The sequence below is a fragment of the Chionomys nivalis genome, chromosome 2 (assembly GCF_950005125.1).
Source record: "Chionomys nivalis chromosome 2, mChiNiv1.1, whole genome shotgun sequence".
NCBI lineage: Eukaryota > Metazoa > Chordata > Mammalia > Rodentia > Cricetidae > Chionomys > Chionomys nivalis.
Genome location: NC_080087.1, coordinates 120,803,998 through 120,864,945, shown reverse-complemented (window position 1 = coordinate 120,864,945; position 60,948 = coordinate 120,803,998). Strand labels below are relative to the sequence as shown.

Sequence of the window (60,948 nt, the reverse complement as noted above, 5' to 3'; positions counted from 1 at the left end):
CCGGGATTCCGAGCCTTTGTCCTGATTGTACCGGCCAGCTTGCCTAGTCACAACCAACTGTGAATTTAAACTGGAGAGGGATTTATGAAAAAATAGTGTATATTTTATAGTATTTGGGGAGGAATAGAGAGCTAAGAACCATGGCCAGCTAACATGACAGTTTCTGTAGCAGAAATAATGACATCATTGGTCACCAAAACCCTGATAATAATCACCCAGCTCCATTCCATTCTTATTTTGAGGTGGTGTCCTCTGTGCATATCACTCACTTCTGAATTCAGAACTTGTACTCGTGAGTCTGACTGTTGGAACTCAGGTCAGTGTCTTAACCTAGCTGCAAGGGAGTCGATACATGGTTTTCTAACTTCTACCTTGGCAAGAGAGGACTTAAATGACCAAAACATGGGAACAGGTTTTAAAGATTTAGGGTGCCATGGATGACAAATACATTTTTTACTGGTTTGCATTCTAACATGTTGGATCCCAAGACCAAGCCATTCTAGGGAATGGTTATAAGAGAAATATAGCCTATTGAGCTCCTGGGCCATGGCACTTGTACTACCTGGAACCAGGGTTGGGCAAGGGTCTGGGGATTAAAGAACACATGAGACATGGGTCACTCTTGAAGCCAATTTTATTATGTTCCCAGAGAGCGTATATGATGCTCTCCTTGACTAAATGGCCAAGCCCTAGCTCTGGGGATTTTCCACTGCAAGCCCACTAGAAACCACTTCCCTGTTATCAGGAACTCATGAGGGTTCTGTGCTCAGAGCAGCTGCAAGCATAGAAAAACAAGTTGTTTACTTCAGCAGGCAAGAAAGAGGTCATAGAAAGTTCAGGGTCTGGGGCTGGAGAGACTGATCAGTGGTTAAGAGCTTTGCCTGCTCTTCCTAAAGGTCTTGAGTTCATATTCCCAGCAACCACATGTACTCACAACCATCTATAATGAGATTTGGTGCCCTCTTCTGGCCTGTAGGGATACATGCAGGCAGAACACTAAATACATAATAAATAAATAAATATTTTTTTAAAAATGTTCATGGCCTGAAGGTCTATAGCTCCCCACTCCCCACACTGGGCCAATTGTAGGGAACTCTGTTGCTCTGGGATAAAACTCTTGTACACTGTAAAGATTTGTCACTTGGTAAAGTGACAAAATAAGTGTAAAGATTTAGTTTAATAAAATGCTAATGGACCAGTAGCCAGGCAGGAAATATAGGTGGGGCAACCAGACTTGGAGAATTCTGGGAAAAGGAAAGGCAGGGACTCAGTTGCAAGTCAGACACAAAGGAAACAAGATGAGAATGCCTTACTGAGAAAAGGTGCCAAGTCTCATGGCTAAACATAGATAAGAATTATGGGTTAAGTGTAAGAGCTAGTTAATAATAAGCCTGAGCAATAGGCCAAAGAGTTTATAATTAATATAAGTCTCTGTGTGTTTTTTGGGACTTAACAGCTGCAGGACTGGGGGGTGGGGACAGAAACTTCTGTCTACACAGTGTACTTGTATCTCCAAGTCTGGATACCAAAATGGATCAAGGAAATGGGTTTGTAGCTGTGTTTTATGTACCAGGAAATCATTCTGGGGAATCAGCATGCAAGTCAAAAGTTCAAATTAGACTGGATTGTGAGGGAGGGTGCGTGGGGTAGCTGTTGTTTTGAACCTGTCTGTCACTGGCTTCTTCTGCCTTTGCTGTCACCCAACATTTAAGCATCTACAGGCTCTGAGCTGGTAGCTGACACACACCGAAGTGGCCATCCTTGGTGCATGCGTGGACCACTCTTGTTGCAGTAATGAAGACCCCATCAGAACTGACAGTGCGGGACTGACGAGAACAGGAATGCTGGAGGCAGAATGCCAGCTCTGCAAGCGCAATGAAAGACTCGTCATGTCAGATAGAACGAGCTGCTAGGAAAGAAGGGGTGGGTGTCAGCGTCTCCTTCTCACCCTGACTCAGAATGACAAATGAACATGGGCTCATAAAGACCCGTTTGTTGTGGGGCGGGCTTTACTTCATCATCCCAGAGATATAGATGATACAGGGAGATGCTTGTAGAGTTGATGTTGAAGTTCTCATCTCTGGGTAGGGTGAGGGTCTCCAAGGGACCAGTTGGGTGTTCCCTCCTAGCGAGAGGAGAATCTATGTTCAGCATCAACTCAGGAGTGGGATCTGTAAGGGACATTGTGTGTTACAGAATCCAGCACCCTAGGGCTCCTGGGTTGGCTGTGAGGGAGGGTCCAGTACCATGATGCAGAGGATAGAAGGAAGATGAAAGGGGCCATCCTAGAATGTTCCCAATAAGAGATGGCTCCCTTAAGACTTTTGTTTGTTTGCTTGTTTCTTTTTTTTTCTTTTTTTTTTTTTTTTTTGAGACAGGGTTTCTCTGTAGCTTAGGAGCCTGTCCTGGAACTCGCTCTGTAGACCAGGCTGAAGACTGGTCTCGAACTCACAGGGATTTGCCTGTCTTTGCCTCCTGAGTGCTGGGATTAAAGACATGTGCTTCTGCCACTGCCACCGCCACCACCCGCCCCCTTTAGACTTAATACCAAGTTACCTGGATCAGAGCGATGAAGGATGGGGACAATGGGTTACTTCACTGGGGCTGCTGTAATAAAGTATGACAAGGAGAGCTGCTTCGTGGCGTATTGTGGAGGACAGAAGTCTGAAATGGAGTATCCAGAGCCAAGTTCTCTCCAAAGATGCTCAGGAAGGACCTGTTCCAGGCCTCTCAGTTTCTGGGATTTCCTTGGTTTGTGGCAGCATACTGACATTCTTTACACGGTGTTCTCTATGTGTGTCGGAGTCCAAAGTTCCCCTTTTTATAGACATGCCATACCGGATAAGAAGGGAGCACGTGTCACTCGAGTATGGCCTTAACACCTGTGATGGCTTTATTTCCAAATAAGTGCTCATTCTGAGGTCGTGGAAATTGAGATTTTGCATATGAGTTTTGGGGAGACACAATTCAACACCAACACATGGGCTTCATATGCTGGCTTTTGTAAGGCAATTTGCATCTTCTGTTTGTGCACGGCTGACCAGCATTGGCTCCGTCACCTTAAATCAGCCAAGGATACGCAAATTTGTGGGTCACCTTCTTCCTAGTTGTACCCTCAGAGAGGGTAGCATGCCTTCCTGAATCTCCATATTCTCAGCTGAAAGAGGAATAATAATAGTTCTCTGTGGTGTTGTTACCTTGATGGCATCTGAAATCATTTCACAGGTGGGCCTCTGGGCATGTCTGTGGGGGGAGTCTCTTTATTATCTTAACTGATATGGAAAAACGGACTTTTTTCTTTTTGGTTTGTTTTTGATACAGGGTTTCATTATGGAGTCTTGGCTGGCCTGGAACTCAGTGTGTAGAACAGGCTGGCCTTGAAGGCCTTGAACCCATGCTGATAGACTTGCCTCAGCCTCCGCAGTGCTGGGATTAAAGCTGCACACCAGCGAGCCATGCTCTTAATTGTGGCCCGTCCATTCTCTTACCAGGGGATTCCAAAATGTGTAAACTGCAAAAGGGGGAACTATTCATCTCTGTTGCCTGATTGCAGATGTGATGTGACCAGGTACTTCGAGCTCCATCTGGCAGCCTTGACTTTCCCCAGCACGAAGTTACTCTTAACAGTAAACTAGAATAAACCCTTTCTCTTTTAAATTGCTTCTGTTGGAGTATTTTATCAAAGCAATAGGAAAGAAATGGGGACAATCCTTGATTTGAGGGGGCGGGGTGCTACCGAGCACAGGGCTCTGAGCACAAAGTGGGGGAAAGCCAGAAGCCAGTTTTTCCTTGGTACCCCACAAGGCTATTATGTATAAGGGATTTCCTTGGGTGGGGCTGAGATCCTGCAGGGCAGGGGCACAGGGATAAAGCACTTGCTCCTCTCCCCTCTCTCCTCCTTTCCACTTCTCTTGCTGAGCCAGGAGTCATTTGTTTCTCTTGCTGGAGCCTACCCGTCTCACCCTCCGCTGACCCTCTGGTTCAGCCCTTGTTCCTCCCCATTTGTTTATTCTAAGATATAGTGGCATGGCTTAAACCAATGTTATCCAGGGCTTTTATGGGCATGGGTTGTGCTAGGGTGCCCAGTTTCAGAGAGACCCAGAGAAGAACACACAGGGTTCCAGGTGCTCTTCCTAAGATCTCTCTGACCTTGGAAAGTGAGATAGGTCCTCAGCGGTTGGGGAAGTGGGGGCGGGGGCATGGAAGCTTAGCCACAGGATTTTAGAGTGGTTGGCACAGTTGGGATGTCCCTGTTTCAGCTGCCTCTGGCTACAGATGGGTAGATAATGTGCCAAGGTCAAATGTTGGGTGGTGCCCAGATCCAGAAGCCAGGCCTTTGAAGGGCATCAGCTGAACTGAAACTTGAGGTGTTGGTGGCAATTGCTTCCAGGGGTCTGTGATCTCGTGGTCCAGACTGGAGAGGCTCGTATGTGCGGATGGGGGTCTCTTCCAGTGCTCCTGAGGGGAAGGGAGGGGTGGCTAAAAGCAAGGTGGAGGAGCGTGTTTGAGGGATTGTGGGAATTTAGGGCCGTGCACCCGCCCCTCCTCCCCCCGCAATGCGTGGGGGCGCCTGGAGAGGGGTCTTGCGGGCAGGTGGGATCCTGCGGAGACCCGAGTGCGGAGTGCGCGCTGGCCCGGGTGGGGTAAGTCAGGGCTCATCTGCTCCCATTGTGCGGCCGGGCGGACGCTGGCCGGTCGAGCCAAGCGCTAGGAGGTGGAGCTGTGGGTTGCGGGCTCCGGCGCCTGCGTCCAACCCGGCCGGGCTCTGCGAGGCGAGAGGCCGGACGGGAGCCCGGCAGCCGCGCCCCGGAGCTAGCGGGGAGGGACATGGGGCGCGGCGGCTCTCCCAGGCCCCGCAGGTTCCGGAGCCCCGAGGTACTTAAGGGCGAGGCGTGGGCCCCGGGCCGGGTGGGAACATCGGGCTGACCGGTACCGGGTTGGGCCTTGGAAGGGGGCGCGGGCTGGACACGGGGATGTAGCTCCCCGGAGGGGGCCCACCAGCCTAATTCCTGACCCCGCCTTCCTCCCCAGGGCTCCCAAAGAGGTCTCCGCAGCGCCCCCTTCTTCTCACCCGGGGTTTGAGTCCCACAGTGATTGAGAGACTCCCAAGTCTTCAACCCTACCATGGCTAATGGGGTGATCCCGCCGCCCGGGGGCGCCTCCCCCCTACCCCAGGTGACTGATGCGTGGAGGGTGGGGTGGGGGAGGAGGGGCAGGATGGGTGGGGTGTCCTCTGGCTGACCCTGGGACCACCAGATTCAGGCATTGAGCTTTACTGGTGTTGTGGAGGAATAGGGGGTCTATTAGTGTTTTACGAATCCGTGACTGGTGTACTCAAGGCCCGGGGAAGCCCTCAGAGAGTGTTTTGGGGGATGTTGATGCAGGCAAAGGTGAGAGTGTTGGGAATGTTGAAGTATGAAGTTGGGGATGGTGGGGGGTGTTAATGAATCAGGGGCCCTTAGGAGAGGCTTTCTGGCCTGCAGGTCCGGGTGCCCTTGGAGGAGCCCCCTCTGGGTCCAGACATAGAAGAGGAGGATGATGACTTGGGCAAGACCTTGGCTGTGAGCAGGTTTGGGGACCTCATCAGCAAGACCCCGGCCTGGGACCCTGAGAAGCCTAGCCGCAACTACAGCGAGCGGGACTTTGAGTGTGGGTAGCCCGGGGACCCCTAGTTCGGCAGCCTTCACCACCATCACCTTCATCGCCACCATTACTGCGCTCACCTCCGGCTTGATCACTCAGTGCCATCCTGTGCTGGACGCTGTGCTGGGCCACCATGCCGTGTCAAGTCATCCCGCCTCCCTCGCCATCACCTGTCCACCTGTCGGGGGACTGGGCTCCAGACCAGGGGACATGTAGAGGAGATGGGCTCGAGGCCACCCTCAGTGACCTTCATCATCTACTCTGGCCCCACTCACTCTCTGCTCTGCCATGGCCCCTGTTGTGTCTTCCCTCAGCTTCTCTTCTGTGTCACACGCCCTGTTCCCTCTCCGTCACTCTCGTCCCCACTCTACCAGGCCTTGCCAATGGCAGGCGCCTGGACACAGTAGTTGGGAGGGGTGTCCTGGCTCTAGAGGATTAGGGTGCCCTTGTTTGAGACCTTGAGCTAGAGTCAGGTGTGTACTCCTTGGTGGGGGAGCCCTACTCTGCTTCAGGGGTCTCAACCAACTCTCCTGCACCCCCAGTTCACCGGCACACATCCCACCACACCCATCACCCGCTCTCAGCCCGCCTGCCTCCACCCCACAAGCTGCGGCGACTGCCCCCCACCTCTGCTCGGCACACCAGGAGGAAGAGGAAGGAAAAGACCTCTGCTCCTCCCTCAGAAGGGACGCCCCCTATCCAAGAGGAGGGGGGAGCTGGAGCAGAGGAGGAGGAGGAGGAAGAGGAAGAGGAAGGAGAGTCTGAGGCAGAGCCTGCGGAGCCTCCACTCTTGGGGCCCTCACAGAAAGCAAAGGTGGGGACTACTCATTGAGGGAGGGTTGGCTGGCCAAGGGGTTGGCACGGAGAGGATGCAGGATGCCATGAAGGTGGCTGCTGGGAGTTCAGTCTGTCCATGTGTGTCCACAGTTCTCTATTGGAAGCGATGAGGATGACAGCCCGGGCCTTTCGAACAAGGTCACCTGTACCAAGGCCCTGCCTTCTGTGGGCCTGCACGCTGACCAAAGCCCCCAGCGCTCCGGCAGGTACTGGTCCCAGCTCCCTGCACCCAGCCCTCATTGAGTAGAACCCACTGCAGCCCAGAGCAGTTGGGCCAAGTCTCCCACACTTACCTGATTCCTGACCCTGACTAGTGTCCCTTGGTGTGACCTGGAAAGCAGAGAAAACGAGAGAGCTTTTTCTCCAGGTTTACAAAGTCAGAGGGAGCAAGAGGGGAGAAAAGGAAGAGATGAGCCAGAGGTCAAGGGTCCTCTAGACCCGAAGTGCTGGTGAAGAGGCAGGGGTACAGGTAGAAGAGATGAGCCAGCAGTGGTAAGGGATGGGCATGCTGGGGAAGGGAGCCTGTGTATTCGCTCTGGCTCCTGAGACCAGGGAAGTTACAGGAACCCACTAACATAAGCCAGCTCCTTGCCTCTCTCCATCAAACCTAAGGCTCATGTTGCTTCTTCAGCTCTCCCAGCCCCCGAGCCCGGGCTTCCCGAATCTCTACAGAGAAGAGCCGGCCCTGGAGTCCATCAGCCAGCTATGACCTGCGAGAGCGATTGTGCCCGGGCAGTGCCCTGGGCAACCCTGGGCCAGAGCAGCGGGTGCCCACCGATGAAGCCGAGGCCCAGATGCTGGGCTCTGCAGATCTGGATGACATGAAGAGTGAGTGGACCTTGAAGAGGGTCCTCCCACTTCGGGCTTGGCCCTTTCTGCAGTCTCTGTGTGGCAGAGAGAGCTTAATCTCACTAAGCCACCTCTGCCAAAGCTGTTTCCCTTTGTGTCACTCATGAGTGCGCTCTGAGTCACCTCTTGCATAAAGCGCCGTCTTCCTCGTGCACTCTTTGAGGGGTGTTCTCCTGAGACCTCCCTGCTCTGTAAACTCTGCTATAACCGACCTGCCTGGAGGCTGAGGGCTAAACTGCACTGCCAGGCCTGCCTGCAGCTGCCCTCACTCCTTCCTACCACCCTTGGCCTGGCCTGGCTGTGATCTCGGCACATTCCTTCCATCTTATCAGTGCCTGGCTTTGGTGCCACCTGTCATCACCCATGGGGCTCTGTGCCCAGGCTAGGGGCATCACTGGTCTTCCTCCTCCTCCTCCTGAGATTCACAGGGTGTGGGCGGGGGCAGAGGTGGGGGGAGTTAGGGCTTTGAGCTCAATACGTCATGGAAAGTTGCCAGGGCCTGAGGACAGGGACAAGAACAATCCGATGGCAGCAGCAGCAGTGGCAGCGGAGTTGGGGGGGCAGTCATAGGGAGGGTGTATTTACAGATCCAGGGTGGGAGTCGATAGGAGGAGCAGACTTGGGGGACCAGGAGAACTGTGAACAGGAAACCTTACCATCTCCAGCTGTGTGGGCAAAGGCAGCTCCTGCTGGGGGCTCCCACCCCTTGGGACATCCAGGGCTCTGGGAAGGAGCAGGGCTGAGTCCTTGGCCACCAGGGGAATGACGAGCCCCATGGACAAGGTCATGGAGCCCAATGGGGCTCTGAGTCCCAGGCCCAGGGACACTGAGGACCGGAGCCCTGGGAGGAATCCAGTTCCTGGCACTGGTGACTTGCTGGCCTCAGAGGATTTGGAAATGTTTGTATTGGACTTTGAAGACTATGGCCTGTGGGAGCCCATGAGGGGCCACCCGAGCCCCCAGGCAGGGATAGCTGCTTGTGAGTAACTGGGCAGCCAGCCTGTCCCCAGCTGTTGGCCTAAGCAGGGCAGGTGGGAGGATGGCTAGCCGTGCATAAGCCTGTTGGATTGGATTGGGGTGTTAGACATATGTGGGAGCTAGGTGTCTAGGGACAGGCATTGGGCCTATGGCCTCACAGGGAGGGCCAGTAGTTGTGGTAGGGACTCCAGGGTCCGGATGGGGCTGAAGACTTCAGTTGGAATCTGCTCATTGTTATGGCTTGGCCAGCGGTGTAAGGTGGCCCTGTACTGCGCCTTCCCACTTCCTGAGAGTCAGTCTCCGGATTTGTGAAATGGCCCCCCTGGATTGTGTGGTCTGTCATAACAACCCTGTGGATATGGTGGATACAGCATGGGCTGTGGCCTCAGACCCTGAGATGGATCCCTGGGGTCTTGTTCACAGGCCACCGGCTGGAGGACAACCCTGGTGTGAGGCGACACTTGGTGAAGAAACCATCCCGGATACAGGGTGGGAGAGGAAGCCCCAGTGGCCTGGCTCCCATCCTGCGCAGAAAGAAGAAGAAGAAGAAGTTGGATAGGAGACCTCATGAGGTAGCGTTGCGGGTGTTGCCCTTTGGGATCCACTTTCCCCCTAGTGACAGCCCTAACCCTGACCGCCTCTGGGCCCTCACCTTGATATCTGCTGCAGGTGTTCGTGGAGTTGAACGAGCTGATGTTGGACCGTAGCCAGGAGCCACACTGGCGGGAGACGGCACGGTGGATCAAGTTTGAGGAGGATGTAGAGGAGGAGACTGAGCGCTGGGGGAAGCCCCACGTTGCTTCCCTCTCCTTCCGTAGCCTGCTGGAGCTCAGGAGGACCATTGCCCAAGGTAGGGCTCCTCAGTCTGGCCTGAGCCACTGAGCCGCAGCCGGGCTGCTCAGTTCCCTGGGACGACTCTGGGAGTTCTGAGGGGCCGAGCTATGGGTCGCACCTGGGGCCTGATGGACCTTCTGGCCGTCTGCACTCTGAGCCAAGCCTCCCTTCGCTTGGGCTCTTCTTGCACCATTTTTCAGGGCTCCCCCAGCTGCCTGTGACACGTGTACATGCTGGAGCGTGCACAGGCCCTGAGCTCACCTTGCATGTTTGCTGACCCTTGGGGAGCGAGGCTGTGGGGTGGGGGTGGGGTCTCCTGTCTGGCAGGATGGTGCTTCCTCTTACTGTGCCCTAGGAGCGGCTCTCCTGGACTTGGAGCAGACCACCCTGCCAGGCATTGCTCACCTTGTGGTGGAGACTATGATTGTATCTGACCAGATCCGGCCACAGGACAGGGCTAGTGTCCTGCGGACTTTGCTCCTGAAACACAGGTGTGAGGGGCTGGGGACGAGGGCTGTGTCTTCTTCAGCTGTCCTAGAAGCATTGCCTCTTCTAAGGGGGACTCAGCCTGAGCATGCAGGGGATGGGGAGCTTAACCTGCTTCTGCTCTGTCTTTCTGCCTCCCTAACCAATAGGAAGCTCTCACATTAAGTAAAAGGTCCTCCTACCTCTCACCTCCTTGTGACCTCTGTCTAACCTAAACCTCTCCAACTTACCTTGCCTCCTTCTTTAGCCATCCCAATGATGACAAGGACAGTGGCTTTTTCCCTCGAAATCCATCAAGCTCCAGCGTGAACTCAGTCCTGGGGAATCACCACCCAACCCCTAGTCATGGCCCCGATGGTGCGGTACCCACCATTGCTGATGACCTAGGGGAGCCAGCCCTGTTGTGGCCTCATGATCCTGATGCCAAGGAGGTCAGTCACCTTGTATAGCCTGGGCTTGGGAACTTAGAAGATGCCCGGTTTAGTTGAGATTGGGAAGGTCGGATGCCCGGCACTGTGCTGAGCACACTGTGGGGTCTGTGGGTGGCGCGCACGTGGATTCCCTGTGTTGATGATACAGAGTTTGGCTGTGGTGATGTGGGAGCTATTTAGCTGACAAAACTGAGGTGGGGCAGGGCATAGAGGAGGGTGCTGGACCCTTCTAAGAAGTTGGGGAGAGAGGAACCAGGGCTGGGGCAAGGTTGGGGAGGGCCTGCCATGGCCTCCAGGCTGGGTCCCAGCCCTATTCCAGTTCTGCGTCCTCAGAAGCCCCTCCACATGCCTGGAGGAGATGGTCACCGGGGGAAAAGCCTGAAACTTCTGGAGAAGATCCCTGAAGATGCCGAGGCCACTGTTGTGCTTGTGGGTAAGGAGGGCTGGGTACTGGGGACAGGGTTTCCTGAGTGTCCTCTGCTGTTGTCTGTTCCCCTGGACCTCTGGAGGAGGCTACTCTGAGTCCTTTCTTCCTCATTCCTGGCCTGCTTGCATTGCATTCCAGTTACCTGCCATCTTGAACTGCTGCTAGTTTTATATAGCACCACTGTGGGAATAAGGAAGAAAGTTATCCCTGTGTGGTATAGCCTTCATTTCCACCTATTGGTAACTGTTATGTGACTGTAAACATGTAAGTGACCAGGGTACTTTTAGATCTGAGGCTTCTTTTACAGTACCCAACTGCTCCAGTGCACAGAAGAACCTGGCTCGCCCTTCCGGGGCCTGCCTCGACTGCTCCTCCTTGTCCATCCCTGCTTTCGTCTTTCTCTAGGCTGCGTGCCTTTCTTGGAGCAGCCAGCAGCAGCCTTTGTGCGGCTCAGTGAGGCTGTGCTCTTGGAGTCTGTGCTCGAGGTCCCCGTACCTGTCCGCTTCCTCTTTGTGATGCTGGGGCCCCGCCACACCAGCACCGACTATCATGAGCTAGGACGCTCCATCGCTACCCTCATGTCTGACAAGGTTAGTCCTTCCACCTGGGACCTGCTTGTTCCTTAGCTGCCTGTCTCTGGAGTGGAGCTGGCGAGCTGTTAGCCCAGGGTAGGAAACAGAACCCTGGACTGTGCTTGGAAAGGGGTGGTAACATGGAGCTCACACGCAATGCCTTGGATGTAAAGATGTGGAGGGTTGGTGGTGCTGACTGTGACTGGCCTCACATAGGAGAGCCTCCTAGCCAAGTTGATGTCTGGGATGCTCGTTAGCCTGTAGAAGATGGGCAATGCCCAGTCAAAGATGTTCTAGACTCCCTTCCTAGACTGTCCTGGTGCATACGGTTGTCTATCTTCACCGCCCTACCTCTGTGACCCAATGCCACCTCTCTGAAATCTTCCTGGGCTCTCATGGCCCATCTTTGAGAGCCATACTCTCTTCCCAGCTGTTTCACGAGGCTGCCTACCAGGCAGATGACCGGCAGGACCTTTTGGGTGCCATCAGCGAGTTCTTAGATGGCAGCATTGTGATACCCCCATCCGAAGTGGAGGGCCGTGACCTACTACGCTCTGTGGCTGCTTTCCAACGTGAACTGCTGAGGAAGCGGCGGGAGCGTGAACAGACCAAAGTGGAGATGACCACCCGGGGCGGATATGTGGCCCCTGGCAAAGGTCAGACCCCAGCCCAGTCCTTTGTGTTCTTACCATCCCTGCCCACAATACTTGGGGGGATTCAGCCAGGGCTTCCAGACGGGAGGAAGTGGCCTGTGTTCCATTGGTATCTTGCTCCCTTGCCCAGAACTGTCTTTGGAGATGGGGGGCTCCGAGGCAACCTCTGAAGATGATCCCCTGCAGCGGACGGGCTCAGTGTTTGGGGGTCTGGTGCGGGATGTGAAGCGCCGGTACCCGCACTACCCCAGTGATCTGCGGGACGCACTGCACTCCCAGTGTGTGGCCGCTGTGCTCTTCATCTACTTTGCAGCCCTCAGCCCTGCCATCACCTTTGGGGGGCTACTAGGTGAGACTTCTGGGGTCCCTGTGGGGGCCAGATGTCACCTGCAGGGTTACATCATTCACATCACTTAGGGGGATGATGGACGGAGGGGATAGGAGAGCTGTGACTCCCTGCTGGGTCAGAGAACTGCAGCGATCCCTTATTGGGTGGCTATAAAATGGGGGTGCAAGGGCAGGATCCCTGTGGTCTCCTTGGGAATGTGGGCAAGGCCTTGTCTGTTATTCTGGGAGCTGTTCTGCACTTGCTGGGGAACTGGATGAGGAAGGGGTCAGGACAGGAAGAGCCAGACTTACAGCCACCCTGTTGATCCCTCTCCACTCCAGGAGAGAAGACGGAGGGGCTGATGGGCGTGTCGGAGCTGATTGTGTCCACAGCTGTGCTTGGGGTCCTCTTCTCTCTGCTGGGAGCCCAGCCACTGCTCGTGGTGGGCTTCTCAGGACCCCTGCTGGTCTTTGAGGAAGCCTTCTTCAAGGTGCCGCCCCTCTTTCCCGCCCTTTGTTAGACCCATAGAGCTGGGTGTCTGTGCTCTGTCCCTTCTTCCCCTTGGTGTGTACCCTTGTTAAGCCCACAGGCACCAACTTCTGGGGCAGATGACCCCCCTGTAGCTAACCACCCCTGTTACTATCTCTAGTTCTGCCGAGCTCAGGACCTGGAGTACCTCACCGGTCGAGTATGGGTGGGCCTCTGGCTGGTGGTCTTCGTCCTAGCTCTGGTGGCTGCAGAGGGCAGCTTCCTAGTCCGCTACATCTCACCGTTTACCCAGGAGATCTTCGCGTTCCTCATCTCGCTAATTTTCATCTATGAGACTTTTCACAAGCTCTACAAGGTGTGGCAGTTCCCAGAGGGTGGGTAAGGATAGGGAGGTGGTGTCCTAGGGAGGTCTGGAGCTTGCTGAGAGCAAGGTATGGGAAGAGGGCTTTGTGTGTGTGCGTGTGTGTGTGTGCGTGCATGTGTGTGTGTGCGTGCATGTGTGTGTGTGCGTGTGTGTGTGCGCGCGTGTGTGCATGCGCATGTGTGTGCGCGTGAGGTGGAGGTTGGGACATCAAGACTGGGATTGCCGTCTGCCTGTGGAGGGTGAGGCATCCTCTCCTCCACACGTAGGTGTTCACAGAGCATCCTCTGCTGCCATTCTACCCACCGGATGGGGCCCTGGAGGGGACCCTAGAGACGGGCTTGGAACTGAATAGTAGTGCCCTGCCCCCCACAGAGGGACCACCAGGCCCAAGAAACCAGCCCAATACAGCTCTGCTGTCTCTCATCCTCATGCTGGGGACTTTCCTCATTGCCTTCTTCCTGCGCAAGTTCAGGAACAGCCGCTTCCTGGGGGGCAAGGTACTCTGTCTCACTTGATTGCTGTTCCTTCGAGGCTCAGCTCCTGAGAGTCTTCTGCCTGCCCCCCTCCTGGCCAATCCATTGCACCTCCCCACAACAAGACAATAGTGCCTCCCGGCTGTGGCTGGTACACAGGGGAGTCACCTAGAGGGATGTCCTAGGGTACTTCTGGCTCAGCTTGGCCCCAGAAAGGATTGGGGTTGTCTCCTAACCCTCATCCTCTGGGTGCACTTGGCAGGCTCGGCGCATCATTGGCGATTTTGGCATTCCCATTTCCATCTTGGTGATGGTCCTGGTGGACTATTCTATCACAGACACCTACACGCAGGTGAGTGTGCCCGACCTGAGTGGTCCAGGTTCTGGAGCAGGCTTGCAGCCCAGCTCTCCTGGTCTAGTGACAAGAAGTTGGGCCACATCAGGGGCTGCTGTGATGACATTCAGTCCAGGGGCTACCCAGGGTATCCGAACTGTGTATGATCCCGAGTGGGAGGAATTTGGAAGTGGGCTGGTGCAGAATACCCGGTCTCCCTCTAACTGTGGAGCCAGGAGGAAGGTTCCATTGCTATCTCTTCTGCCAGCTCTGGGAGAAGCAGTGACTTTGAAAACTGAAAATTAGTTTCACCAGCTCCCTAGAGTTCTGGGGGCCTCTGTGGCAGGAACATCTGCAATGTAGACCTCTTCTGTAAGAAGCCTCTGTCCCTGGCCCTTGCCTTCTTTCCTCCATGCAGAAGCTGACGGTGCCTACAGGGCTCTCCGTGACTTCCCCGCATAAGCGCACGTGGTTCATCCCACCGTTGGGCAGTGCCCGTCCCTTCCCACCTTGGATGATGGTGGCTGCTGCTGTCCCTGCACTCTTGGTCCTCATCCTGATATTCATGGAGACACAGATCACCGCGTGAGAGGGCTGGAGGGGGAGGTGGAGATGGAGGGATGGCTTGGCTTCAGGGTTAAGGCAGGGGTGTCTTATCTGTGTAGGGATGCCCTGTGGTAGACTGAAAGGAATTTGTTGGGCTCTCGCAGGAGCGAGGCGGAGGGGGTGGAGGAGCTAAAGCAACAGGCTGGAACAGGCGTGGGCGTGTGGGCCCAGGCATGGTTCTCCGTGATGTTTTGACCTGGTCCTCTCACGACCACGGCTGGCGGGATGGCACTTGGCAGTTCTCAGAATCCTGGCAGAGTGTTCTCTCACCTAGTGATGCTCACACGTTTCTCATTTTGGTTTAACCAAAATAGCATGGTAGGATCTGGCATCTGGATTTTGTGGTGCTTTTAAATGCTTGCAGCATGAGAATTTGGCTCCGATTTCCTGCAGTGTGAGAACTTTAATTTGGGAACGTGAAAGAGGAAGCTGATGGGTCCAGGGAGAGCTCGCCTCCCTCCCCTCAAGTCTTGGGCGACTGTCATGTGCTTTTGCAGGTGTGCCTGCTAGCTGGCTTCTTCTTCCCCCCCCCCCCCCCCATAGGCTCATCGTCAGTCAGAAGGCCCGAAGGCTACTCAAGGGTTCCGGCTTCCATCTTGACCTGCTTTTGATCGGCTCCCTGGGTGGCCTCTGTGGGTTGTTCGGATTGCCCTGGCTCACAGCTGCCACCGTCCGCTCTGTCACCCACGTCAATGCGTTGACAGTCATGCGCACTGCCATCGCACCTGGTGACAAGCCCCAGATCCAGGAGGTTCGGGAGCAGCGAGTCACCGGAGTGCTCATTGCCAGCCTTGTGGGTGAGCACCGAGTCTCCCCCCAGACTTGCTCTCCTGGGCCCAGTGGCTTCAAATCCTCTTGATCCTGGGCTTGACCCTCCTGAATCTGCAGCTGTATTGTGCTCAGCTCTCCCTCAGGACCCCAACCCGTCCACGCACACTCTGGGAGCTCTTCCCCACTTCTTGTCCTGCTCCATCTCTGTCTGTGAGACCCAGATTGGTCCAGCGAATCTTGTTCCCTTACCAGGCCCTTTGTCCAGGCAGGACAGGGAACAGGGTTAGGCAGATCTGTGTCACCTCCTCCAGGCCTATCTATCGTCATGGGGGCTGTGCTGCGCCGGATCCCATTGGCTGTACTCTTCGGGATTTTCCTGTACATGGGGGTCACTTCGCTGTCTGGTATCCAGTTGTCCCAACGTCTGCTGCTCATTTTCATGCCAGCAAAACACCATCCTGAGCAGCCCTACGTGACCAAGGTCAGGCCCAGATGCATGCAGCTGGAGGGAGGGGGGTACAGGATGCTGGGAGGGAGTCTGGAGGGACTTCCAGCTTAGAAATGGACGGGAGGAATACAATAAGGATAATTGGGACCTGGAGAGCCATGTTCCCATAGGTGTGGGTGTGGGCAGAATGGCCACTGTGGAATGAGACTGAGCCTGTACCCCAGGTGAAGACGTGGCGGATGCACCTGTTCACCTGCATCCAGCTGGGCTGCATTGCTCTCCTCTGGGTGGTCAAGTCTACGGCGGCCTCACTGGCCTTTCCTTTCCTGCTCTTGCTCACGGTGCCTCTGAGGCGTTGCCTTTTGCCCCGGCTCTTCCAGGACAGAGAGCTGCAGGCGGTAAGGGATGATGGCTTGGGCTGGCAGGGTGAAGGCAGGCGGTCACTGGAGTTAGATACCCGGGCTCCAGGTTATAAAGTCTCAAATACCTGTTGGTTTGTGTGAACTTGGGGAAGTTGCTGAATGTTCTGGAATGCTGTTTTCACCAGTGTAATGGGCTTGTAGACTCTATCAAAGGATTGTTGGGAGATTTCAATAGGAATCTAGGTAAAGCTGTTGATAAGAGGCTTCAGAAAGAACAAGACAAGACAGGGCTGCTGTGGACAGCTGTGCAAGCTGTGCCTGGACAAAAATCACCTGGCCAGGGGTTGCATGTGGGTTGGCGTAGCACCGACATCAGTCCTTAGCCCTGTTTCTTTCGACTATAGGAAAGGATATCTTGCTGCAAGTCTTTCCACCCTGTGGGTCCTGGGAATTGAACTTAGGTCATCAGACTTGGTGGCAGATGTCTTGATCTGCTGAGTCATCTCACTGTCCCAGTTTTTTGCTTTTGCATGCTCAGATACGGGGTACAGAGGTGCCATGACCCCAGGAATGAGCATCCTGTGTCATAGTTGCCATTGTATGGGTATGATTTGTATGTTCTAGGTAACCTGGTAATGAAGGCTTTGGCCAAGGAAGTACTTCCAGCAAGGGTCCTGGAGCAGGGAGAGAAGGTGTTTAGGAGAGGGTGTGAGGAACAGAAAGGGACACACAAGTCCCCCTGACTTTTCCAACCCTGTGCTCCCCTCTGCAGCTGGACTCTGAAGATGCTGAGCCAAACTTTGATGAGGATGGTCAGGACGAGTACAACGAGCTGCACATGCCTGTGTGACCCTCAGAGACCCCACCTTGGTGACTCACAAACCCTAGGAACCCAGCACCAGGGCCAGACATTCTTCAGGACCCAGGGATGTGCCCGGAGTCACTTCCCATGCCAGGCCAGTGGCCCCGTGACTTTCACAGACTAGACGACACAGGCTTTGAAGTCATTATAACACACTCCTTGTCTCGCGTCCGCCTCATTTTCTTGGTGCCACACTTCCCTATCCGAAATATTATCAGGGTCATGCAGACTAGAAGAGGTGTGAAGCATGGAACAGAGGCCTCGAGGGGGAGGGGTAGATTCAAGACTGCACAAAGTTCAAGGTGGGCCTTTTGTTCCTTCCTCGGCTCCCTTTTTGAGTAAAGCTGAAGAGCCGGAGGTTCAAGGTCGATCGAGGGTCACACACCCATTAATTTAGCTCTGGATTAGAAAGAAGGAGAGGACAGCAAGGCATTGCTTTCCTTAAGCCACTAGGGAAATCAGAGTGACTTTTGTCCTGTGGGGCTACAAAGCTGAATGGAAAATGTACATCTAGGGAGCAGGAATAGCAGCCCAAGCCTCTAGACGCCAGGACGGCGGCGTGGGGTTTGGGGCCTCCAGGACCATTTTAGATTCTCCTGGTTTAAGAGTGAAGCGGTTCTAGGATTCCTGAAACCACTCCTTGTGCAACAGTCTGCCTCTTTTTTTTTTTTTTTTTTTTTTGCCAGAAATAACCTGGGAGGCCTTGGGGAGGGTGGAAACAGGACCCAGTACTTCACGGTTGCTAGGTAACCAGCTGCCTGATGCAGCCTGCCGACCTTGTGTAGCCCTCTGGTGGTTGTTTTTGCACACTGCATGGTCTGTGGGCTGAGCAGGAGTAAGGCTGCCATCTGGCGGATCCGATTTGATCCCAAGCTTAGTTTCCTGAGTTCTGGGAGGTTCATCTGGTCTGCTCCAAGCATCCAGGGTTAATAACCCTTTGGTTTCACATGGTCCTTTCCCTCTGGAGCTTGCTCTACGAGTCTGTGTTTCCCGTTTGACCTCTGCTTTCCTGCCACGTGTTCAGGCCTACAGTTAGTGCCTGAGGCATGGGACACAGAGCAGTTGGAATGTTCATTGTGCTCCCAAGTCGGCAGTGCTGGGCTGTCATGTTTTAAGCATTGCATCCCAGCTGTCCACACTCCCTTGGTCTGTGATGCTGTCATGCCTTTGGCTTCTCTAGCCTCCGTGAAGACAAAACCTTGCCAGATGGGCCATGACAAGGTAGAGCCAAAATTCTTGGCTTAGAATCTAAACAAAGGTTTCACACACAGAGAGGGCAGGACCTTCTCCTAGGCAAGTTTGACTGATAGGCTTCATGTGAAAACCCACTTCCCTTCCCAGCTTGGAGCCCTTTCTGGGTGTTGGCCGCTGACTGGCTCTTCTGTTTTGGGGATTCCCACACAACTCAGGAAGGAGTCTGCTTTTCCAGGACCCCCGTACTGCAAGCGAGAAGAAGGGGTTCCACATGGAAATGAGCCCCAGTCAGGGCTAGTAGCAGGGGACAGTGATGTTTGGTAGAGCGAGGAGACCCTGAGACCTCACAACAAAAAGTGAGAAAGTCTTGAACGTAGAGTCAGCCACGATACCTAATATTCAAAGGTTAATGCGAAGAGATGAACCGTAGGGTGTGGGCTGCAATTCAGGAGGTCAAACCTGAGCTGGGCCTGACAGAAGATGGAATTCTGTGGTGGGTGCCTGGGCAGGGCTGGGCAGACTGATGGGGTTTTCCTAACAACCCAGAAAGTCACCAGGAAGAGTACTGTTTGACAGGAATGGAGACCAGGTTGCTTCTGTAAAAGACCAGGCATGACAAGACTCAAGCCTGGTGGTCTAGAGTGGATGTCACCTGAAGACGTTTGGAATTTGTCTCAAAGCCTTGGTGGCCCCTGTGTTTCCGCTGACCTTTCTTTGACTGGGCCTTTGACCATATCCTCGCAAGGACTTGGGACCTTTGAGGACATTTTTAAAGCACGGAGGGGGAATCAGGCACAGCTTAGACGGGGAGAGGTGGGTATTACGAGGCAGGTTTGTGGAATATGGTCCTCCAAACAAAACAGCCACTCTGATGAGATCAGCTGTGGCTGCTGGCAAGAGACCATCAGGAGTGGCCCGTGGCCTGGTGAATCTCATCAGAAGGAGGCTTGGGGGGCATTAGACCCTCACGTAAGAGTTTGCTTCTCATCATTTATTTTGACTATGGGGAAGCCATCACCCACAAAGGGTGAAGACTTTCCAGTGTGGCTGCTTTGGGATGGTCACCCACACCTCTCCAGTCAGCCCCTTGCCCATGCTCTTGATAATAAACTCGTGGGTTCCCCAGCCTCGGTGGGGTTGCACTTCAGTCTGTTATTGGGGCCTTTTAAGGGGGAAGTAGAGTTTATGTCTCTTCACAGAAGGAATTCTCCCACCAGGTGACGAGAGTCAGTGGGAAGGCCCTGGTATATTTAACCAAGCAGACTCACTGTTGACTGATTTGGTTTGGAGAAGGAGTAGGCCTGTGCAAAGTGTTGGGGTGTGGGGGACGCTTCCAGTCGGGACATGGCATCACACATTCTGACTTTCAGAGCCAGATTTTGGCCACACCTTGGGCAAGTGCCCAGAGTTTTCATTATCCTCGGACAAACTCAAGCCCATTTCCAGTCCAGGGTTCTAGCTCCTTCTTTCACGTTGTACAAAGGTGACTGTCACTGCCCTGTTCCATGTGGAGGATTCGGTTCACTTCAGACCGCCAAGGCCCTTGTGGCAGCTGGCTGTCAGAGTTTGTGGACCATCTGCTCACATTGCCCCACACCCTCCTTTTGGGCACAGAAGCTGGCAATAAGATGTACCATTTGGCAGGCCAGGTGACATCCCTTCTTGTATCATATCAGGTGACTCAGATAATCTTCATGGCTGTTGACACTTGGCACTCTCAGAGGGAATTCTAAGCAGCAAAATTTAGACAAAGCTCAACTCAAGGGCACCTGTACCAAGCACTACCCGCTTAGCTCTCAGTGAAGCCATTGTGGAGAAGCAACAAAAGCAGGTTCTGGCAGTGCCTACCAGTGGCCTGAATCCAAGGTGGCAAATTAGGAAACGCAGAGTGAGGAATTTGGTTTCCAGATAAATTATTCAGTCGTTTGAATTTGATCCATCGCGTGTCTCATCCATTTTTTGGGAAAAAAAAAAAAAACGCGGGCTCCAATATCCATAGGATTTATGTTCTGTGAGAAAGATTTACCGTTTGAGTGGCCTGCTGGGATTATTTTCAATTTCCTAGGAACTGTTCGTTAATATTGAACGATGCTTTATCAAATGCTAACTAAGTGGACAGCCGCTGGGAAGCTCTCTGGGTGGCGGATGATTCACAGTGGCTGTTGGCAATGGGAAAGAGTTGCCCAGAGCTCCTTCATATCCTGTGTCCCCATAGGTGAGGCATAGCTGGTGTCAAGGTACAGTGGAGCATGGGCTGGTGCAAAGATGGAAGGGAAGAACTCTGAAGGGGGTGCAAACCAGGCTGTCCCCTGGCAGGCCACTGATTGTGCTGTCTAAACTTAAACCCTTTTTGTAACCTCCATGCCTTGCATGGTGCCTGACCACAGAACACAGAAGACACGGCGGTGGACAGATGTCAGAGTAGGAAGGACCAAGTGGTTCTGAACTCCATCTTCTTTAGGATCCAGTGACTGCCTCATGACACCAATAAGACCTTTCCAAGAATTCCAAAAAGGTTTCAGTGCTTGTGTTTATTTCTCTTAAAGCTGTCATTTCTCTGTGACGGATAGGCATCATGCTCCAGAGCCCAAAGAGGCAGTGTGGGTTTCTTTCTGAGAGCCAGGGAGAGAGAGGCTGATGACGTTGTCCTCCGCACCAGACTGACAGGTTGATATGGGCCGGGCTGGGAGAGTAAGTGCCACCGTATTTTCCAGGGGCTGCAGGACAGGAGAAGGGGAGAATGTGGAGTCAGCTGGCTCTGAGATGGGCCCTGGGTCGATCTGTGCTTCCTAATCCACCAGTAGCTCCTCAGAATACTAGAATCCAGATCATGTTGGAATGGTCTGCCAGTTCGGTTAGGTGTCTTTACGTGTACATAGCAGCTCTGTGATTCTGCCCATAGCATGGTACAGGGTAAAACTGAAGTAAAAATAAGGGAGTTGACATAGAGCGAGAACTGGACATTTAGCAGGGGCTTATGAACAAATCATGACAATAATGACAGAGGTGTCAGAAGTCGTTCTTCAGGCCAGAGTATGCATTGGAACCGCTTAGGAAGTTTTAACATACTATCTGGAGTGTACAGGCTCGTGTGTGTGTGTGTGTGTGTGTGTATCAGGGATGGAACTCAAGCCTCATGTATGATAGGTGAATTATCTACCCTAACTCTTCCATTAGCTTTAAAGTGTGTCCCCCTCAATCTCAGAGATTCTAACATGAAGTCAGTGTTGACAGCCCCATCCTAAACTAATGTTTTTTCCCATGGATCATTTCTGACCTCGTCTCCACAACAGTTGAAAGTAATTTCCTATTACTTGCTTCGCCTTGCTATGGAAATGCAAACACTCGGTTTGCATATTTATTTTAGAATGCTCCAGGGCAGGAACCCAGCCTATTTTTATTCTTCCGTTTACCAGGCAACAGCGAGCACACACACGTGATACTTTGCAGTGTTTGGGTTGTGAGCCAGGAGCATCCTTTGCTGGTTTTGCTGTCACTGAGGGCATTGTGATTGAGTGGCCAGAGCGTCAGGACTAGAAGCTGGGAGTCCTGAGTCAAAACCTCAGTTCAGCTATCAGTTGGTGGCTTTGGCTACGCTGTCAGTTCTTACTGGGAGATATAGAATTTGGCTGCAGTGTCTCTTGAATAGACCGTGTTGTATGAAATGACCTTGACCACTGCAATGTTTGCTTGGGAGAAGCAGGAAAGAGGCTGCCCTAGAGAATTATTAAGCTTAGGAACTCCTTAAAGTTTCCTCAGCTGGGGTAGAACACAGACCCTGGGGAAGCCCTTTTGGACATTTCCAAGGACATCAGAAATTCTAGGGCCACAGAAGATAAGGTAGTGTTAATCCCACCGGTCGAGAATAAGATCACTACCACAATTTAAAGTTAAAATTGAAGCAAGCTTTAATTAAATACTGGCCAGTTGGATGGACTCTGGCCAGGTCCATCTCTGGTTCCCCAGAAAAATGGCCTGAGTCACAGTTTTCAGTGGCTTAAGGACGTTCAATCAGGAGCAAGCATACATCCCGATGTACCTCCAGCCTACATCCAATCGGGCAAGCACACATATTGACTTATTTCCTGCATGTGAACCTCCCACCCATATGTAATCAAGCACATCCAGGCGCAGATGGGTCAGACAAACTTGTTTAGAGTAGTAAAACATGTGGCTTGTTATGTCCCATAAGCCATAGCCTCCAGCCTTTCTGTCCTTGGGCAAGGGGCTTGCAGATCAGAGGCATTTTTGTTTCATGGCTCTCTACAGCATAAGAATTAAAACTTAAAATGTAATTGTCACTCTCACAGTTGGCATAGGAGATGGGATCAGCCATGATCTTAGAGAATGATCTTGGATCTCAGACATAGCTAGCTATAAGAGATGATCAGAATTTAATTACCTATTTTGGCATAAAAGCTAAATATTTTGATATGAAACTATAACATCCAGAGTTGTACGATCTTTTTTTTTTTTTTTTGATTTTGATTTTGATTTTGATTTTTCGAGACAGGGTTTCTCCGTAGCTTTTTTGGTTCCCGTCCTGGAACTAGCTCTTGTAGACCAGGCTGGCCTCGAACTCACAGAGATCCGTCTGCCTCTGCCTCCCCAGTGCTGGGATTAAAGGTGTGCGCCACCACCGCCCGGCGAGTTGTACGATCTTTATAAGTAACATAGAAATGATGAAAAGCCAAAACAAAATCAAAACCCCCCCAAAGGGAGAAGTACATGACAGGAACCAGAGATTCTTCTGTATGTGTGTATAGTATGTATATATATGTTCATGCGTGTGTATGGGTATTTGTACGTGTGGAAGCTGGAGGTCAAAGTTGAGTGTCTTTCTTAATCATTCTCCAATGTATTTTGTGAGAGACGATCTCTGGCTGAATCTGGAGTAGAGCTCACCGGTTTGGCTAGATTGATTAGGGAGCCAGCCTATTCCGGAATCTGCCTTCCAGGCACGGGGATTCTAGACAGCATTGCTAACTTTTTACAAGGGTATTGTCAATCTGAACTCCGGTTCTCTTGTTTGTGTTGCAAGTACTCTATCCACTGAACAATCTCCCCATCCCAAAGACAAAGATTCTCTAGAGATAAATGAACAATACATTGTTCAATGCCTTCAGAATTAAACAAACACCAGATCAGGTCCACCACCTGGGCGGTAGGCGTAGAGACTGGTAGTCATTAACCTAAGGGGTTGGCTTGCTCAGCAACCTGTGTCTTTTAAGTTAGAAAGTGACTCAAAGTAGGGATCCATGGGTCAGTCTGCAGCCTCACCTGGATTCTAGTCAGCATTTTACTTAGAACCCCCGGCTCATTAACAATCTCAATTAGCTGAGGAGGTTTCCATCTTCTCCATGGGTAGATATTTTAGTAGCCTGAGAATAATTAAAATCAAGGCTACTAATGCTCAAGGGAATAAAAACTATCATTTCAATCTCTTGAAATTAAATATTTTTGCATATGTATTAGCTTACATATATAGAATGCACAACTTAGATAGAATTTGGCCCATTAGAATAATACATCACACTTAGCATTCTATTTTAACATTTGTATGTTAATTGCTATGTGCGATTTTTTTTCTAGTTGAAATCTAAGTGTACATCAACTTCATAATACTTAACAGAATTTAAGTCAACTTAAAAGGCCGATTCAGGAGTAGGGTTTGCTCCCTAATCAATCTCGCCAAACCTGTGAGCACTACTCCAAATTCACTGTTTTGTGTTTTTTTCAAAGGTTTATTTATGTACAGTGTTCTTCCTCATTGCCTGCATGCCCCCAGAGGGTACTAGATTCTATTATAGATAGTTGTGAACCACCATGTGGTTGCTGGGGATTGAACTCAGGACCTCTGAAGACTAGTCAGTGCTCTTAACCTCTGAGCCATGGCTCCAGCTCCCCGTTTTTCATTTCTTAACTTATTAAGTCTGTTAAAATCACTTTTGACTTTGGGGAGTTGGTCAGTCAGGTGAAGTACTCAAAATGAAATCAAATACATTCAATTTCATTCATTCTTTTTGTTAGTTTTTTTTTTTTTCACACTATGAATTTCTTTAATGGTGGTATCTGTACAAATGATGTCAGGACAGGACAGCAAATGCACAGTGGACATGGCTAGCAGACAGATGTGAATGAATAAAGAGTTCACACTGCTCCCATGCTGTAGCTGCTTCCCACAGCTCTAGGCCACCTCCTCCTCAGCCTCCTCCTCAAACTCGCCCTCCTCCTCAGCTGTGGCATCCTGGTACTGCTGGTACTCAGACACCAGGTCGTTCATGTTGCTCTCAGCCTCGGTGAACTCCATCTCATCCATGCCCTCACCCGTGTACCAGTGCAGGAAGGCCTTGCGTCGGAACATGGCTGTGAACTGCTCGGAGATGCGCTTGAACAGCTCCTGGATGGCAGTGCTGTTGCCGATGAAGGTGGCGGACATTTTTAGGCCCCGAGGTGGAATGTCACAGACAGCTGTTTTCACATTGTTGGGGATCCACTCCACAAAGTAGCTGCTGTTCTTGTTCTGGACGTTAAGCATCTGTTCGTCCACCTCCTTCATAGACATGCGGCCCCTGAAGACGGCAGCCACCGTCAAGTAGCGCCCATGGCGGGGATCACAGGCGGCCATCATGTTCTTGGCATCGAACATCTGCTGAGTGAGCTCAGGAACTGTCAGGGCCCGGTACTGCTGGCTGCCCCGGCTGGTCAAGGGGGCAAAGCCAGGCATGAAGAAGTGCAGGCGAGGGAAGGGCACCATATTTACAGCCAGCTTCCGTAGGTCAGCATTTAGCTGGCCAGGGAATCGCAGGCAAGTGGTGACCCCACTCATGGTGGCGGACACTAGATGGTTCAGGTCACCATAAGTAGGTGTGGTCAGCTTTAGGGTTCTGAAACAGATGTCATAGAGTGCTTCGTTATCAATGCAATAGGTCTCGTCAGTGTTTTCAACGAGCTGGTGCACTGAAAGGGTGGCATTGTAAGGCTCAACCACTGTGTCCGACACCTTGGGGGAAGGGACCACACTGAAGGTGTTCATGATTCTGTCCGGGTACTCTTCCCGGATCTTGCTGATAAGGAGGGTACCCATCCCAGAACCAGTCCCCCCGCCCAGGGAGTGGGTCAGCTGGAAGCCCTGCAAGCAATCACAGCTCTCGGCTTCCTTTCTCACAACGTCCAACACCGAGTCAACCAGCTCTGCGCCTTCTGTGTAGTGCCCCTTGGCCCAGTTGTTCCCAGCCCCACTCTGACCGAAGACGAAGTTATCAGGTCTGAAGATCTGCCCGAAGGGCCCGGAGCGCACTGAGTCCATGGTGCCGGGCTCCAAGTCCACGAGCACGGCACGGGGCACATACTTGCCACCGGTGGCCTCGTTGTAGTACACGTTGATACGCTCCAGCTGGAGGTCGCTATCTCCGTGGTACGTGCCGGTGGGATCAATGCCATGCTCGTCGCTGATCACCTCCCAGAATTTGGCGCCAATCTGGTTGCCGCACTGCACAGCCTGCAGGTGCACGATCTCCCTCATGGCGGCGGCGACTGCGGAGCGACTGCAGAGGACGAACAAGCAGGGAGGAGCAGGCGCACAGAGTGCCTTTTTGTTAGTTTTTGAGATTATAATATAATCACATCATTCTCCCCTTCCCTTTTCTCTCTCCAAACCCTCCATGGGTTTTTGCTCTCTTTCAAATTTATGACTTCTTTTTCATTAATTGCTGTCACATGCACAGATATGTGTATAAACACATATATTCCTAACTAAAATCTGCTCAGTCTGTATAGTGTTACTTGTATGTATGGCCATTTGATATTAGATAACTGATTGGTTTGCTCTTCCCTGACTCGTTCTCCTTAGTTGCCTGTAGTTTTGTGTAGGGTTGAGACCTTGTCACCATCCACGCCATCCCATGCTCCTGCATTGTCTGAGTGTCCATGTCCCATGCCTCCCTGCCCCCAGTCAACTTTGGAGTATGTCTATTGGTGTTCTCCATGTTCAGCTCATGTTTGTACAGTCATGTTGCTGAGACATTATGGGTGTTGGAGCATTTCCTTCTATGCCCCAAAGTCACCTTAAGGGCCATGAAAACTTTTCCTCTAGCCGGGCGGTGGTGGCGCACGCCTTTAATCCCAGCACTCGGGGAGGCAGAGGCAGGCGGATCTCTGTGAGTTTGAGACCAGCCTGGTCTACAAGAGCTAGTTCCAGGACAAGCTTCAAAGCTTCAGAGAAACCTATCTCAAAAAACCAAAACAAACAAACAAACAAAAAAAAACCCTAAAAAACAAAACAAAGCAAAACTTTTCCTCTAATTGACAAATATCATGAGTATAGGAAGGCCTGGGGAACTGGAAAGTAGAGAAGGATAAACATAAACTTTAGGGGTATGAGATTGCTTTGTTTCCAAGGTTGAGCTGGTTAAGGGACTCCATCTGGTACCAACGACTTATCTCACAAGAGGAGACTTTGCTTCTGTTCCCTCTACCACTGGTGGTGGGCTCGGATTTACTGAGGAGAGATTTTGGTAACTGAGGAAGCAGGTTGAGGTTTTGGGCTGGGCCTTAGTCTTTCCCTGATGCTGTAGCAAACAGGATGGGAAATTCATAAGATATGATGGAGGATTTATTTCGTACGGTCCTGGAGGCCAGGAAGTTCAGTTCAGCAGACTCAGTGTCTGATGCTGGCTCTTTCCAAGATGGCAGCTGTTGCTGCACCCTCACATGGGAAAAGGGGAGAGGTGGGGCCAAAGGCTTTCTCAGGTCCAAGGGCAAGATGAAGTCAGAACCATCATAACACAGCCTTCACCTGCTGGACAGTCTCCATTACACAGGGCCTCTCTCCAACATGAATTCTGCAGGAACACATTCGTTCAGACCACTGCAGGGTCTAAGGATCGCCTCTCAGCAAGCCCTTGGAGGTTGCGTTCTGCTGTGCTCTTGGCTCTCCCCTGTGTGAGAGCAAGGTCGTTTTGTGGGAGAAGCTGAGATTTTCCTCCCTCCCCCAGGGGTGTCTGTGGTTGACAGCCAGGGGAAATGTGCGCCAGTGTGAATTATTCTTTGCACTCTTCTTTGCACTGCAGCTGACTTAATCACACACCACAGGACTGAGCAGAAGGATTCACACAACTCCTTCCTGCGAAGGAAGGGAATCCAACTTAGACACAGCTGGTGAGGTCCACTGTTAAATCCATAATACAGAAAATATCAGGCAAGACTACTACCAGTGAGTACAGGGTGCCATAGTCTGGTCCCTGGGAAGGATGTGACCTTTGTTATTCTGTCCCTGGAATGACTACCAGGATTCTCCACCATCCTACTTCTGCACATTGCTTGCTCCTGAAGCATTCATGGTCTTTGGTGGAAGTGCCTGATGGACTCACTCAGGTTGGGTGTCTTCCAGGAAGGCTGGAAAGAGAGTGACTTAGCTTCTGTGGTGGGAGGTGGGGCAGATTCTGAGATTCACAGTAGTGTTACATTGGAACTAGCTTACAAGGGCTCCTGTCAAAATTATAGGGATTTGTGAATGGGTAGATCAATTCAGCTATCAAAAAGTAAATTACAGCTGTATAAATAGTGATATCTCTTGCAAAGTACAGCTAAACTCTCTTTTCTGTTGTGTGTAAAAGAAACAGAACCCTAAAGGGAGAGATAAGAAGACAGACTAGCTTACCCAAGGGTTCCCCATCACCTCCCCCTTTTGTCTAAGTAAGAATTTCAAACCCAATACAAAACTATATACAATAAGAACAGATATCAAGTATAAAAATAAGAATTACAACCAGTATAAACAATATTAAGCAAGAAGCATATGCTAAATGTTTCAATAATTATCCTATTCTAAGGAGTCTATCACAGATTAATAGAAATGGGTTAATTTAAGATGTAAGAGCTAACTAAGGCTATGCCTGAGCCATTGGCCAAACAGTATTGTAGTTGATAAAGCTTTTGCGTGATTATTCGGGTCTGGGTGTCTGGAAAACTAAAGTGCAGTCTCCATCTACACCCCAGTAGATTTCTCCACCAACACAGTAAGCCAGATCAAGCCAAACTGAAAAAGTATAAGAACAGGTTTATTTGAGCAAAGCAACTTCTGGACGGGTTCTCCAGTCCCAGAGATGAGGCCAGAGAAGTGGCACCCACATGAAAGCAGAGAGACTTTATAGATTGTAGACAAGGGGTGATGACCTGTTCACCGTGAGCTGGGTTTGTGCCCAAGTGTGGTCAAAAGCTAAACCCTTTAGGTGGGGACTTGGACGGTTGGCAACTTCTGGGAAGGAAGCTGCAATGTCCACCAAGAATGCAAAACTGGGCTTTTTTTGGCACCTTCCTTTGTTTGGAGACTCTCTGCATGGGCAGGGTTTGGAGAAAGAGACAGGAATGGGACTTTCTGGATCATGCAGGGGCAAGCTGGAGGCTCCAACCAAACACTTCTTCTTTCCCCTCTGGATGGCGTTGAGAGATCTGGTGGGTTTTCATCACCATTCAGGAGTAAGAGGTAGAGTGTGTTACTGTCTAACAATGGAAGAGTAAATCCATCTAGGGGATAACTATCGAGAGTGTGTATGTACTGAAAGGACTCAACTTGGCACAGGACACTCTAAGACCAAGTTCTCAGCACAAAGGAGATTTATTTTCCCCAGAGGCACAAAGGACAGAGAATAATAAACAAAGACAGGAGATGGAGGATGAGGGAGAAGGGAAAAGGAACAAGGGGGAAGGATAGGGCTATTTGCCCAGAGGGACAAAGGAATGCCTCTGGATAGATAGGAGATAATCATGTCCCATGGGCAAATGGCAGTTTGTAAAGGGAAAAGAGGAAAGCCCTGTGTTAGATGAGTTGGTTTGTTTTGATTGGGAATGTTAATTAGGATAACTGGAAGGGGGCTTTTGATTGCTGGGCTTCAATACTTTGATAGCTGAACCTTGGTAGTCAGCTTCAGGAGAAGAAAGTAGCCAAAAAAGGGATTAGACCTTGGTGGCTACCTTTAGGAATTAACCTATCAGTTTAGCAAAAAAGGGGGAGTGGGGGAGGGCAAGACCTGACAGGGACATACTTGTTTGCCATGCTTGGGCCTGCTAGAACCCTTCAGGCATTACACAACAAAATTGCAAAATATTCGAAGAAAAACTGACTGAACTGAAAAGAAAAGCAGGTGAATCACAGTTATAGCTGGGGACTACAGTTCCCCTTTCTCAACTAGCGATAGAGCAATTGATGGATATAGGGATACAAAGGACTCTCCAAGTTAAGCTAGGTATCAAGGCACATGCCGGTAAGCCTAGTATTTGAAAGGAAGAGGCAGGAGGATCACTGTGAGCTCAAGATCAGCCTGGTCTACATAGTGAGTTCCAGGCCAACCAGAGAGAGATAGTCAGATCCTGTCTAGAAATAAACAAATGAAGAAGAAAAAATCATTGAAGTTATCACCAACCATTGGGACTGAATTGACATCATAGTACATCCTCCTTTTGTGGTCTGTGTCTATTTTGTCCCTCCTGACGTTTTGTTCCATTGTTTATGGAGTATGCACTAAGAGACAATATTCTAGGCTATGAAACAACAAAAATTGCAACCAGTTTAAGAGAATCAACATAGAGCTTATCCTCAAAACCACTGTGGACTCCAACTAGAAATTAGCAACAGGGCCAGGCGGTGGTGGCGCACACCTTTAATCCCAGAACTTGGGAGGCAGAGGCAGGCGGATCTCTGTGAGTTCAAAGCCAGTTTGGTCTACAGAGGGAGTTCCAGGACAGTGAGTTTTGAAACCCTGTCTCAACTCCCACCCCACCCCCCCAAAAAAAAGAAAAGGAAAAAGAAATTAATAACAAAAAAATAACAGGAAATTCTCCAAACATATAGGAGCTAGACATGTTTTGAAAAATAACCAATGAGTCAAAAAGAAGTCTTCAGGGAAATAAAACATTGAACTAAATGACACTAAATCTTCTATATATCAAAATCCATGAAACACAGATATTGACATTTTGACATTAGATCTAAACACATACACAAGAGTGGACCATGTTGGGTGTGTTGGTGTATTTCTGTAACCTAAGAACATAGAGGCAGAAGCAGGAGGTTTACACTGTGTGAATATATGTCACTGTGATTGGCTTAATAACAAAGCTGACTGACCAATAGCTGGACAGGATAAAGTTAGGTAGGAGAATCAGACTAAGGACACTGGGAAGAAGAAGGGCGGAGTCAAAGGAGTCTCAGTCAGATACAGAGAAGGAACTGAAGGTGCAAGATGAAAGAGAGGTAACACCATGTGGCAGAATGTAGATTAATATAAAGTGCTAATAGCAAGCCTGAGCTATTGACCAAGCATTCATAATTAATATTAAGTCTCTGTGCATTTATTTTGAAGATGAGGGTCCTGACAAAACTCTGCCTACAAGAAACAATTTTTTTTTATATGACTAGAGGGATAGCTCAGTGGTTAAAGTGCCGGCTGAACAATCATAAGGATCAGGGTTCAGATCCCAGTACCCACATAATGGGTTCAAGGCCTGTGCTACACAGATCATATCTCATAAAACCCAAAGACCAGGGGCTATCACAGTGGTAGAACTCCTGCCTACCTGTGTTGTGGTTTGAATGAGAATGGGCCCCCTATGCTCATATATTGAATCCTTGATCCCCAGGTAACGGAAATATTTGGGAAGGATTAAGAGGTGTGGCTTTCTTGGAAGTGGTTTGTCACTAGGGGTGGGTTTTGTGGTTTCAAAAGCTCTTGCTGTTCCCAGTTAGCTCTCTATCTCTCTCTCTCTCTCTGCCCCATGCTTGTGGGTAGTGTAAGCTCTCATCTCTAGTGCCATGCCTGCCTGCTGCCATGATCACAGACTCTGACCTCTAAAGCCCTGAGCCCCAGTAAATTTTTTTTATAAGTTGCCTTGGTCATTATGTCTTTTCACAGCAGTCGAAAATAACTAAGACAACTACCATACTTAAGTCCCTGAGTTTGGTCCCTTGAACTGGAAAAATAACCCTCCCAAACCCAAACCAAAAAACCAAAAACAAACAAACAAACAAACTAAAAAACAACAACAACAGCAAAAAAAAAAAAAAAAAAACCCAACAAAACAGCAGCAGCAACAAAAACCCAACAAACCCAAACAGAAAAGAGGAACACAAAAGTAGGCATGGTAGCAATCCCAGAGTCAAAGCTGACTTGAAACAGAACTCGATCCTGTTTAAGGAAAAAAGAAAAAAGAAGAAACGATCTCACACCTGTTGTTTAAGTCTTAGCTCAGAACCTAGAAATCGCCCAGCAAACTACAACACAAAGAAGTGGAAGCAGGGCTGGAAAGGAACAAAAAAACAGTGCAGAGCAGGGCTCAGTGACTTACCCTGTAATCCCTAAGCTTGGGAGGTGGAGGCAGGAGGGCCAGGGGTTCAAGGCTAGTCTGAGCTACAAAAGGCCTCAAGAGACAAAGCACCTTCCCCATCCCACAAAAACAACAACAACAGCGACCAAACAAAGCAAAACAAAAGAAACAATGAGGGAAATCAAATAAAAGTGTAATATCATTTGTAGACACTCAAGTACATGAAATATTTAGGTATAATCTGACATATATGGCAAAAATTGCAAAGTTGAGGAAAGACATCAAAGAGGATGTGAACGAATGAAGAGACATACCATGTTTGTGAGTAGAAAACTTATATCATAAAACTATCAATTAAAAAAAGATATGTGGGTTCAATATAATTTTTATTAAGCGCTAAAATTTTTGGTAGCGATAGATAAAACTATTTTAAAATTTATATAGTAAAGCGTAGGAATCATAGTATCTGGAACAACACAAAAAGAGAAAATAACGCGGGGTGAATTCACCTACCTGATTTCAAGATTTACTATATAGTGTCAGTAATCAAGAGAGACAGGCACGTGGATTAATGGAGCAGAAATAGACGACCTAGAAATCGATCTACAGACACATGCCTAACTGACTTTTGACAAAAGGCACAAACTTCAGGAAGAAAAGACAGCTTTGTCGATAAATGACACAGTGAGAGAACATTCATAGGCAAACAAATCAAATAAATAAAATCCCGGTATAAATCTTACATCCTGGGGGGTGGTATATTCTAACTCAAAATGGATCACAGACTCAAATGTAAAACATTACATTTTTAGAGATTTATTTATTTATGCATGTGCATGTATCTGTGTGAGTGTATGTGTATAAAGGGTATGCAAGGAAGGGTCCACGTGTCTGTGTGCATGCATAGGCCAGAAGAGGGCATCAGAGCTCTTGGAGTTGAAGGCCTTTGGGGGACACTGGGTTTGTAATGTGGGTGCTGGGATCCAAACTCTGGTCCTTATGATTGTTCAACCAGCACTTTTAGTCACTGAACTATTTCTCCAGTTATATAAAAGAATTGTGCCTTGTAGGCAGAGTTTTTGTTATGATCCTCAGCTCCAAAATAAACACACATAGCTTTAATATTCTTTATAAATGCTTGGTCAGTAACTTGGGCTTATTATGAGCTAACATTTAGAACTTAAATCTACCATTTATATTAATCTACATTCTGCCATGTGGCATTATCTCTCTTTTATCTTGCAACTCCCATTTTCTCTTCTTGTCTGGCTGGCAACTCCTCTGACTCTGCCCTTCTTCTTCTTAGTCTGGTTCTCTGACTTAACCTTATCCTGTTCAGCTATTGGCCAGTCAGCTTCTTTATTAAACCAATCGCAGTGACATATAGTGTTCATACAGTGTAAAGGAATAGTCTACAGTAGACAAAGCTCTTAGATTTGATGATGAAGACTGTTAATTTGGAGCTCATAAAAATCTAAACATTTTTATTCTGCAAAAGAATTTGTTGGGGCTGCAGAAATGGCTCAGTAGTTAAGAGCACCGATTGTTCTTCCAGAGGACCCAGGTTCAATTCCCAGCACCCACGTGGCAACTCACAACTGTCTATAACTCCAGGTTTGACACCCTCACACAAGATATACATGCAAGCAAAACACTGACGCAAATAAAATGAAAATAAATAAATTATATATATATATGATTTGTTAAGTGAACCAGAAATGGTGGCTCATGCCTTTAATCCTGTAGGTGTTGGCATATACAGTCGGTACAATAAATAACCAGACCAGCTCAAGAACAACAGATATAATTTAATAGTTAAAAAAGGGGGGAACTCACGCTACAAGGGTGGGAGGTCCAAAATCCAAAATCGTCCTGTGAACACCGCATAGACCGAGTGCGCACCTACCTACCCCGGTTTTTCTACCTGGGCTCCAAGCGGCCACACCCTAACCAGATGTGATTGGCTGAGCTTCCCCATCATAATCCCAGCACTTGGGCAGGTGTATCTCTTTGAGTTTCAGGTCAGCCAGGGCTACACCGTGAGACCCTGTCTTAAATACAAATCATGCTTCCCTTCCTCCACCATTGCCACATGCACACACAAAAGAAAGAGAGCACAGAAAGGCATCTTCTAGGCCAGGAACGGTGGTAAATCCTGCAAGCACAGAACTTGAGAGACTGAGGTGGAAAGAGCAGACCTGTTACAAGAAAGAAAAAGGCAAATTACAGAAAGAGGAAAGTATTTTAAGACATACATCAAAGGAAGGATTATCAGTATCTAGTCCAATGGTTCTCAACTTGTTGGTTGTGACCCCTTTGGGGGGGTCACATATCAGATATCTTGCATATTAGATATTTACATTACTATTCATAACAATAACAGGATTACAGTTATGAAGTAGCAATGAAATAATTTTATGGTTTGGGAATCACCACATGAGGAACTGTATTAAAGGGTCACAGCATTAGGAAGGTTGAGAACCACTGGTCTAGATACTCAAAAAAAAAATCTAATCAAATTTATGCTCTGGCAATGCTGAAGCATGCATGGGCAGCCCGTATATGGCAGTTCTGTTGAACTTGTCCATATTGGGTTTCATGGTCTAAGTTGATTAGGATGGCTGATCAGGCCTCTTCCTCAAGAGGGCACCAGATCTCATTACAGATGGTTGTGAGCCACTATTTGGTTGCTGGGAAGTGAACTCAGGACCTTTGGAAGAGCAGGCAGTGCAAAGTCAACATCAGAATCATAAGAATCCATTTGAGAACTGGGGAACAGACACTATCACTGAAGACGATTGGTTAGCAATTGGGGAAGTGCAGGAGACACCTATTCGAATGGCAAAACGCCAACCAAATCAAACCCAACCCAGGCAACAGCAGCAAGGAGAAACAACAAAAGCAAAGAGGCGACCTCAAAGGCTAGCGAGGCTGTGGAGAAACACATTGCTTAGACCCTGCTGGTGGGAAGCAGACGTGTAAACAACCACTCTGGAGGGAGTTTGCCACTCTCTTTGACACCACGTGAGCTAGTAATCATACTCTATGCCTCACATCCCGAAGAAACAAAGATATGCCTCCACACAAAACTTTATGAACAACCGTCTATAGACAGTCTATTTGGAGTATGTACAATGGAAGCGTCTTCTCTGTCCTTCAGTGAGGGGCAAACTAGGACACAAGTGAGCAATATGAGAGAAAATGAACAAGACCAGCAACCCGTGATATCTGCAGAGAACGATGCTGAGTAGGAGAAACCAACCCCTCAAAGTTACACAATGTATGATTCTACCTATAGAATATTTATTTATTCATTTGTGTGTGTGTGTATGTGTGTAAACATACAGGTTTGCCATGGTGTGTGTATGGACATTAGAGGAAAATTTTCAGGGCTCTCTCCTTTTATTGTTTGGGGACAGGTTGTCAGGCTTGGTGGCCAGCATCTCTACCCACTGAGTCATCTTGCCATCCCTACAGAAAATTCTCAATGTTACAAAATGACAGAACTAGTGAATAGATTAGCAGTTTCTGAGGGCCAAGGGGCTGTTGGTAAAAGGAAAGTGGAGACCTATGCAAGGCAATGTGGGAGATCTTTTTTTTTTAAATATTTATTTATTATGTATACAATATTCTGTCTGTGTGTATGGCTGAAGGCCAGAAGTGGACACCAAACCCCATTACAGATGGTTGAGCCACCATGTGGTTGCTGGGAATTGAACTCAGGACCTTTGGAAGAGCAGGCAATGCTCTTAACCTCTGAGCCATCTCTCCAGCCCGGGAGATCTTTACTAAGATAAAAATGTTCTATAGCTTGACTGTGTCAACATCAGTGTTCTGGTCATGGTAATAATTGCAAAAACAAAAAACAAAACGAAAACAAAAACAAAAAACAAAAAACAAAACTCAGGGGGCTGGAGAGATGGCTCAGCAGTTAAGAGCATTGCCTGCTCTTCCAAATCTCCTGAGCTCAATTCCCAGCAACCACATGGTGGCTCACAACCATCTGTAATGTGGTCTAGTGCCCTCTTCTGGCCTGCAGGCATACACACAGACAGAATATTGTATACATAATAAATAAATATTTAAAAAAATAAAAAGCTCAGTTAAGAAAAGTAAATGTAAATATATAAGCTCACCGGCCAAAACACTGCATTAAAGTAGAGCTATTCAATTTAAAAGAATTTTTTTTTTTTTAACATTTATTTATTTAGTGTGTGCATGGGTTTACCACAGCACCAGAGTCTGGTCTTTCTTCCCACCACGTGGGTTCTGGAGGTTGAACTAGGCCAGCAGCCATCTCAGCAGCCGTAAAAATGAGCTCCGAAACACACAAATTCCATCACTTTTTAATTATCTTATGACTTTAGCTGTCGTTTCCGGTCTTGATGTTACTTCCGCCCATGGAGTTATGATGAACGGAGTCTTGACTGATAACGTTATAAACATCTCTTCCGTCTCTGCAGACAATGGCATCACGTGGGCAGCTAAACATCACCGTGGTGGAAAAGAGCAGACGGTGCAAGCAAGTGATGTCCTTTCTCTCTTCGTAACAGGCTGCCCGGCGTCTGCCAGCCTACTACTGTCCACAAGCTAGAAGTGTTCCCCACTGTAATAGGTGGTTTAGGTACATACTGACCTCGGCTCCTGCCCAAATAGTGAATGTTTACTAAAAAGTGGGGGAAAAGCCTCAGCTCTTTCCCCTCTGTATTTTGTTTTATTCAATTGTGCTTGAGGTGGGTCTGGGGAATTGAGTCCTGGGTGTTTGTAATCTCATCTTTTGAATTTTCAGCAAAGACATGGGAAGATGGGAAGCTACAGACATACGGATGCTTATGAATGCTCAGCTCTGCTTGGCCTTTGCCCTAGTCAAGGTCTTTTTGTATTTGATGGTCTCCCTGTCCATCAAATTCTGGCTGTTTCCTCAGCACTTTGATCTAGAGACCAAAGCCTGGGGATGCATAGATAATGGGTGTGTGAACATGAGACCTAAGGAGTCTTTATCCAGACAGCTGCCAAATTGGTACTGGCGGCGTTCATAGTCCTTACTGCAGAGAGAGTGCTTCTGCGGCAGAGTAGCGCTGGCAGAGGTGCGACGTGGATGGAGGGATAGACACTGTTGGGCTGAGTCACGGGGAAACCTGAGTTCCTGCTCCCCATAGCTAAATTCTAGCTCATTCTTTCTTGTCTCTATTGCTTGTTCTTCCTAACTATGTTCTATTTTTAGCAGGCACAAACTACACTTGAGTTTTTGTTTGTTTGTGTTTTTTGGCACATGCAGCTGAAAAAAAAAGTTTTCCCTAGTCTTGACAGCTCCTCTTCCCTCCCGTGGCTTCCCTCTCCAGGGGATTCCACATGTGGTTTAAGACTGCCAGTCACATCCAAACGCCATAGGGCGTCATCAGCATCTATCCCCAGAGGGCCGGCTAACCTCAAGGTAAGTTCCAGGAGTCTTTGAGAGGCTGCACGTCTTTCCTGCATTTTTAGATGCTTCCTTCAGTGCCCGGCTTGAATCAGAGGCATGGTTGCAGCACAAGCCTGCAGTTTTATAGCCTAACAGACACATTTGGACAGAAATTCCCCACTTTTGCTCTCTCCATCAGTATAGAAGAACATTCAAAAATGAAGCCAAATGTCTCCGAGAAACATTTGTGGGGATAAACCGATTGGATGTTAAGACACCTCCGTCTCAGGCTCCCATCGTCCCTGATTTATTTTGGCACTGAAACGGTTGCAGTGCCACCATCCAGCCACATGTTATTACTTTTTTTTTTTTTGTCTATGCAAGGGTGCAAACTACATATGGTTTATTTCAATTAGCTTAATTGTTTTTGGTATTTAATAGCTAATTGTCTTAATTAGCTTCCGAAGCACAACAAATGCTGACAATGGTAATGATTACATCTTATCCATATGGTTACAGAAGACAGATGAGTCGGTCTCCCATCCTCGGGCTGTGGCTGTCCCAGGAGGACAGGGCAGATGCGCGAGAGGAGGAAGATGGAAGTGCTCAAGAGAACTGACCTGGCCTTGAAAGCACAAACCTGAATATTAAGAATAAAGAGGAGGTGATGGACGGGACAATAAAACGGGAGAATGAAGGATTTATGGAGAACCCGAGTCATCAGTTCCCTTAATGCAGATACCCCAGAGTGATGCGGGGTGAATAATGATACGAGCGACCACACATTTCACCGGTCCGGCAGGCCGTATTGGCTCCGCTCTGAAGAGGCCATGTTTGAAGAACAGACTAGAGTACCGAGGGTGAGAGATGTCCCATGGTACAATCTGTCTTAGGAATCGCTGGTACCAGTCAGAGCCTGGGGGGACATTTCTCTAGCCAGTCTGGCTCAGAAATAGTTCAGAGCTAGTGCCTGGCCCACATTAGGAGCTAATATATGTTTTAATCAGCAGCGCTCTGGAACTCCTACAGGCTTAACCTTCTAGACTGACACTCAGCAACTCCTTCACTGCTGTTGTTTATGGTCTGATTCCCCCATACCCCTTGACCTGGCCACCTCTGCCAGACTTAAAACTGGTCCTTTGGCTTCTATTCTCAAACTCTATAGTTTATTCTTTATTATATACGATTTTTAAGAAATTACATTTAGATTTTTATTTACCTCGTGTGTATGGGGAGGAGAGCTCATGTGTTATGGGATATATGCAGTGGTAAGGGGATGACCTTTGACCCCCTTCCACCATGTGGGTCCTGGGGATCAAACTGAGGTCATCTGGCTCAGTGATAAACACTTCTACCCACTGAGCCATCTTGCTGGCCCCAGAATTCGCTTTTAACAGAGCAAGTGTCTTAACTTGTTTCTCGTTGCTTTAGCAAGCTACCTGGAACATGGTAATTTAGAAAGAAAAACCTTTCTCTGGCTCATGACTATGGAGTCTGAGAGTTTAAGAGCAAGGCATGGACTTGTGCTCGGTGTCTTTGAGGGACTTCATGATGCCTGTGGAACAGTGGAAGATAGCACGCATGGAGACAGGGCACATGTGCCAGTGTGGTTCTCCCTTTCTGTTCTTACAAAGCGTTATTGAGGGACCCCCCATAATCTTATCCAGCCCCAGTGATTCCCCCAAGACCAATGTATCTTCAATGCCAAGTGTCATCAATGTGTGAATTTGGGGGATAAGTTTCCAACATAGAAGGTCTTGGGGGACACATTTAAACCATTGCAACAGCTAAAGGAAGCCATTTAAAGCCCAAACCATGAGGTCATGCCACTGTCCTGCGAACTGTCTATTGTCGGCTGTCTCACTTAGAACAGAGCCAGACTCCTTCCAAGGACAAGGTCCAGCAAAAGCCTTTTCACCCCACGCCCCCTTTCTGACCGCTTCTCCACGTGTCTTTCCTTCCTACTTCCTCTGTACCGCGAAGACCTTGCATGCCCACGGGTTAGAGCTGTGCTGTTTGGGTTACATCTGCCTGTGACTATCCAACACAAGGCTAGTCACTGTGTGTCAGTTACTTTTTCCCGACATTCTGGAGGGAAAGCTAAAGTTTGAATCTTGGAGGAGTTGGGCTGGATCGGGAGGACAGAAGGCAGCCACTAGCCTGAAAAGGTGGCCTGCGTGGGAGGAAGTAGGGGTGGTTCTGGGAGGAGTGGGTGTTGCCTGTGTCACGGCGGGGGTGGAGTGGGGTGGGGGGTGGGGTGCTGGTTCTTAGAACGATTTTTAGGAAGGCGGTGTTACTCCTGTGAGGCGTTTGGGGTGACAAAATGTGGCATTCCTGACACTGTTCGTAGGACACCTGAGCTATGTGGTTTGTGTTTGAAAGAGCCGGAAGCCACTGTCACCATTTAGCACTTTCCATACGCCACACCTCGTTCTAAGCATTTTATATAATTTATATAATAAGCAGATGCTTATTAGTCCTCACAATTCAGTGAGGTAGCCGTCCTTATTGTTTGACCACAGTGCTGGAGTAGGTATTGAACTATGTCCTCTGGCTCTACTACGCTAAGCTGTTTGGTTTTGCTTCGCATCTAGAACTTTAGGAAACACTTCTCTCATCCTTGCTTTCCACAGCTGTTGGGGAGCTGGGGAGGGAGAGTCCCCCCATTCTGGCCCTGTCTTCCTCCCACCCCGCCTCTTCCCTTCTTCACCCTCTGGCTTTTGCAGTTATTATCAGGCAGGGGGTGTGGCAGAGTGGCTTTATATCGTGTGAACAGGAGGTGGAGAAGGTTAGGGCCCACTCCCTGGACTGGCTGGGGTTGGTTTGCACTTTGTGGGGCCTAAAGTTTATATTATCTATTGTAGCCCAGGCTGACCTCGAACTCGTGATCCTCCTGTCTCTGCCTCCTTCAGCAAATCCTACCTGCGTGTGCCACCACGACCGGCTATATTATCTATTGTGGGAGGACTCTTCAAGAATAGATAGGGAGCCTGGGAGTGGTGGCGCACGTCTTTAATCCCCGCACTTGGGAGGCAGAGGCAGGTGGATCTCTGTGAGTTTGAGGCCAGCCAGGTCTACAGAGTGAATTCCAGGACAGCCAGGAATTCCAGTTACACGGAGAAAACCTGTTTCAAAACAAAACAAAACAAAAAACAAACAAAAGAAACCAAACCAAATCAACCAACCAATCAACCAAACAAACAATACAAAAAAAAGGGAAAAATACAAGCAAGGAAATTGTCCTCTTTTTACAAATTTCACGAAGCCACAGTCAAGGTGAGTCATATCTTGCCCATCATCAGATTTTCAGAGCTCTCATTAGTTCCCTAGAAACCTTCCTGTTACCTTGAGCCTGGCTTGTCTGACCATCCCAGAGGGGAAAATTGACCAGCTGAGAATCTGTCTTCTGATAGCATTGAGTCCCTCTTAGAACAACAGCTAAGTGAAGGAATAGGCTCCTGGAATCTCTTTTCCCACCTCTCTGAGAACTTAGGGTGGTCCAGCTATCATCCTAGCTTGTAAAGGGGAAGGGACTCCCTCATTTAACTTCATCTGGAAAAAACGTGATTTATCAAAGGCAAGGTGGCCTTACCAACTAAGGTTCAGTTCTGCTTAACACTCAGAATGCAACACTTGAGACTGAGGAGTTGTGTCAAGGAGAAAATGTTTGTAATGAAAAAAATCAACTAATTAGAAAGTGAATGATTTATTGTCCCAGGGACCATGCCAAGGAACGTGGATATCTGGAAAGGTTTATCTATCTATCTATCTTGAAAAGGAGTGGTCCTTTGGTGAATAGACAGGAGGAATACTTGCTGATTGTACATCCACCAAGCTCCATAAGTATCTCTGCCACATGAGCTACTTCCCTTTCTTCTTTGTCAGACTTTCTATGTGGTAGCTATTGACCTAGTCCTCTAGAACCCTGAGATTCTTTAGAAAAATGTGCCATTTACCTTGAAGTGGACCATTACACTTCTTTAATTAAAGAAAAAGACTAGGAGATCCATGTCTCACACTGTAGCGTTATCTGAAGTCCATCAGTAATGTTGAAAAACTGGTAACTGATTAGGGAGTCTTGGCACCCGTGTGGTCTTGCTTTTTCCTGCGGTGTCTGGCTTGGACAGTTAGTTTATCATCTGTCATTTCAAGGCGGTTTCTGTAGACTGTCTAATGCTGGGCAAACGGGAAAAAGAAAGAACAGTTTTAATAGTTTAATGAGGTAATACGTTTAAAAGGTAATCTAGACTCAGGTGAAAGGAGGAAGAGCCAATGGCTACAGTGATGGGTGCTGTTACATTAGGGCTGTATCTCTATCCTTGGGAAGTGGGAACAGGAGAATGAAATCCAAGGTCATGCTGAGTTACACTGGGAGATTGAGGCCAGCCTGGGCTGTAGAAAACCTTGTTCAAAACAAACAAACAAACAAACAAACAAACAAACAAACAAACGAATGAATTTGTTGGTATTTTCCTGATGGGCTTTGATGCACAAGCTGTCATGGGTTGCAGTAGATGAATTTAGTTCTGTCCTATTTTTTGGCTATGTACTTTGTTTAGCCTGTTTCCATACATACTTTGTTAACAGAGTCTTATCATGGTGCCTGGCACCAGGCTCCGTGCTGGCCTGACATTTTATAGAGTGTCCAGGAGCGGGCCTATTCTTCATCCCTGTTTGGCCCAGCAGGGCTATGTCAGAAATCGATTCTGGTTTGTCCTTAAAGAAAGACGTATTCAGCCAAGCAGTAGCAGTGCACGCCTTTAATCTCAGTACTCGGGAGGCAGAGGCAGGCGGATCTCTGTGAGTTTGAGGCCAGCCTGGTCTACAGAGTGGGTTCCAGGACAGGCTCCAAAGCTACAGAGAAACTCTGTCTAGAAAAACAGCAACAATAACAACTATACAAAACTAAATCAAACCAAAACAAAAAAGACAAGATCAACGTTTCTGGGGAGGTTTGACAGGTTGGCTTCAGCCCAGAAGGGGCAGAGATAAACCGCTTAGTGGTGGCAGGACCCGAGGGCTAGCCCGCAGGAAGTCGGAGTCCTAGGTGGAAAGGGTAAATCGGGCCCACACAGGGAAACAGCATTCTCACTCACCAGACTCTGGAGAATGAATCTGTCACACGGAAGGGGGTGCCTTGTGATCTCAGCACGTGGACTGGGTACTATCAGCTTCACTGCATGGTCCTGCCATGTGCCACAACTTCGCTGTAGTTTTTCCAGAGCAGGCGAAGGCCACTGAGAACACTCATTTAATATTTAAGTATTCCCCTGTTCATTTACTTCACCCTCTTTCTCCGAGAAAATTGACTGTAAATGGCGACTCCACAGACAGTCCTGAACTGCAAATTAGAGCTAAGCCAGCAGCCCTGAGATTTACAATCATAACCTCTTGGAATTGCACTATTAACTAAACCAAACACAAGTGTATTAAGTCACAAGCCCCGGCTTGAGCAATTACTGATGTTGCCTCTTCAGTCGATAATTTTATAATGCCTGGAATTGCTATTGCCTCTTCAATCAGATCTCTAGGCTGGGGTCATAGATCTCTCTTCCCCCGCCCTTGCCCTTCTGTTGTACTCTCTGTCCTCCAAGTTTTCCTGAGGGGCTGTGGGAGCCTGGATAGGATGTCATTCTTCTCTCTTTTAGGAGTTGTGCAATAAGTAAGGTTTGAAGCCTGAAGGTGGTGAAGTTGAAAATTCAACTGAAGCTCCCTGAAACGCATCCCAATCCTTCAAGAATTCTTGTTGATCAAGAAGCTGAGCAACAAGCAAAATCCACCTAGAAACAGATACAACAGGCAAGTTGTAACAGAAATGGCTGGAGGTAATGGTTAGATTGACCTTGACACCAGGGCCTGTTGTATCAAGGTCGTGGCGCAGGGAGTCCTAGCCCTGTCTCTATGTTTATTTTATTTTTTTATTTAGATATGATTCTCATTATGTTTCTCAGGGAGGCCTTGAACTCTTTGACTCAAGCCATCCGTCTATCTCAGCCTCTTGAATGCTGAGACTGTAGGGTCCCACTGCCTGATTTTAGACTTACCCTTTGCTGTGAGCTTGATCTAGGACACTTGCCTTTTGTTAGGCTGCTTTTGACCAGAGACTGATGAGTTGGATGTGGTATAAGATGCTGGGAATAGAACTTGGCTCTTATGTGCTATTAACACATATGCTATTACTTCTCCAGCCCAGGGTCAAGTTTTGAGATAGCTAGAATGTTCTGTTGTTTTTAATTTTTATCTATTTATTTTAGTATCTATCTATCTATCTATCTATCTATCTATCTATCTATCTATCTATCCTCTAATCTATCCTCTATCTATCTATCTATCTATCTATCTATCTATCTATCTATCTATCTATCTAATTTTGAGACAGGGTCTCTCTATTATGTAGCTCTAGCTGTTCTGGAACTTGCTCTGTAGACCTGGTTGCTCTTGAACTCTGATAGATCATCTCATCTGCCTCCTGAGTACTGGGATTAAAGGCATGCACCACCATACCTGGCATTGTATTTATCTTTATGGTGACTTTGAATCTCACATTCATAGGCCAGAGAAAGTGGATTTCACTTTATAACAGTGACAGGAAGTCCTTTTCTTTGAAAGCAATGTTATATAAAATGTTAGATGATCTAACTGAGAATATTAAGAGAATAGTCATGATAAGTGGGAAATGAAGAAGGCAATGTTTTTCAAAGCAGGACACAAATGATGGGAAGTGGCAAATGGACCATCCTGCCTGGAGGAGCGTCTGTCACGAGCTCTGAGCAGAACTGCCCAGAGTCAGGAGGCCACAGAGACAGGCTCTGTGGACCTCTAGAATATTCCCTCTGGGGCTCCTGGTGGGACCCCCCCCCCCAATATAGTTTGTGTCAGCTCTGGGCTGGTCCTGAGAAGCAGTAGAGATGACCTGATTTCTTCTAGATCCTTGATTTGCTTCCAGGTCATTCCTAGTGGGCTCTCTGGAGAAACACTTTGGCGGTATGAGTGGGATGCTTCGTTAGCGATAGATGCGAACAACTGGTAATTTGTTCCTTGCTCATTGAATAAATAATCAGACAATGATGTTGTTGGCGCATATTTAATCGAGAAAGCCTTTTACCTTTCCGTGACTGTTTTTAATCGATTCCCCTCATGCTAAATATTTTTGCCTCCCTGAGATAATACACTATAGTGTTTACAGGAAGATTTCTTATTCAACAGCAAAATGGCTGTGCCATTTTGATTACATCCCAAGTCCCTGGTAATTGTCTCATTTTCCTTTTGCAAAGGAATTCACACACCTAACACAATTGTACCTCGGCAGACACCAATTCAGAGCATAATGAAGAATTCTGCTAATAGAACCCAGCCAAATTGTGAATAGCTCCTCCGTCCACATTTGGTTTCCTCAAATCGTCTGGGATTCAGAGGCAGCACAGATGTTCCCAGCTGCTGGAAAATGAAGCTTGAAGTTAAAGCTGATGAAGAGAAAAAGATCTAATTCAAATTCCAAGAATGATTTGACCTAAGTCAATTTCTACTTGAGAAAACGGGGTCAACTTTCTGGACCCCACAAGAACCACCACCCTGATGATTAAAAAGCACATCTTGAAGAATTAAATTATGTTGCCGTTCAGCCTTCATATGTATGCTTAGGAGGGGGGAAGAGGCACAGTGCATCAAAGGCTGTCGGAATAACTCAATTTAGCGATGGTGGCAAAACATCGCTGCAAAAAAAGGGCTTTCCAGGCAGCAAGCATTGCTCGGGGGAACCGCTGCACACTTCACTTGCTATCTGAGAGAAAGAGAGAGGGCTTTTCTGATGAATAATTTCATGACTTTCAACCACACACACTGCTGCTTGAATATCAAATCATTTAAAATGAGAACTTCAAAAAGATCTACCTGGTAAATGAGTGAAAAGCTCTCAATAGCTGCCTGACAGAACAAAGAGGTTCAGATGAGAATGCCCAAGAGAGATGGGAAAGGTGCCGAACTCTATTGGGCCAGGCACACGCACAAGGTCAACTTGCTCTCTGATTGCGTGTGTGTATGTGTGTGTGTGTGTGTGTGTGTGTGTGTGTGGTCTTAGCCCATTCAGGCTGCTATAACAAAATGCCTTAGACTGAGTAATTAATAAACAACAGATATTTATTTCTTACAGTTTTGGAGGTTGAAAAATCTGAGATCAGAGGGAAGAGTGAATGAGCAGTAACCTCTTCCCTCTCTCTTTCTCTTTTAAATTATGAAGACTTATGGATTATGTTGTGTTTCTTAATTAGGTTCCCATTGCTGTGATAAAACATTGACCAAAGCCAATTTGCAGAGGAAAAGGTTTATTTCACCTCACAGATTAGAGTCCATCATCGAGGGACGTCATGGCAAGAATTAGAGGCAGGAACCGAAGCAATGAGTTGATGAATACCACTTACTGACCTGTTCCCCGTGGCTTGCTCAGCTGGGACCACCTGCCCAGGGATGGTACTGCCCACAGTGGCCTGAGTTCTTCCACATCAATTATTCATCAAGAAAATGCCTCACAGGCTGGCCTACAAGTCAATTTGATAGAGACATTTTCTCAAATAAGGTTTCCTTTTAGAGGACTCTAGTTTGTGTCAAGTTGACAAAACAAGAAACCAAAAAACCTGGCCAGAAGAGTGTGGGATTTGTATACATTTATGTCAGGGTAATCAGTATTTCTATGGCCTTAAACATTTGATATTTATTTGTGTTGAGAACATTTAAAATCTGATCTTCTGGCTATTTGAAAATATGCAACAAATTATAAACTATCTTCAGTTATAAACTAGATTTGCTCCCTGCTATGGAACTCTAGAACTTCTCCTTTCTCATTTATTTTGGTGTGTGTTGTTTAACCTTTTCCCATCCCCCTCTCCAACCTTTCCCAGCTCTGGTAATCTCTGGTAGAGAATAATATTATTCTCTACTTCTAAGAGGTAACTTTAAAAACTATTAAGGTGCCTGGTGGTGGTGGCGCACGCCTTTAATCCCAGCACTTGGGAGGCAGAGGCAGGTGAATCTCTGTGAGTTCGAGACCAGCCTTGTCTACAGAGCTAGTTCCAGAACAGGCTCCAAAGCCACAGAGAAACCCTGTCTCGAAAAACCAAAAAAAAAAAAAAAAAAAAAACAAAAACTATTAAGGTTACAGGTACGTAACTACGTATGTATATATGTATGTATGTAACTATGTCTGTATGTGTGCGTGAGTGTGCCATGATGTCTGTGCGGAGGTCAGAGGAATACTTGTGGGAATTGTCCCTTAACCGCCTCTAAAGACCTCCCAACTCTTATTTACAGTGGTTAGGTTTTAACATATGAATGTGTGTGTGTGTGTACGTACATTCAGACCATGGCAGAGGTCAGTGGATCTCAGGGTTTTAGGGATAATCAAATCCTTCTTGTCATATGTTTCAGGTGAAAACACAGAGGCCAGAACAGGTGTCCCTCAGTCCCCTCCCTTCCCTCCCCGACTCTGTCTAGTCTAGACACGTCCCAAGTCAGTGCGGAAGGGAGAAAAATTAATGACTGATGAACTGCTTTTGCCCGTGAGATTAACGAAAGACAATGATTTATGCCTCCACCTTCCCAACTCATACCTGCAATTTAAAAGAGTACGCCGGTCTCTTCCACTCAAAGAGGTGAACGGAGGCAGGGGTTTCCAGGCAACTGGATCAGGATGAGAAATTACTCTTTAATATCCAACAAGCAGATATGAATTTATTAAGTTGTCCACTTAGTGTTGTGGAGGAAAAAGGGCCTTAAATTCTTGGCCTCGTTCTCACTTAGAATAACTTGACATTTATGCAGTATCTCTTAACTCATTTATTAATAACACTATCACCATCATTATTTGATTTTGGTACTTGGTTTATCCAAATTGAGCTTCAGGAAACTGGACACGTGGGTCTTTGCCTTGGGTTTCTTTTCCTGTGGGGAAGCTGGGAGCAAGATGCAGGTTCACCAGGGTGGATTCAGTTTGTGACCTGGGAACTGAGTTGGGTCTGATTTCCATTGAGTGGGAGGGGAAGGTGCTTCCCACTGAGGTGCTCTGCCCTGCATTTTTGCCTTGCTCCCCTGGGATGTCCTTATGTTTTGGGGACCCAGATGGTGTCAGTACCCCTGCGGAGGAGGAGCTCAGAGGTGGAAGATGGTAGTGTTACTGGGCCAAGCTCTCTTCATAGTTTGTAGATCACTGAAGACTTGAGTGTTTGCAAAAGAGAGTTTATTCCTATGTGGAGATAAGAGAGCAAGGTTAAATCTGCCCCTCCAAATGCAGAGTTTAAGGATATTTGCGGATTCAAAAAGCAGGGTGTTCCAAGGCATAGGCAAAGGTGAGGGAGAAATCGGGCAGCCTGTCCTCTGGGCAGGTGTGCTCAAAGTCACAGCTCACAGAGCCTGTGTTCAAACAGACAGCATTACTGTGCTCTCAGTGTGAAGATCTGGCCCTTTGATGACGGAAGTTCTCTTCTCAGGCCAGGGTGAGTGATTGGTGGTTTTCCCTGGCTTATGTTCTCTCCAGACTCCTGAAAAATAACTTCAGCAGCTGTAACCCACACACCAGCAGTGTGACCTGTGACCTGAGCTTATCTGTGACCCATAACTCTGGAGGAGAAAACAGGGAACAAAACCACCTGGGCTGAGGAAGTTTGTTAGCTTTGTCTTGGTTTCAGAGGGCAGGCCGGCGAGGTCCTTGCTGCCTGTGTCCGATGCTAGGTCCAGGGAAGTCACCTGCAGTCATACTTAGGATCCAGAGGGCAGCCAGGCTATGCCTCTTCACGTTCTCTTCCTTCTGCCTTCTCTCATCTCTATTCTTGGGCACCATAAGGCGTTTCTCCCACTCCGCCTTGTCATCTGTTGGGTTTGAAAAATTTATGAAGATTCTCATTAGAATTTAAACATTTTAAAACGTCATATAGATAGATCCTGTATATTTTTTTTATTAGGTTTAGCTTTATTTTTTGGAGGGTGAATATATTTGGCTATGTAAATGAGACTTTTTTCTTTCATTATATTTTCAAATCAGTTGTGTGTGTAGAATAAGCTATTGATTTTCATATATCCATTTTTATAGCTAACCCCCTATTGAATTCTACTTTTTTATTTTTTGAGACAGCACCTCTCTGTGTAGACTGGCTGTCCTGGAACTCGCTATGTAGAGTAGGCTGGCCTTGTGATCCACCTGCCTCTGCCTCTCTTGGGATTAAAGGAACACGCTGCCATGCCAGGTAACTTGATTCTCTTTGACTTGTTGAGTATAGAGTCAAAACTTGTTGCAATTAACTGTAAAGCCTCCTCGTCCTCGTCCTCCTCCTCCTTCTTCTCCTTCTCACCCCCCTCCTCCTCCTTCTCCTTCTTCTTTGTGTTTACGGCTTCATTATCTGCAACCACGCTGGGTGACATGGATACTAATGGCTTCATTCTCCACAGCCATGCTGGGTAGCATGGGGAGAGCAGGCCTTCTCTCTTTTTCTTGGCTTTTCAGTTGGGGTTTTTCTGCCTCTGACTTTGCTTATGACTTGAAATCTAGAGCCTGAGTTATGACTTGGCCTCTCATTGTCCCTGGGAAGCAGGGATTGCATGTTCCAGGAGGTTCTGAGAATTTGGGACCCACGACATTGCCAAACTATGTCACTTTCTCCATATGTGACTTATGTCCACTCCGACTTCCCCATCTCCTCCTTTGGAATCCCTCCCAGCTTGACTTGAATTCTTGGAGTTTAGCAGGTAATTTTAGGAAAAAGGAACCACAAAGGAATACACAGAAAAGTTTGACATTGTTTCAATAAACAGGTTGTGTAATTAGGGGTGTTCATCATGCGTGTATTTCTAAATAAATTTTTCCTTCTTAAAAACAGTGCTAGCCAATACTTTTAAGATCTCACTTGCAGAAATTTAACGTGAACCTGCTTACACTGACAAAAGGGGAATCTAAAGAATAAAAGTGGGCTGGAGAGATGGCTCAGTGGTTAAGAATAAACCCCATGGTGGCTCATAACCATCCATAATGAGATCTGGTGCTCTCTTCTGGCCTGCAGGCAGAGTATTGTATATAGAATAAATAAATAAATCTTAAAAAACCAACAAAAAACTTAAAAAGGAATAAAAATATATTAATAATAAGACAAAAAATGAGAGGAAATTTATTGATTCCTGTGACCAAATTGCAGGAAGGCTGAGGTTTTGCTCAGTTTACCCTCGTGACCATTTTCCATGAAGACAGACTTCATTTGTGGGTTGACTTTTTTGAGGATGACTTGCTACAGGACACCCTCTGGCTCGAGGACAGGCGCCCTCTGCTGTCTGGTTTCTAATACAGCGTTTACAGTGTCAGCAGCTCTGGGATGCCATCTCAAAAGAAGGAATCATCTACTGAGTCCTTAGGAAGAGCCAATCCTGTTCTAATCAAATAACAGACTTATTGCAGGTAACCTTGGGATGAAGCTCTAAGGTATTCGTATGAGCAGACATTGGCGGCTGGCGGCACCTGCTGGGATTTCCAGATTCTCATGTCCTGGAACAGCGGCTTAGACCAGGGACACGTGGATAGTGGTAGAAGCACAGCTTATTCAGGATGAGAGCACTTGCAAGCAAGGATGTGGATCAGAGAGCCAGGGAAGAAGGTTAGGAGCTCAGCAGCACCACCTCTTTAGAGATGGAGCTTTTATGAGCATTTACACAGTGCCTGCCATTCCTTGCTGGAAACCTTGGGCTTTTTTCCCCCGGATCCTCTGTTTGTGGTGTGGTGGTGTGGGTAGGGTTGTCATCGATACCCCTGGCCCTCCCTTTCCACCTCCATCTGGTTATTCTCATCTTACTCGTGAGCAAGTGGAGCCTGACCAAGGAGCTTGCTGAGACTCACAGAGCCAGTGACAAGATTGGCGTTATTTGGCCCAGAGAATGGAGACTTGTGGGCCCTGCAGAGTCTCCTCGGGAGAGAGTTCTTCCTGCCAGCTCCAGCTGGAAACAGTCCTGAAACCAAACAGGCTGTGATTGGTCTGACTTGATTGCTTGCCCATGCCTGGCCCAATCACTAGCATCAAAGGGACCAGTTGCTAGGTATAGTCTACTCTGGGTCCTATACCTTTCTCAGGGCCATAGAGAGTAGAAATGTTTCCTAAAAAAGGTATGTGTGTGTGTGTGTGGTCCTGTTATGGACAAATGAAATACTTAATTGGTCCCCACAATTCTCGAGCAAAACCCTCCGCTCTGAGTAGACGAGCCATCTCCAGAAGTTCTGGGGACATCAGGCACATTCCTGCCTCCTCACTTTGTGTGCACTCTCCCCTCCCCCGAAAGCCTTTCTCCCCGTGTCCTGAATGTCACAGTACTCCTTTCTGTGTGTGCTATTCTAGGCCACTTTCGCTATCAACTCGACAAAGCCTGCTTCTGTTGAGAGACTGTCCAGATCAGTCTGTGGCCACATCTGTGAATCTACAGTCTTGAGTGTTGACAGATGTGTGTAGGGGTGCCCACTATGGGCGGTTCTATCCCTAGGAAGGTGGACATGGCTGTATAAGAAAGCTAACTGGAGCATGAGGCAGTGGGTGAGCCAGAGAGAGCAGGCCAGCAAACTGCACTCCTCCATGGTTCCTGTTTCCAGCTCCCGTCTTGAGTTCCTGCCTTTGTTTCCCTCAGTAATGGACTGTGACTGGGAAGTGTAAGAGGAAAGAAACTCTTTCCTCCCACAGGTTGCTTTCGGTCAGAGGGTATCATCACAGCAAGAGGAAGCAAACCAGGGCAAGCTTCTTTCTCCAGGCAGCATCCACTTCCCTCCCCACTGACTTAGCCGATCTGCGCTACAGATTTTCCACCACCATTCAATTAACAAGAAGGGGGTTTTCTCTTCTGGAGGGAGAAAAGGAACAGCTTTGCATCTCCACGTTTCCTGATCTTGAACTTTCCGGCTGATAAAACTTCGCCGGGAAACAGAGTGGCTCAAGGTGCCGGTGCCAAGATATTAGCATACACTGCCCCAGGCAAAGACACTGCTGGGTTGCTCCATCTGTTTTGCCAAGTTCTCTTATGTAAGTGACAGCTGAGGGTGTTTTGAAGGGAATGCCGGGTTTGTGAACGATACATCTTAATAGAGGAACCGGTGTGCAGAGCTCACTTTGTACGAGCAGGTTTTTGCTGGAGGGTAACTTGGAGGTGAAGAAGCTGTTTGAGAGGCTGGCAGGGGAGGCAGGCGGGGTTAAGACTGACAAGAGCCAATGTTCTCGTCTGTAAAGGGCTCTCAGTAGAGGCTACTGCCGGGTGTTCCTCTTGGGGCAAGGGGGATACTGGCCAGCTGGGGCCACATGCTGCACCCAGATCCGGGAACAGCCCTTGCTTATTATACTGATGACTCTAGATTTAAGCTTCAAACTTGGGAGTAATTCTGTTTCTCTGATGAGGGTGGGAGTTAGAGGCTCCAAAATCCCTGGGGTACTCTTGTTATGAAAGGATGGGATCAGGACCCCTTCTCTTGATTCTGGGCAGAGTGTTCAAGGGCCAAGTCAGAAAAGCTGCTGTTTCCTCTTGATATCCTTGCATGACTCATTCTCCAGACCTCCATGCCACGGGGGTTTTCTCCCTGGCCAGCCTGTGAGAGGCCATGTTCTGGCTGTCCCTGTAGCTGTAGGACCCCCCATGTGAGTTCAGAGCCATCTTGGGGGTTCCAGACATTCTGGAGGAGAGAAGGGCAGTACTACCTGGGGTTCCCTTGGACCCTATGACCTGAGTATCTTCTACACAACAAAGATAACAATGAGAACAGCCCCCAGGCGCCTCATGTTCCTCCTACCTTAATCTCCTAAATGCTGGGATCACAGGCTCCCACCATTACACCTGGGTTATACAGACACACACTGTTGGTTGGCCTCAGGCTAGGCGAACTCTCTGCCCACTGGAACACATTCCAGAATCTCTTGATACCAACTGCACCTGAGAACCCGGGAACCTCTTTAGCCCCCTAGCTCTACAAGGGTGGAGCTCTTTACAAACATCCGAGATCCCAGGCCACTTGGTATCATTTCATAAGGCGCCCAGAGTGTACCAAAACAATGCCATTGTCCAAGATTATTTTCCCAGCTTGGAATCTGTTCAGTTCCCATGGCATTTGGGCACTGGGCCCTAAGCTATGAGTCTCAATGGAAAATTCCAATGGACCTTTTCCCCACCTCCCCCGCCCCAGACATGTTTAGTCTCAAAAAAGCAAGCTCCAGTACCTCATCCCTGGGATAGACAACTACCCAGAGGGTCCGATTCCTCTTGCTTATGGCTTTTCTCCTAGTTATTGGGGGCAACACCAGCTTTAGATTAATGGCACTTGAAGGATTTCTTTTAGCTAGTCAATCAACAAACAGTGGTTGACTGACTACTCTTTTAAGTGCCTATGGGAGAAATGAACTATCAACCTCAGCCTGTGCTCTTGAGAACTGGCGGTCTATCTGGGGGAAAGGAAACGTAAAGTAAGATAGCACAAAGATTTGACTATTCCCAGCGTAGGTAACATATGCTCAATTAAGAGATGTAGTGGCAGGCACTCTGCCTTTTTGTGTCTTGGGAGAATCGGGGAACCTCTTTTACAATGAAAGGATTGTAAACAAACCTGTATTCTCCAAACATGGAAACCAAACAGAAGCAAGCGTGTGAAGGTGGCAGCCGGTGCAGTGCCCACAAATAAAGGTTAGCAATGGCCATGGTTCCGGACTTGGTGCAGTGGTAGGATGCCCTGAAGGGTTTATTCTGGGTCGTGGTTCAAGGCCCAGTCATGGCAGGGCAGCAGGAACCTAAAGCATCCGGTAGCACCACAACCATAACCCGGAAACAGAGGGTAGTGGATGCCAGTCAGTGCTCAGCTCTTTCTCTGTTTTACACAGTCCAGGAGTCCCCTGCCCAGGGAATGGTGAGTCTTTTCATTTCAGTGAACCCAGTGGAGGCGATCCCTCCCAGGCATGCCCAGAGGCCCCTCTTCTAGGCGATTCCAGACCTGGTTGACGATGAGCATGTACTCATCCCAGAAGCAGTATAATCACCACAACTTAAGCAAAAATAGTTTGACATGCTCCAAAACATCCGTGATTCCTGCAGGTATGCTCACAGATAATATAAGCTACAATGAGATAGGAAGTATCTATGATGTGATATAAAACCTGTGACCTCTACCAAGCGGTGGTGGCGCACGCCTTTAATCCCAGCAATCGGGAGGCAGAGGCAGGCGGATCTCTGGGAGTTCGAGGCTAGCCTGGTCTACAAGAGCTAGTTCAGGGACAGGAACCAAAAGCTACAGAGAAACCCTGTCTCGAAAAACCAAACCAAACCAAACCAAACCAAACCAAAACAAAACAAAACAAAAAAAACCTGTGACCTCTGTGGCTGATAGCTTCACACAGGTACCATGAGTATTTCTGTGTGGGGGAGGTACTTCCACTCATAACAGAGATGCTCAGTTTTATTTAGTGGCTAAAAGGGGGACCTGGTCTGCAGCCAGTTTACAAATGTTAACAACACTGAACTCGGTCTTGCTTTTATTACCACCACACACCACCAACCGTTAAATAATTCAGCCATGAAATGACTTTATTCCCTGAAGGTCCAAGGATTCCCACTGCCTGCTTCCCTCACCCTGGTTATGCCACTGGATGCATATGTAATTCTTTCCCTCAATAGTTCTGACCTCCAGCTTCTGCCCAGAGCGCCCTCAGTGGTCTGTGGACTCTAGGTTACACATGCCTGCTGTATGGTGCGTCACCCACTAAGAGATGAGCTTTGGAATTAGGAGGGTCTGAGATTCACTTGATGTGACCTCCGAAGAAGTGACAACCTTTCCGAGCAACGATTTCAGTCTTTGGATAATGGAGTATGGTGACAGTGGTGGCATGTGGGGAACATGCACTGCACCCAGCCCGTGGAGGTAGCTCCATGTGTAGAGGCCGTACTGGTGGCCTTCGTGGTGCCCGACCCTGCCAGTGCTGTTGGAGAGAGCTGCTGTCTGTCGGGTGAGAAGCGGAGTCCTCGCTCTGACAGAGGTGTTCTGACGGGGCAGGAGACGTGTGCTGTCCTGCCACCCACACGTGGAGAGCTGCTGCTGCCGTGAGGACCTGCCTCTAGCATCTCAGGGGTTGAAGAAGAGTCATGGAGTCGTATCACTCGACTTGACTTTTCTATCTCTATCTGTGGGAGTAAAACTTAATTCTCTGGGGCTGGCGAAAGAGGGACGCACACGCACACACCTCCAGCACGTTAGGGTCTCACCTAGGGTGCTGATGAACGGCAAGCCTTCAGCAGGGCAGAGAAACTGGAGAGGAGATGCAGAGCAGGTGAGCTGTGGACAGACAAACAGATACGAGGACTTTTCTGAGGGTCAAAGCTTAGTTCTTTATTATTCTTACTGTTGTTTGTTTTACTCTATTCTTTTTCTGTTCTGTTTTTCTAGCCTGATGGTTCCCTTGCGTCTCTCTTGATGTCTTCCTTCTATATCTTTCTGGTGTTTTCCTTCTTTATTTTTTCCCACACAGCTTATACACCCCAGCAAACACCGTATTTTGCTTTTACCTATATTAGTTTTCCCGCTAAAATAAGCTCTATCATAATCCCTTACTAAAGACCCTCGATCATCAAAATCTTCTTTAAACTAACACTGTTATTGTATAAAATCATTGCTTCAGTTAAACAGTACAGTTTAGGAGAAAATCAAGAGAAAACCATCTTCATAATAATCTAGAGGTAAAAATGCCCAGTGGAATAGGGTATTTCCATGTGATAAACATACTACATTACAGGTAGTGGGGATCTCCCCACACCTATATACACCATGCCAGACACCAGAGAAAAATGGCATAAGCAAACAAGCAAGGACATAGCAGTAGCAGTAGGAAGAGACGTCTTCCCTACCCATTCACCCATCACAGCTCTGCTTCCTCGTGGGCCATATCTAAGGGGTGAGTGGAGAGCCACCTTGGGGTCTTCCATTGGTGTGGACCTGGGCATGTCAACCCATTGGCTGTGTGGTACTGCGTACGCAAATGGTTTTCTCATGTGGGGCACGGGGTGATGAAGGTCCCTGCCTCTAGGGAGGCTGAGAAGCCCGAGTGAGACAGTGTGTGCAACACTCTTAGTGTGTAATAAGCGCAACTGTCCTGCTACTTACACTGCTTCTCCCGACACCCGCTAGCGAGCACCTCTAACGTGCCACATCAACGTGCTCAGGAGAAGTGGGTGCTGGGTGGTCCCTTTCCCACGGCAGGCCACGGAAGCTGGGACTGTCCCTTTAGTACCCAGGCAGCGGGAGAGATGTCTGCATCGAAATCACTTTTACTTTTTATTAAGAACTTGTCTCATGTGAAAAAGGCTCACGGAGTCGCTTTCCACGGTGGCTGCATTGTCATCATTTTCAACACTCTGAGGACAAGATGAGATTAGGTGTCGGGAAGGGGCCGTGCTAAAAGGAGCAGTCAAGGACTGGATTTAAATCCAATTCTGCGGGCTGAGCCTGTTATTAGAGGGCTTGAGGCAAGAGCCTCTGAGGCCTAATCCAAGGTTTCTTCAACACCTGGGTCAGTGACAAAGTCACTGCTGCTTTTATTCTAGGGATATCAAGGGGATAGTCAGAGAGAGCGAGAACGAGAGCGAGAGAGCAAGAGCGAGCGAGCGAGAGAGAGAGCGAGAGCGAGAGGGCGAGAGAGAGAGAGAGAGAGAGAGAGAGAGAGAGAGAGAGGGCGAGAGAGAGCGAGAGAGCGAGAGCGAGAGAGCGAGAGAGAGAGCGAGAGCGAGAGGGCGAGAGAGAGAGAGAGAGAGAGAGAGAGAGAGAGAGAGGACGAGAGAGAGCGAGAGAGCGAGAGCGAGAGAGCGAGAGGGCGAGAGCGAGAGGGCGAGAGAGAGACAGAGAGACAGAGAGACAGAGAGAGCGAGAGCGAGAGAGCGAGGGAGAGAGAGAGAGAGAGAGAGAGAGAGAGAGAGAGAGAGAGAGGGTGAGACAGAGAGAGAGAGAGCGCGAGCTCGGATTCTGAATTCCCACAATTGCCTGCCTTGAAGGCACCAAATAGACACTCCTACCAGTACCACTCCCGATGACCTGAGACCTGAAATAAAAATAGTTTAACCCTTTGTGATGCCTGGACAAGGCATGTGTCTGGCTCTTTCCACCCCATCTAGTTGAATTTTGAGTGGAAGATGTCAGGGATCACAGAACGGAACGGGTTTAATTTTCTCCCTGCAGCCACCCCTGCTCAGCCCACTCCGAGGCCTCCAGCCTGGGTGAGAGGCAGCAGCACATTCACTGGGTAGCTAGTTAGCCCAGGGGTATGTGACGGGGTTGGTACGGTAGTTGTTGTGACCACGCACGGCCTGGATGGAGCCGTTCTCAACCTTTTCCAGGTCCACTGCAGGGCAGCGATGGCTAAAGATGCTGTTTACCTTACATACTTATTTCTGCAGTGTTGTTGGGTGTTTTCAGTCTTAGGCTCGTTGGGGGAGGAGGCTGCCACCCAGCTCCACACACGCACACACAGACACACAGGCTTAATTCTTATTTATAAGTGCCTGGCCTTAGCTTGGCTTGTTTCTAGTCAGCTTTCCTTAACTAAAATTATCCTGTCTAGCTTTTGCCTCTGGGCTTTTTCCTTTTCTTACTTCTGTGTGTCTTACTTTTACTCTTACTCCTTGGTTGGCTGGGTGTGTGGCTGGTCCCTTCTTTTCTCTCTCCTTGATCTCTCTTGCTTCCTGATCCCTCTTTTTCTCCTATTTATTCTCTCCGCCTGCCAGCCCCACCTATCCTTTCTCCTGCCTTGCTATTGGCTGTTCAGCTCTTTATAAGACCAATGAGTTGTCTTAGACAGGCAAAGTAACACAGCTTTACAGAGTTAAATGCAACATAAAGGAATGCAACTCATTTTTGCATCATTAAACAAATATTTCACAGGGTAGACAAATTACCCATCTTAAAACAGTATTCCACAACACCGTAGTACTGGGGAGTGGACCCAGGGCCGCACATGTTCTAGGCAAACACTTGACCTTTGAACTACATCCTCAGTCCAGTGATGCCATCAAAACTAAAGTCATGAGTTCTAAAGTAGAACTCTGGGGCCGGTGAGATGGCTTAGCAGGTAAAGAAGCTTGCGGCCAAGCCTCAGTTCTGGAGTTCGAGTCCTGTGTCCCAGATGGTGGAAAGAGAGAATTGGTTTCTACAAGTCGTTATCTGACACCAACATGTGCACCATGGCATTTCCATGGCTACCACACGATAAAGAAATAAAGAGAAAATGTAAATGATTTCTATCTTAGGGGTATCTGTGGTGTGAGTGCAAGGTTATGCACCACAGAGGGTTAAAGCCTCATCTGCAGCCAGAGGGAGGAATGCACTCTGGAGATGGAGTTGCAGGTGAAGTTTCTGCACCCCATAAATCGACGCAGCAATCCAAATCAGACTAATTCAAGCTGAATTAGAAAAAACCCAGGTTTAACAGATAAACTACTCCTGAATGATTTTTCTGGCCAGAGAGGAAGACGGGCCAGTTTAAATACCCCGTGGGAGTGGTCTTGAGCATTTCTGGGGGAGGGGGGTCATCATTTGGTGGCCTTTCTGAGATGCGGCAGGGTTTGGAGAGATGGGGGAGGGCCTTGAGGTGGGGCTTCCACCAGAACATCCCAGACTCTTCGGATATATGGACAGCAGGGACTGGGGCGAAGCTTCCACCAGAAGAACAGCCATCTGTGAATGGCCCTGATGTGGATGATGGGAATCAAACCTGGGTCCTTTGCAAGAGCAGTGTGTGCCCTTAATTGCTGAGTCAGCTCTCTAGACTTTTTTTTTTTTTTTCTTTTCTTTTCTTTATAGAACTTGGCTACTGGGATTTAGGAAAACTTCTGTTTCCCTGATAAAACAGGAGAAGTGGATGGCTCTGCTTCCACGTGGGAAAAAATGTGAAGCCTGCATGTGTGGCAGCCAGGCTGCAACCAGGAGGTCCTGAAGCAGGGTCACAAGCCCCATCCCTAAGATTCCCTAAGGAGGCTTCCAATGGGAGACAAACACTCTGCCTACAGCACCAGGTAAAACTGCAGTTTCACCAACTGCTCACACCGGGTGAGGTACACAACAGGAAGCGTACAGTGGATATGCTACTTATAGAGGGGTGACAAGGGACGAAAGCAGCCTCGGGTCCCTGGCCAGTCATTCCTGTAAGGCTTAGGAGAGCTGTGGCTCTCTCACTTGCTGCCAGCTAGGGCTTGAAAAGTTTCTGCACCCCAATAAACCTCTCCGCCGATGCAAGAATCCAAATCAGACCAAATCAGACTGAATTAGAAAAGGCCCCGGTGGCCTTCCAGCTCCACAGAGAGGAGATGGGGAAGGAAGACCTGAAAACCATGTGTTTAATCTCTGAGGGGCAATTTAAATACCCCGTGGGAGTGGTCTTGAGCATCTCTGGGGAAGGGTCATCGTTTGGCAGGCTTTCTCGGACATGGAGTCTGGACTGAGGCAACTCCCAGGGGAGGGGGCTTGGGGGAAATTCCAAACAGGAATCCCAGCAGGCAGCCTGCCTGGGGGTTCATACACCTGGGGCAAAGTGGCAAGGGTATCCTGCTTCCAGAAAGAGAAGAAAGGCCAGACTCCCAGGGCTGTTTCTCACATTCCTGAGGACGGATGGGAACAAGGGTCCAGGTTGTTTCAAGCAGGCACCCCTCCCCCGTTACATTCCCAACACAGTCTATAATTATTTTGAGAACTACACGTACAAGGGGAGCTGGGGAGAGACCGGGTCAGTCAAGGCTATCTGGGGACCGTCCAGCACAGACAACAAGCCCGAGACAAAGACTATTGAAAATATATCATCTTCTATATTGACAGGCCTCCAGACCACAGCTGGCAGACGCCTGTCTTGAGATTTCTTACCATGGAGAAAAATAAACACCTAGGTACCCAAGTGGCTGTAAGTTGTCAGGGTTTTTCAGTTCTCTGCGTCCTCACGGACACAGGGCAAGTGTCTGGCTGGGAGAAAGGAGGTGGCACAGGAGTGGGGCTGGTGAAGTTTCTTGGGGGGCATCTGGCATTTATGTTGGGACATGGGGACTTCAAGGTTACATAGGCAGAGAAGGGAGCATAAAAGGTGGGAAAGGGAGAGGCAGGGAGGGACAGTTTCTGGATCAGGGGCCTCCAAACTTTCGCTTTTCTGCGGCAGGATGTCTACACAGGCCAGAGCTTTAGCCAAGCCCTGCCACTCCTAGTCTTAATTTGGAAATGGGTTTAAAGCACATTTTTGGGATTCCCCACATGTGACCTACTGAGCTATTTGTGGCGTGTTTCGCTGCTGTTTGTGACACTCACCCTGCCTTTATCCTTGGGTCCTCACTCCACCTCTGGACCCCTGGTGCTGTCTGAATCTTTCTGTCTCTCCTGGTCTCTTTGATTTGATCTGGGCATTGCTCAGATTCCTTGGTTAGTGACCTTGAGGTGTGGCTCCTTTTCCCCTTGTCAGGCTGCTGGTGGCAACTCAATCTAAACTTTCCAGTATTTGCTGGCCACGAGGCTCTTACATTCCCATTGTTCCCTTAAGTTTAAGCCTCTCTGATTTCATTACAGGAATGGATGAGCCTCTGAAAAAAATTGTTTTTTTCAGCGAGATTTACTTTACACCTGTGTATAGGATATCTTCCTACTCTCTCCCAAATTATGTTATAGATGCAACATAGACCTTAACTATATTTTATATAAATTTAATTTGTCATACTATATATATGCATATATATGTAGTGATATGACACAGTATACATATGCACAGTATATGTATATATAATGTTTCATTGTACAGTATTCAATAGCTTACTACATTCAGTTTTCCTGTAAATGGAACATTAGCATTGATTGTTGAAAAAAGTAAAAGAGTGGGTTTTGCTACCCTCTAGTGGCAGAGTGTGGTAACACACATTTTAGCCAAACAAATTTTCAGCAACTTTGAAAACACACGCAAGAGACCACACTAATGAACACAAGATTTGGATAATTCCACTCATATGATTATGTACAAACTAAAAATGTACTTACAACACTCTCCCTATTTATGGAGGCTGAGGTATTCTTTTCCTTAGCTTTGTGGTTTTATTCTTTCTCAGGATGATGGGCTGTGGGTGTATTAAAAATAAACTATTTTAATACATTTAAACAGTAAGCACGTTTAGTTAAAACTATTTTAATAATACAGCTTATGTTTCCTCCCCAGAAAACTTTCTACAAAACTGAGATGTTCTGGGCATGGTGACACATACCTTCAATCCCAGCACTTGGGAGGCAGAGGCAATTAGATCTCTGTAAGTGTGAGGCCAGTCTGGTCTACAGAGAAGCCCTGTCTTGAAAAAACAAACAAACAAACAAACAAACAAAACTGAGATGTGCCCTGTACCCAAAATGTTTCAGTGTGCCGCTCAGGAGCTGGGGACACAGTTTGACATTCTGGGCTGCAGCAGTCTGAGGTATGATTTCTACAGAATGCCTTTAAAAACATTTTTTGGGTCTTTTGAAACAAGGTTTCACTTGTAGCCATGGCTGTCCCGAAACTCTTTTTGTAGACCAGACTGACCTCAACATCACAGAGGTCCATCTGTCTCTGCCTCGTGAGTGCTGGAATTAAAGGCATGCACCATCATGCTGTAGAGAAGTCTACTCAAAAGAACTTACTGGGCTTCTTTTTTTTTTTTTTTTTTTAAATTTCTTTTTAGAGACAGGGTTTCTCTGTAGCTTTGGAGCCTGTTCAGGAACTAGCTCTTGTAGACCAGGTTGGCCTCAAACTCACAGAGATCCGCCTGCCTCTGGTCCTCTCCCCCCTGAGTGCTGGGATTAAAGACATGCACCACCACCATCTAGTGCAAGAATTTACTAGAATTCTTGACTTCAGTGAAGGAGGAAATTGGAAATTATTTTTGGCTTGAAAAATTTTGAATTATATTAATTTATTTAGTGGTGTGTGCGTATGTGTGTGTGTGCGTAGGTCAGAGGACAATTTTTTTTGTGAGTTGGTTCTCTTTCCACCAGATGGACCCTGGGGATTGAACTCAGGTTCTCAGGCTTGGCTGACAAGGGCCTTTGCACACTAAACCTTCCTGCCAACTCAGGTTGAAGTTTGCTATGGAAAGATTTAAAAGTGGATTTCAGTATGGACATGGTGAGGGGCACTTAGGTAAAAGAGCATGCTCCCGAGTGTGGGTGGGGCTTCTTCAGAGAGAACCTGTGCCTTTGTCTCAGAAGCTGCCCATGAGATTGTGTGGGCTTCTGAATTACGTTGTCCAGAAGGTCTCTGAGCACTGC

At 48.2% G+C, this 60,948-nt stretch overlaps 2 protein-coding genes across 3 annotated transcripts; one reads left to right on the top strand and one right to left on the bottom strand.

Moving 5' to 3' along the window:
• The first annotated feature begins 4,372 nt into the window (after positions 1-4,372).
• Positions 4,373-19,067, top strand: Slc4a3 (solute carrier family 4 member 3). 2 transcript variants are annotated; one of them, XM_057758797.1, is made up of 23 exons: positions 4,373-4,643; positions 5,032-5,175; positions 5,484-5,649; positions 6,186-6,457; positions 6,571-6,686; positions 7,112-7,308; positions 8,731-8,879; positions 8,977-9,157; positions 9,497-9,632; positions 9,875-10,058; positions 10,392-10,491; positions 10,891-11,075; positions 11,488-11,713; positions 11,841-12,059; positions 12,380-12,528; positions 12,688-12,882; positions 13,158-13,388; positions 13,627-13,716; positions 14,117-14,283; positions 14,848-15,101; positions 15,387-15,556; positions 15,748-15,921; positions 16,658-19,067. In XM_057758797.1, exons 2-23 carry the CDS (start codon positions 5,125-5,127, stop codon positions 16,733-16,735), a joined length of 3,690 nt encoding a protein of 1,229 aa, XP_057614780.1. In that variant the 5' UTR covers positions 4,373-4,643; positions 5,032-5,124; the 3' UTR covers positions 16,736-19,067. The 2 variants fall into 2 exon arrangements, with proteins under 2 accessions (XP_057614780.1, XP_057614771.1); XM_057758788.1 differs by lacking the exon at positions 4,373-4,643 and adding an exon at positions 4,736-4,875.
• Positions 19,068-23,988: 4,921 nt separating this feature from the next.
• Positions 23,989-25,517, bottom strand: LOC130869618 (tubulin beta-4B chain-like). Its single transcript, XM_057761919.1, has one exon. The coding sequence runs from the start codon at positions 25,464-25,466 to the stop codon at positions 24,129-24,131; it is 1,338 nt and encodes a 445-aa protein (XP_057617902.1). The 5' UTR covers positions 25,467-25,517; the 3' UTR covers positions 23,989-24,128.
• Positions 25,518-60,948: the final 35,431 nt, after the last annotated feature.

Coding starts and splice junctions, on each gene's coding strand:
- Slc4a3 (XM_057758797.1), top strand. CDS start 5,125: ATGGCTAATGGGGTGATCCCGCCGCCCGGGGGCGCCTCCCCCCTACCC. Junction 5,650..6,185: donor CAGCGAGCGGGACTTTGAGT/GTGGGTAGCCCG, acceptor CTGCACCCCCAG/TTCACCGGCACACATCCCAC. Junction 9,633..9,874: donor ACTTTGCTCCTGAAACACAG/GTGTGAGGGGCT, acceptor CTCCTTCTTTAG/CCATCCCAATGATGACAAGG.
- LOC130869618 (XM_057761919.1), bottom strand. CDS start 25,466: ATGAGGGAGATCGTGCACCTGCAGGCTGTGCAGTGCGGCAACCAGATT.